Below are 72,089 nucleotides of genomic sequence, written 5' to 3'. Positions count from 1 at the left end.
TAGATTCAGGATACTCAGTCATAAACTTCCTATTGAAACTGGAAGGTGGAAAAATATACCTAGATAAAATCGAAATTGTAAACTTTGTAATTCAGGAGATATTGGGGATGAATTCCACTATATTTTTAATTGTTCGAAATTTAATCATGATAGAGAAAAAAAATTTAAACCATATTATCTAAATAGACCAAACATATTGAAATTTCATGATTTGATGAATACTAGAAACATCAGTATGTTGAATCAATTGTGCAAATTTATCAAACTGATTAATAAACAGCTGGACTCTTAGGGGAAACATTGTTAAATATATTTTTTCATATAATATTGTATACATGCATAATGTGTTTTTTTTATATTACATGTAGCTGGAAATATTTTTCCAGTTGTAGATCATACATTTGTATTAATTCTGACTTTATGTTATATTATAAATGTTTATAATATCTCTGTACCATGGATTTTGGTTTATGAGAATAAAGATATATAGAATAGATAATTAGATGATAATAAGATATTTTTTTCAAAATTAATATAAAAAATAAGTGTAATTTGTATAAATAAACGTATAACTATCCTAAGACCATCATAAGACACCTCTCGCGTTGTCCTAACTTTATGACCAACTTTAAGAGATGTCCTAATTTAGGACCACTTTGTGAAACCCACTTAGGACTAAGATATGTCGTAAGACCATCCTAAGACATGTCTTAGTCCTAAGACAGCTTCGTGAAAATGGGCCCTGATTCACTATTTCATTGAAAAATAATAACAAAAGTAGAAATTTTTATGTATTTACTTCGGGAGGGAGAGTGCTTTTTGGAAAGGTGCGGTCATGCCATTGTATTCATTTTCTTCTTTAAGGTTGTAACTTGAAAAAAAGAGATGAAATGAACCAAATTTTTTAGAAAATAGAGATTCAAGGAATGATTAAATAAAACAGAAAGGAGAATGAATTGTCAAAATATTAAAAATAAAGAAAGAAAATGGTTTTAATCATTCAAATATTTTATCTTTCTAATAGATTTTAAAGAAATTAAGACCCTAGCCTCCTAAGATTGACCTTCTTAATCTTTTATTATCATATTGTTATAAAGTTAACTTAGTTTTTTTGTTGACAAAATATAGATGATTGAATTCTAATTCGGGAAAATCAAATAAAGGTACTTCTACTGGTTTTCAGTTTACTTTTTTTGTGTAAACTACGATAGGAAACAGTTTGTTTACGAAGTCATGTGATCAATGTTTTCATAAGTCATGTGTCGATAATTGTGACTTAATTCGATACAGACTTTATTCAATACTATCTACCCCCACAAAAAATGTAAAAAGGTAAATGTCACATTACAAACAGTTATTGGTGAATCGAATTCAAAACATAAAAGGGGATACTAGCATTTGACATGTTTCATTCCAGACGTTATAAAAGTTTTGTATAGAAGTCAGGGAAAACAAAGCTGAAAAATCAAGGTACAGATCAATCGAATTTAAATATTGTCACATCTGTGTCAATTTTTATAAAATAAAATTTTCTAAACAAATAAGCATAAGAAACAAACGGGGATATAAAAGTAAGTGTAGTAAATAGTAACTGTTAACAACACGAAATATACTGGACACTGGCCGTGAAAGTGGTCAAATTTTGGCGGTAATATTTAAAATGGAATTAACTAGCAGTATCCTAGTATTAGTCTAATAACATACGAACAAATAGTTATGAAAATCTACAAAATGGTTAGATTATCGTTAAATAAATTTCTTACTTTTATTAAGAATCGATTATGCCATTCTTGTAAATTTAAATATAAAAAATGTGAAAAAAGGAGATTTAATATTTTCCTTTTGTATGCTTATAATGTGACTTTATACTTTTAAAAGGCACCAGCGGTCAAATTCATGTTCACTGATTTGACTAAAATTCTTTATATATTTGAGTTGAAGAATACTAAAACGTATATCTAGAATAAAAAAAAATATTTAAATACAAATTTTAAATAATAAAATTTATAAAACTACAAACAGGAATTTGTCATATATAAAGCTTTTATATAAAGAAAAAAAACAGATTTATGGTAGATGTCTACACCACATAACCCGTAAAGCGTAACAACTTATAAACAGTTGAACATTGCATATGCTACGGTGCATTTATTATGACATATGTTAGACTCCATACATGAAATTCGATAGAGTAGTAAATTTGAAGTACTTTTGTTTATCGATTTCATGTCAATTATTTAAAATATTCAAAATTCAAATATTGATTAACGTAAAACTTCATCAAAATTTATAAAGGATGATTAGTTCAGTGCCAGCACAAAAAAAAAGAAGCACAGGTAAAGTGTATATAAATGTATCTTCTTCACAAAATATTCATTCAATTCAATCTGGGGGTGCTGGGCTGCAGCTACATACAAAGATGTGGTATTATTGCCAATGAGACAACTCTCCTCAATAGACCAAAAGACACATAAATTAACAACTATGGGTCACAATACGGCCTTCAACAATGAGCAAAGCTCATACAGCATACATGTAGTCTGCTTCAAAAGGCCCCGAAATGAAAAATGTAAATGAATCCGAACGAGAAAACTAACGGCTTAATTTATGTTAAAAAAAATGGACGAAAAACAAATATGTTACACATCAATAAACGACAACCACTGAACTACATAACCTTTTCATGTACATCGTTTTAAATTTGATCAAATACTTGAGAGGACAGATAAAGCCATCAAAGAAACTAGGCTTGTTTTATACATTCAGTGTCAAGTGATTTAAAATTTCCATAGTTTATAAATACAGTTACAGGGAATCATTTTCCTTGCAAATAACGTTTCGCAATATAAACTATTTAGAATATAATGAAACAGTTATTAATACAATGTAATCCATTTACGTTTTCTAAGATATAAGAAGATGTGGTATGATTGCCAATGAGAAAACTTACCATCCAAATCCATTTTGTAAAAAGGTAAACCAATATAGGTTAAAGTTCAACACGGAGCCTTGACTCACACCAAACAGATAGCTACTAAAGGCTCCCAAAGTGAATAGTGTAAAACAATTTAAAAGGGAAAAGCAACGGTCTAATTTATATTTTAAAAGAAACGAGAAACGAGAAACACTATATATATATGTATAATGAACCGCATCAACAAGCGAGAACCACTCAACAACATGTTCTAAGACTTTTATAGCATATATACATGTCATACTCGATATTTCAGTTATTTGGTATCCGCCTGGATTTGCTATGCTTTAGTTGATAATTTTGCATTGTATTTTTTTAATTTAGTTTATCCAATGCAGTATGATATGGAAAGATAGATGTATTACATTATAGTAACCAGTTGATTCAAAACATCAAAAAGAAACATCAAAGAGAAACCAAGATGTCTAGTAAGTTTGTGTGGTAGTATTTTCGTTTGATTACTTTTTGTTTGTCAGATTTCAAATGTATAGTGTGTATAGCGTTCATCGTTTGATTGCTTTTAGTTAGTTAAACAAATTATACTAGTATATATAAACATAATGAAATATTAAATACACGGATAATGTGTCCATGGTATACACACGATGCCCTGCTTTCATCTAACATTATAAAGTAACAAAATTCAAGATCTGTAAAATTGATGCAATCCAAATTCGTCACAACTGATCTGTATGTTGTTGATATAAGTATTGTGTATAAGTTTCACAACATTTTGTTGAGGCAAAAGTCAGAGAACGTAAACTTATATGGGGACGTACGGACAAACATACAGACGTACAAGGGTAACAAGCGAAATCCCCAAAATATTATACTGTTATCAAAGTACTGTCTACTGGGCTTCTGATACCATCGATGCAATTCATGAACCTACGTGTACCCTATCCCTGTTTCGAATATCGAACAAAAAGCCCAATAAAAGAATTATGACATTAACTGTTGATCCTAAATTGAGAGTATACATATGATTAAACATGAATAAAGGATCCGACCCATAATGCTGACAAATATGTCAATTTCACTGTCCTGTAATTTCAAACACTTCATCTTATTTGTTTTCAATGATACGAAATTGATCTTGATGCTGATTTCCATGGACTGGATTATAAAACTTTCATTCATGGGTTTCTGTTTTTTCCTCAATAATCCCTTATCATTTTCTTTTGCTTAAAACTTAATTCGCACGGGACTGTGTGTTAGTATATCCAACTCAGTTAAACAGGCCATCTCTGTATAGAGACGTTGTACTGCAAATAACCACATTCAGAATGCAAATTGAATACTAGTAAACATTTGTGAAACAATACACATCAAAACTTGCTGCTAAAATAAACTGTTACTAGAAAGCTAAATGCAAACAGAATTTAAAGACATTCATGAGAATTAGCCTACATGATCCTACATGTATACATCATAGTAAAACTGTGCGGTTTTTTATCTTGCCGACACAGATAATTATTAATAGAAGAAAGAATTTCATGATAAAGGTAACAAATCAAATGAAATAACTACTATGTATGATAAGACGACAGTTTAGTACTTTTAACTGTTATCTGTTTTGTTGACACCCTTACGTACCTCGTCTTCGGGTAGCAATACACTTACGATATCTTTTATCAGGTAACCATCCACCTGAGAACTCAGACGAAAAAACTCCATTACTTGGTGTTGACAGTATGGAGAAATCAGACATGAACGGATTAGAACATCAGGAAATTCCTGATTCAAAAAAGAAAAAAGGGATGACAAAAAATAAGTTGTTGGTGGTAGTATGCATTCTCATGTGTGAATTGTGTGAGAGACTTACTTACTACAGCTGTGTTGCTAATCTTGTTTTGTACTGTACATCCAAATTGGAGCTACCCACCACCACGGCTACAACGGTCAGTCTCATTTTTTCAGGTAAGAATGGGCATTACGAAATTTTTAAGATTTATTTTTTCTTTTTCTCAATCGCATTTTGAAGAAAAAAGGAAACATTTTTTTTTTTTTAAATAAAACATAAACAGTAGATAAAACAATTAACTTGCTTAATTTTTATTGATGATTTTGACCTTTATTAGGTTAAAACCGTCTTTTCTTATTATGTCTAGAAGGATGTTACGTGTTATCCTGTCTATCAATAGTTTATTTACATGCATGTAAAAGGTAGCAACAGAAATATGTCTGTCTGAATACAAGTTAGATATGGAAATATTTAAGTGTAAATTGTTTACACTTGATATCGTAGGTTTAAACGTCTTTTGAAAGAATATAAGGAGGAAAATAACATACCTGTGCTGCTTGTTACATTGGTTTTCTTATAGTCTTTATTTTGGTTTTGTTTTGTTTTGTTGATAAAACACAGCAGCTACATACTTTAGTAATATGCATCCCTACATTAATGAATTTATCATATTGTTTCCACGATCATAGATCACTAGTAGTATTTACATATTCTCTAGTTTTGCTTTAAAATTGGCTAGATTGTCAAAGATTCTAGTACGTTTACTGAGATGTCCATTCGAATCACACGTGAATTACCGAAGGTGTAAAAAATGGGAATGAGCAACATGTATCATCAGTCTGACAGTCTCTTTAATCTCAAGTTCCGATGGCTATATTGAAGAATTTCAGAAAAAAATGTAAATGTTGATGGATCGTCACTATATCAAAACTGAATTTTAACGGGATTTTCTTCTTAATTGTCTTTTCTTAATAACTTTTCACAATTACGCGTACTCCTAAAAAAAACTTGTATAAATACACAAAAAAAAAAAAAAAAACAAGAAGGGGAACTTTGAGTTCTCATAGGAAATTCGTTAAATCTGTTGGGTGTTGCCTAATTTAATGTGGGACAATTGTTTTGTCAGTTTCCTAATAGTTACTAATGCATGTTCGACCAATTTTTTTCTGAATTGTCGGTTGAATAATTTTCAAACGGCATTCAAAGTATCGCGGTATATTTATACAATGTTATAAGAAAACAAGTTACAAATTTTTTATACCATTAAACTGCAAAAAAGTAATTCACATATGATTTCCGTGCACATAGCGCGTGTTCTTGAATGCTCATCATGCTATTGACCAAAAGCAGAGAATGCCAAAACTTTTTAACTTTTACATACTACTGGCCGAAAGTGCCTAGACAAATAAACCAAAACCTTCGATGGTCAACTTGGCCCGAAGAAGTAGGTAGTTGCAACCTTGGTATTTGTCATACAATATTGTATGCATTAGTAATTTCAGCCAGTTTTTGAAGAGTAACTAGGGGTATTATGTACAAGAACATTGATATATATTACAGGAACGGTGTTTATAATACCAGTGTTTGGAGGATATATAGCTGACACTATAGCAGGAAAATACAATACTATTCTTGGTGCTGGACTCATTTACTTGTTGGGTAAGCAATGGTCAAACTATATAATGACAGCTTTGTATAATATGAATAACTTCTGTTTTACAATTGAGTGTAGCTGCGTTTCCTAATTTTCAAAGCTAGCAATAAAACAAACCTGGATGGTTTGTGAAAACAATACTTTAGTTTTAGATTTTTCCTTAGCATGATAATCTAGAAAACATTGAAAACATATAAAATCACGAACAATATAACCATGATACTAAAACTTGGCACAGGTACAAATTACAGGATCCATCTACATGAAATTCCAAACAGTATGTCTCTGACACTTCTGACAGCAGGTACTCAGAAACATTATTTATTTGCATCGATCTCCCAAACTATATTACTGTGATACACTTGAAAAAGAGAGACTAATAATGACACAGGGACATTCGAATTCACAAGTTGAAAACACGTTTACAACTCCAGGCCAAAAAGAACGAAAAACGACCAGGAGCTTACAACACACAATAGAAAGACAAAGACTGAGCAACACGAACCCATAATACATGGTTTGATCGCAAGTGCTCCTGAAGGGTAGTAATTGAAAACCGTTGAATAATAAAAAGTATTAAAAGTGACGCTCTTGACTATGTGTACGTACTTAGAAATTTGTAAACATCAAATCACAAGAAGAATAATTGTTATGCTTTTTTTTTATTTTCAGAAAATATGAAAATTGTCAAAACAAAAACAAAATCCTTTCATGTTAAATTCTTACAAAAATTAAACAGAGAATAATCGATTATAATGGCTTTTCTGTTTTACACGTTTTGGAAAGAAATCTGACAAAAAGAAGATATTTTTGCTTCAGGGTTGTTTCTGCTACCAGCTTCGGCAGTGGATTACAGTAAATGGTTTGGACAAGATGATGAGGGGGCTAGTTATGACATGACTGTGGTATGTTGTTAATTTGATACGCTTCCTTAATCCTATCTATGATGAGTTTGTGAACAAAATTTATTAAATCCAATAAGATTTGTTTGCACATGCGTATATTGACTACTGCATTCCGAAATTGACATATTTGACCTAGATACTTGTACGTCACCCGTTCATGTTGGCTGTTAAAACTCCTCCCTCTGAAAAATCACAGTTCCAGACGTTTGACTCTTTACAAACAAACAATGGAGATTCATAGAATAGCCTACACAAACGATCTCTATTTATACACATCGGACATAGAAATTACCTTAATTGTCCTAATCAGAATCGAAAAAAATGATGTAAGCTATACTTTATTATAGTTCTACATTGGTATGCATTATATTCGTGTTATTTTAGCCCTAACTAAAAGACTACAATAAAGTATAGCTTGCATCAATTATTTCTTAAATAATTTTGATTATCATTTTTAGGAAACCAGAAAGAATTTCTTTTTTTCTGGTTTGGTATTTATTGCTCTTGGGACCGGAGGAATAAAAGCAAACGTTGGACCGTTTGGAGCCCAGCAGGTGGACGACATGGGGCCCGAAGCAGTGCAGTCATTTTTTAATTGGTAAATGATGAAACGGTGGTCGAGTATTATTTCTTTGCTTTCCGATTTCGTCTATGTTTGTTTTCCATTATAATTTAGGTACTAGCTTAGCCGTACATTGCTTTTTAACGCTTATTTATTAATTGTGAAAAGTTTATGAATGAGACCTATAGTAGGCCATCGATGTATTATAATGTGTTAGAACAAGCAGAAATAACATATTATTTCTTCAAATCTGAAATCAAATATCTGTATAATTTTCTTATCACCATTTGTTTAACAATTTATTTTCGTATGTACAAATTCTTGACAATTTCAAAATATCAGGAGGGATTAAAGACCATTATAATTGATTCCAAGATACTATTAAATAACTATTAGCATTTACCCTTTAAAAAATAGCATGCCACTTATAAGAATTAGCATGCCGCATTTAAGAATAAGCATGCCACCTTTAAGAACTAGCATGCAACCTTTAAGAATAAGCATGTCATCTTTAAGAATTAGCACGCAACCTTTAAGAATTAGCATGCAACCTTTAAGAATTAGCATGCCACTTATAAGAATTAGCATGCCACTTCTAATAATTAGCATGCCACCTTTAAGAATTAACATGCCACCTTTAAGAATTAGCAAGCAACGGTAAAAAAAATAAACCTTTAAGAAGTAGTATGAAACATAATTCTTCCATAAAGAAAGTTTGTAACAGTATTATAAATATTATGCACGTTTTATGTAGGTTTTACTGGTTTATTAACGCTGGTGCTTTGGTTGCATACTCGGGTGTTGCATATATTCAACAGAACATTAGCTTCGAGATTGGTTTTCTCATCCCATTAGTCAGCATGTTTGTTGCTCTTATATTGTTTGTTGTTGCCAAAGGTCAATATGTTATCACTCAACCAGGCGGTAAGTTTAATTACTGTGTAAAAAACGCAAGAAATCTCTGACCATTAAAACCTTTAAGAATAAGTAACTTAATATGTAAAACATAAGGAAATTATTTGGACATAAAAAAATCAACAGAAATAGAGTCGCAATGATACTTGATTAAAATGTGCAGTTTCGCGTTTTCGACTACTTGATCCAACTTTTCTTCTTTTCTTTTTAAAGTAGGAGAGGAAGAAATAAGATAGCTTGTTAACTGTTACAAATACAACACTATGTGACCTGTATACTTTAAAAGTCATATAGCCAAAGATCTGCTAAATAAACAATTCAATTAGCAATGCAGGCTAACGATAACCTTCAGTTTTAAGATTATTTTTTTTTAATTCGACCACCTTAATGTAGCAACAATACTAATGATATAAAAGAAATAGATGAAAAAATAACAATGCGTAACCCTGTTGCATATGGAAACATAAAATGATTAACACTTTCATACTGAATAGCATGGCTAACATTTACATAATTATGCCTCATCTACCAACACTAACACATATAACAAAAAAATCAAAATTTTGACATTGTCAGGATATAAATTTGGTGTGTGATCATATTTGTGTATTGACAACACATATTTATGGCATAATACTCCTCGGGTAAGTTCGGTGCCACAGGATTTACACATGATAAACACTTGAGAGCATCACAACACAAATAGTTCTCTTACTTATATTTATGCGTTTAACAAACATGAAGTTAACATTGTGAAATTAACATAAAATAAGATTTTGGAACTGAAAATAAATTCAAAATATAATATGAATACGAATTTCCATCAACATTAAGAGGGCCTTTTCAGTTTACCCTTCAGTTTACCCTTCCTTTGCAATATGCATATATAACTAGCAGTGAAGTTTTGAATTCTGTAAAAGTAGTTTCTTAACAGGCAGCATATTACAAGACTCTGTAGGAGTATGTATGGCTACAAAATGTCGAGGATTTGACAAAGCTCGTGGTCCATACAGCAATGATATGGTTGATGGTGTGATTGCAGTGCTGAGAATTCTACCGGTCTTTCTTCTCATTATCATATACTGGGCTATCTACTCTCAGGTAATTCTTGTCTCTGATTTCCGGAGCAATATAGGGTAATTGTTCAATAACTCCAAAACCGGACATAATTTGTAATTTGTATTATGTCCTAGGGTAACTTGACGAAGACAACCATGGCATGATAACTGAAATACATGTATCAGAATTTTAAAACAATAGTTTGTTTGAAAACTCGAATAACGATTTCATTATCTCAATATAGTGAAATAAAGACTATATACTTTAAAAAAAAAAAAGCATACAGTTAATCATACGTTTTTGATTGAGTTAAGTCTGCCAATTGATATTTTATTGTATGTTTTTCTATGTTGTGATGTTATGCTATTGTTTCAGAAAAAGGGAGAAGGTTTGGATCCATTAAAACGTTTAATCCCGCTGCAAATGTTTGCACCTGTCCTAAGTCAGGAATCTAATGTACAGTAGTTGTCGTTTGTTTATGTAATATATACGTGTTTCTCGTTTCTCGTTTTGTTTATATAGATTATACCGTTGGTTTTCCCGTTTGAATGGTTTTACACTAGTAATTTTGGGGCCCTTTATAGCTTGTTGTTCGGTGTGAGCCAAGGCTCCGTGTTGAAGGCCGTACTTTAACCTATAATGGTTTACTTTTTAAATTGTTATTTGGATGGAGAGTTGTCTCATTGGCACTCACACCACATCTTCCTATATCTAGTATACAAATTATAGATTTAAGACTTAATCACTATTAAAGTTTTCGAAATAAAAATAAATAAACTCATCAAAGGTACCAGGATTAAAATATGTATTTTCTTTCAATACAAAGTGCGCTTTAAAAAAGACACATAGACTCTTTTAAGAATTAATACGAACCCGATGTGTAGTTTAATGAAAGGGTATAGCACTTATTCTTTGACATCATTATTTTCAGATGCAATCTTCGTTTTTCCTACAGAGTGAGCGAATGAATATTTATATTGGCGATGCTAAGATGCCTGCAGCTCTTCTTAATATATTCAATACAATTATAATCTTGATTCTCATACCAATAATGGACAGAATAGTGTATCCATTCTTAGCAAAAATAAACAGAAGTCCATCACATCTTCAGAGAATCGGTATGTGTTTATTTTTAATTTGATTTAGAACAAATATATTTTGACCTATAATGTCTGTTTGTTTTTGGTTACACATGGTTGTAAATTAAATGGAATTTTATGCGACTGTCATATAAGTGATAGGTTTAGCTAGCTATAACGCCAGGTTTAATGCACCATTTTCTACTTAATAAAATGCCTGTATCAGAAAGTATGACAGTTGTTGTCCACTCGTTTGATGTGTTTGATCTTTTGATTTTGCTCTTCGGTTAGGGACTTTCAGTTTTGAATTTTACTCGAAGTTCAGTACTTTTGTGATTTTACTTTTGAAATTTTGAATTATAATCAAACATTCACAATATTTGTCAACTGTTTCTATCAAAAACCAAGTGATTTCGTCAGTATGTGTGAAATGATTGCCAAAAAAAAACACATTACACCCTTAATAATTCATAGAGTCGAGTTTGTCAGAGCTTTTGAAAACTTTATCTTTTCGCAGCTTGTGACATCTTTCAATTGTCATCTAAGTTTTCATCTTCGAAAACATAGAATGACACCGGATCGAGAACACATAGTTTCCCAGCTAGAATATCTAAGTATCTAAGACTAAGTTATCTTACATTGACATAGAAATGAACAAACGTAATCATTTGAATTTGGTCTTTTTTTGTAATTGTTTCTAAATGAATATTTCAACTTTAAGAATTTATCTTGTAATACATTGCTATTTTTAATTATTTGTAGGCGTTGGATTTATTCTTGCAACGTTATCAGTAGTTGTGGCTGGTATCTTAGAGATTTATCGTAAAAATAATTTAGCATCTACTGGTGGAGTATCACAAGATCTAGCAGGCGATACTTTCAATGCATCTACTATATCATTCTTCGCTCAAGTTCCAGAATTCGCACTTGTTGGAGCAAGTGAAGTTTTCACTAGCATTTCAGGTTCGTAGATAAAATGAAATACAATATGGAAATCGAAGTTATAAGGTGGTATAACCTTCATTTCCACAATTTTCGACATAATCATCGTCATACTTTATTTCCCTAGACCATTGAAGAAAATGTCGTTTAGAAATTTCATTAATTAAATTTTTAACCCCACTTAAAAAAAAATATATTTCTTGTAGAAATCATTCCTTAACAATTAAATTTCAGGTACGTAAACATAAATTAAAGAACATATAATGATATTTGTTAATGATACAAAGCATCCAAATTAGTTCTATATTTTGTGCACATTTGAAGATGTGGAGCTATTTGAATGATTTTATATTTGTATTTATTGTAATTGCTCAATTAATTATAATACACTTTTTAAATTCCATGTATATACAATAAATGCAGCTTTTGTCTTGTAGGACTGGAATTTGCATATTCCCAGGCTCCAGACTTTATGCAAGGTGTATGTATGGGTTTGTTTCTAATGATGTCAGGTTTGGGAAACTATGTATCAGAAGCAATATTGAAAATTGTCAGAGCGGCAACTGGATCGGAACCGCCAGGTAAAATAGAAACAAAAAAAATAAAAAATCACAAAAACACTGAACTCCAAGGAAAATTCAAAACGGAAAGTCCATAATCATATGCTCCAACACATTAAATGAATGCACAATTGTCATATTCTTTACTTGGTGTTTGATTGAACCTGGTTTGATAGCGCTAAACCTCTCACTTGTATGACATTCGCATCAAATTTCATTATATTTACAACGATGTGTGAACAAGATTGGCAAAATAGGAGCACAACAGTCATCACCGTGTCACAATCTCAATTAGAAGAAAACCAAACAAATAATCCTAGTTAATGAACAGTCAATTTATTTCACTCTATGCAATTCTAATAGTTTTTCTTTCATGGTTAGAATATGAAAACCGTTATCTTTGATATTTAAATGTTTGAATGATATATTGTATTTTGATGTATGCATGTTCTCTGTATATATGTTTTTTGTTTGAGGGCCTCAATGAAAATCAGACTAGTTCTAATTGAGTTGTCCTCTTTAAATTAAAAAACCAATAGAGTTATTTAATAGCATTATGTTAGATGGAGTGGATGGCAACTAGTAGGGAGGAGGAGGTGTTAAACACAAACATCGTGTTGACTGCAGGCTAGTGGAACAGTGATTGGACTTCTAGGACCACCTGGCCACGAAGGCACCTTAAGAAATTTCACATAAAACAACTTTCTAAATTATGCTGGAAACTTGGAAAAAAAATATTCATTGAATCATATTTTTTTGGTGGTTTTTTTCTTTTGGTGTCTCCTAATACTAGTAGCTGTTTTGTACCCTACTTTGTTCAGTTTTTACTGAAACGTACCAGTAAGGTTTGTTTTGTTAAATATGCTATTATCATACCGTAAAAAATCATTTTAAAAGTTATTTGCTTTAAGTAAATGACAAGAATCTATATATTAAATGGAAGTATATCAAAATGATGGTTTGTTTTTTCAGATTCATGGTTTCCAGATGAAATAAACGAGGGTAAAACAGAGTATTTATTCTTTCTTCTTGGAATTTTGATGTTTGTTGATTTCGTTGTTTTTGTGTTTGTCGCAAAATGTTATAAATACAGAAAAACTCAGGCTGAAAATTATGAAACAGCAATAGTACCAGAAAAACAAGGACTATCAGACTATCAGGCACCACCAGGATATGACAATGCTGTATATGCTGATGAAAATTATTCAACAAAGTTTTAACAAAAGAAACTTATTTGTTTACATATGTTTAATATGGTGATACAAACAAAGTGTATGTATTGCTTTTCATAGGGAGAAGTAAAACACGTTACCAAATATATAGTTGTTGAGGTCGACCGAGTGTATTTCGCATTTTAGGATTATAAAATAGCAGAACACAATCGGTCTTGATCTTTATTTTAAAGTACAAATTTATTTAAGAAGTATGTCATTAATTTGTTACGTTTTTCATCTAAACAAAGAACATATTTTCTTAATTATATTATCATGACTATTTTTTACATATACAGAATATTTCATGTTTGATACATTTTCTTTCAACTTTGCTGCAGTAGGGGAGACACATCTAGTTAAGTAACATTTATAAAGGATAGTGTCATGAAATTAATTGTTTTATGGTGTAGCAAGACAACGAGTCCCATGACTCCAAATGTTCTTCTTCTTTTCTTTTGGTACATTGAAAGATCTATATCTTTATATTCTATCTTTAAATAGTTTTATATTGATCACAAATATTCGGGCTTCTGTCTCAATAAAATCGAACCATCTGCCTGGTGGAATACAATGCCTTATACACCATTAATGCTGATGTTAGTGTACAATGGTGAAGGGACTTTGTTTAAGTTTGTTTGGTAAATGTTTACAACTCGTGCATAATTATCAAGAGGAATCAGCACTTTGACTGTTAAAAAGTGTATTTTATCAAAGATTCGCGAAGTCGTCTTTTATTTACACATGGTAATGCAAGGGTAGGAAATATTTAATCCTCCGATGAATGAGGCGTCCTATCGATTTTCAATTTTAGGTCTCATTACGGATTTTATTTTCATCATTTTCAATTGTTTATTTGCATACTTATCCTCCCCATTGTGAGCTATTGGAATATCCTATCTGTAACAGTAGCTCTTGTAACTATCAACTAGTGCATTTGTAAATCTACAAAGCACCAAACAAATGAAGGTACAACACACGATTATTGTCTTCTTTTATTAAGCAATTATGTATAATGATTTTGCGTCTGTACATTTCAAGAGTTTGCCAATTAGCAGTGGCTAGTTCCTTAAAATATATTCGCTTAACGGAAATATATTTCACTTAAGTTATATTAGTTTACCTTATAAAATATTTTGCATGTTCAACCATATTTGCACTTTTATATTCTAGAAAGATTGGTTAAATTTATTTTATATATGTATGAATACATACGCACATATATATTTGTTAATTAACTATATACAATTCTGTACATTCCAATAAAAATTGTTTATATTTATACATACATGTATTTTGGTTAAATAACTGACTATATTAACCAAATTAAGTTACAAACGGGGAGTTGAAGAAAAAACAAATGTGTGAACTAAGATCTTTTTATACTGTATCGAACATTTGATGTGGTCTCTTAATTTAATGTTTCTATAGAATATTTAATTGTAAAATTGAAAATAATGCTAGGCATTTAAAACAGTGTATGTAAAAAATAAAATAAAAAAATACTGAACTCCGAGGAAATCCAAACGTGAAGTCCCTAATCAAACGGCAAAAGCTTAGGATAAACACGTCAAACGGATGGACAACAACAGTCATATTCCTGACTTACCACATGTAACATTTTGACTTGTTCACAGTTTTAGATTGTATTCATCATATTTCTTAGCATGTAAATAAACTCAAAATCTCGACAGTAATTCTGTATATAGAGAAAAATAATCGTGAAAGAAGAAGTAACGAAGGCCAAGTATTGCCCTTGGATCGTGAAAGATCTGGTATAGGATTGTAAAGGAAATCTTATCGAAAAGACACATGCAATAATCTAATTCGATGAAATTTAATTTAGGAAAAATACAACTGTGTATCATGGAAATGGTTCAACTAAATTCATCATAGATACCAGGACTAAATTTTGTATATACGCCAGACGTGCGTTTCGTCTACAAAGAATCATCAGTGACGCTCGAAAAAAAAGTCCAAATAAAGTACGAAATTGAAGAGCATTGAGGACCACAATTCCTAAAAGTTTTGCCAAATTCAGCTACTACCCCAGTCCCACTAGGCCACGATCGCACTACGATCTGTGAAAAAAATGCATATTTTGTGTAGGTCGCAGTAGGGTCGTACCACGGTCGTGATGAGGTCTTCAAGATCGTGAAGAGCGTGGCGAACTTTGAACATGTTCAAACCAATCGTGGTGCAGTCGTGGCGAAATTAGGTCGTGGTAGAAGCGTAGTGGGTGCGCACTAAGATCGTAGTAAGATCGCAAAGGTCGCTGTACAATCGTAGCGAGAGCGTAGCGAAAGCGTGATTCTATTCGGAGAGATTGTGCTACGATCTCACAACGACGTTATCACGACCTTACTACGACCACCATGTTCTTACCGCGACCCAACTACGCTTCCACTACGACTTTACCACGCTGTTCATGACCATAGTACGATTCTAGCACGCCCTTGCCGTCCTCATCACGCTTTTCTCACGACCTTTTTACGTTCACACTACGACCATCATTTTTATTGTCATTTTCACATAAAATATATAAAAAAAACTCCAAAATATATAAAAAAAACTCCCTAGATTTTGTTTGTCTGAATGTATTTATCCATTTGCTCTAACGGCTCAACCATGCTTCTCGTTTTTATATAGATTAGACCGTTGGTTTTCCCGTTTAAATGGTTTAACATTAGTATTTTTTTGGGCCTTTTATAGCGTACTGTTCGGTGTGAGCCAAGGCTCCGTATGGAAGGCCGTACCTTGGTCTATAATGGTTTACTTTTATAGATTTTTACGTTGATGGAGAGTTGTCTCATTGGCAATGATACCACATCTTCCTATATATATTGACACATCTGTGTCATCTCTGCTATCGTGTACTAAAATATCGTCATTTGAGCTTTATGGACCAGCAATAGGTTGTAATTTAGGTTTGATTGGTCGTTCCGACATCTCTTGATGACACAGTATTATACTACTTATGTGTATAGTATCAGTTTAATTGAAGTCTGGAGCTGTCATGTCAGTTAACTGTAAGTAGTCTGTTGTTATTTATGTATTATTGTCGTTTTGTTTATTTTCTTTTGTCACATCTTCTGACACTCTTAAACTGAATTTTAATGTGCGTATTGTTATGCGTTTACTTTTCAACATTGGCTAGATGTGTAGGGGGAGGGTTGAGATCTCACAAACATGTTTAACCCCACTATTTTTGCGCCTGTCCCAGGTCAGGAGCCTCTGGCCTTTGTTAGTCTGTACTATTTTGAATTTTAGTTTCTTGTGTACTATTTGGAGTTTAGTATGGCGTTCATACTTTGCTCCCTCTGCCTCTACATCAACCCATACCACCACGCCCACGTGTTCTAGAAGATTTGGGTGGCATGACTGTATTGTTTCCGAGAAATCTTTGTTTTAATCAGAAATAGAAGAAATGGAACTATATTGATATGAAACACGATATTGACGGTATTGCTGAGAACGTAGTTAGAAAACATGCTATAATCGCAGTAAAATCGTGTTGCAATCGGATAACTTGTTGTATGGTCGTAGTGAGAACGTGAAGAGCGTAGAAAGATCTTTATAAGCGCAGATTTAGCGCGGTGAGAACGTGGTTTAATCGTAGCGGGATCGTTGTAGAAGCGTAATTAGGACGTAGAAGCATCGGGAAAGCATCGAAAATTAACATTTTCATGTCGCTCATATCGCGACCTCACCACGATCTAAATTTATTTTAGATCGCGGTAAGCCTGGTGCGATCGTGGTCTAGTGGGACTGGGGCATTAGGTAATATATGCCTGAGGTAGAAAAGCCTTAGAATTTCAAAAATTCAATATTTTGTTTACAGTTAATTTATAAATAAACCGTTTCAATGATAATTCATGTCAGCACAACAAAAGCTGACTGCTGGGCTAGTGTTACTGTCGGGGAAATAAATATTCACCAGCAGTGGCATCGACCAAGGTAATTTATGCCTCAGGTAGAATAGCCTCAGAATTTTAAAAAATCTATATTTTGTAAACAGTTAATTTATAAATGTAACCATATCAATGATAATTCATATCAGCACAACACGAGCTGACTACTGGACTGGTGATACCCTCGGGGAAATAAATCTCCACCAGCAGTGGCATCGACCCAGTGGTTCTAAATACACTTATCATAAATACCAGGACAAAATTTTGAATATACGCCAGACGTATACAACATTATGATCATTATCCGGGAAAAAAGAATTACTTCATAAGGTACACAGTTTTACCAAATTAGAAAAAGGCATATACTAGTAGCAAATACACATTTCAGATTGAATGCTTCATATTGTTTTAATGCATAAACTACTTTCTCTTAAAAAATCGTTCAATATATCTGTTTGCAATAGTTTTTAAAGTTATTCTGATTTATTTATGGGTATACGATATAGAAGAGAAAAATCACGTACCTCTTTTAATTACTATGAAATTGGTCGTGAAATATCTGTTCGGCTTATTCGATATTGAAAGAAATCCACGAAAACGACCAAATCTTGCATTATATAGTTGATAATCTACTAGTAAATTAAATATCAAAAATGGATGTACATGACTCATTCTACTTCACTATTGTTTTTGATAGAGCTTGATGGTCATTTCATCCGATTCTTTCATAATACCCCACTGACAAGTTTTAATAATATAAGTCCGTCTGTCCGTCCTGCATATAAACTTTATGTCTTTTGAAAAGTTGATACTGTCTCATCTAATTTCCATCTATTTTATGCACAGTCATATCTATGAAACAAAGATCCCCTTAAGTGTCAGCTAAATATGAATATTTGCGTTTTTTCGGATATTAAATCTCGTGCGCATCAGTTTGAAAAATTGTTCGCAGTACTTTGTGTAATTTACTTTTGTCAAATTAGTTTTTTTGCCATCGAAATTTTTCCGAGTTTCTATGTGTTTTTTTTTTCACTTATCGCTTGTCTTGTTCAATTACTTGTTTGGAACCAATACTTTTAATGTCAAAGTTTCTTAAATTACGTTTAGAAGTGAAAACGGGCTGCTTTATGAAATGTAAATGGTAAAATTGCGTTTATTGTTATCCTACAACATGCATTTGAAGATTATTTGAGCCGAAATAAGTAAAATAAATATAGTTATGAAGATGATGGAAACAGACTGATAATGAAGATTGTATATCATCGTTAAAGTTGTTAAATTATTGTTTCAATTCATTAAGCCGATGTCGATTCGCGTCATAACTCACATTCTATCTTAAAATCAAATATCAGCTGCGTCTAGAAAAAAAGGGATGAAAGAGTGATAGTCAAACTCATCAATAGAAAATAAACTGACAACACCATGGCTAAACTAAAAATTAAAGAAACAGACAAGTAAAAGTACAGAAGACAAACAGACAAATAATAGAACAGAAAACTCCTCAGGTTCGTACATGATATAGCCATTTAACAGTTTAGATTTGAGAGCCAGTGGGGAGTTGTATGTAGACGAAACTTGTGTCTGGTTTACATAGTTATCAAAGGTACCAGGCTTATAATATGACAACAGTAAATATTCTAAGTCAGTTATTCTTAATTTTTGTTACAACTCCTGGGTAAATGCCACTGTTTGTGTCACACACTCCTCCTTCCTGATCCCCCATGTATAGACTGCTTATGCATATATTTTAGAATCTACGGTCTTTTATGCTTTTAATTATTATTTGTCTGTTTTTCTTTCTCAGTTTTAGCTATGGCGTTTTCAGTTTATTTTCGATTTATGAGTTTAACTGTCCCTCTGGTATCTTTCGTCCCCCTTGTAAGCTTCGTTTTCGATTTTGATTTGCAACAAACATAATTTTGAGCGTAGTGGGAAAACTTTTATAGACGACACGCGTGTCTGGCATTAACATTTCAAAGCAGGGATTTTTTTTATGAAATAGGGCGCTTACTATGCAAGGAACACATGCAGACTAGCGTTTCCTTTCATCATTTCTATTTGTCATAACCACAGTTCTGCTTCATTTTTCTCTATTGTGACAACCAAATGAGTCTAATGGCATGATTTATAGCAAACCTTTCTTAGTTTGTCCGTTTATAAATCATTAATAAACTAAGGTTTTAACTCTCTACCGTAAAGAAGACTTTAAAAGGATTTTGCTATTTTTTTATGTCCTTTTTGGTCATAAACCTTCTTTTAATATTTCGATTCTTAAACGTCATTGGCTTTAAAACTTTCAGCGTTTTGATGAAGATAAATCATAAAAAGCGCTTCAAACGCATTAAAATTATGAGGTTTTTTTATTTTTTATTACCAATTTTTTTACTTGTTAAGGTGGCACCCAACACTTCCCCTAAAATCAATTTGGCTCGTTTAATTTTTATAAAATTTTTAAAAAGTATTTACTTTGACCCTGTGATAAGAATACATTTTTTTTTTTAAATGAACCAACCATTTTATCAGAAAAATTACACTGGTTATATAGCAGTTTGACAAAAAAGTATTCCGTTAATAACGTCATTTAAACTTTTAGCTGATTTACAGTGTTATCTCCATGTTGTGTTAGGTACCACCTTATATATATAATTAATGCAACATGAAGGGTGCTGCGTATATAGAACAGGAATTGTTTACCCATCCGGAGTTTCCACGTTCAACACCGGTTTTTCAAATGGGTTTTAGTTGCATTGTCTGTGGTTTCTATGTGATGTCTTGTTCTTGTTTAACTTTTCTTTTGTCGTTTTTTTTTTATTTGGCCATGGTAATGTCTATGTGTATTGGACTAATGATTTTCGAATGTACCTTTGGCATCATTCCATGCTACATGAGGAATTAACCGTAGACATATTCTATTGACAAGAACATCAGAACGAATTAAGATGAAAAATAGACAAGAAAATTATAAGCAGTGATAAAAGATAAAGAACAAAAGATTTCAGGTAAAAGGCCTATTTTTTATATCAAAATGTTACATTATTTTCATTTCCAAGTTTTTAATATATCAATCGTCTAAATAAAACATTTGGATGATATGTTTGCTAGGTTTTAAAACCTTGGGTCGTCTGCTTTAATCATTCAGTCGGATCGGTACTCTCATCACGAGAGTGTTCAACGCTTTTGTCCAAGTGAGTACGCGTATCTTTTCGCGACACAAATAAACAGTATAAAATTAACAAACATAATCCCTGCAAATAAAAAGAATAAATATTCTGTCTTTCCGTCGTTGATTTCATCAGAAAACCACACACCTGGAAAAAGACGTTTACTTGTTAAACTATCTTTTATTGTAGATGACTAAACAAACATATACGTTTAAAATTTACAAAATAGAATAACGAAAGACAAAAATAGCTTAAGAATGATCAAGGATTGATCACCAAAGTATGGAGAAAAAACAGCATCACTAAGTTTTCTATCCGAGGTAATCACCAGTCCATTAGTCAGCACTTCTGTGTTGACATGAATTATTATTAATGTAGTTATCATTATGAATAAACTTGCCATTCTTGTGCACAACATTTGTATCCAGGTATTATTTATGAGTTTATTTAGTATGATATGAGTATACATATCATAGTATTTTTGGAAATGAGTAACGCATTGGTTTCCCTGTTGTCATCAGCGAGCAGAAACCAATCAAAGCTATTTTCCAGGTGATTGGTTGGTGCATCTTTCTGTCAACTGTTGTGTTGTTTAACTTTCTTTGACGTATGAAACCATTTGGCTTTTATGGGTCGCAGGGGAAGATTGGTATAAGGAGTCTAACTACTGTATCACTAAACTTGTCAATACTGCGGTTGTGTAGACACACCATGCACGTTGCAGGTGTGCTTGATCGACTTCAATTTAAATTGACTAGAACTGTCATTTTTCCTGACTAAGGTCGATGGTTCCTCCGTGCATGTGGTTTTTAAATTTGATAGATACTTTTTGTATTTTTTGTTAGATATTTGTTTGTTTTGATATTGTGACACAGTGATCTTTTGTATCCATATTTTGACTATTTTACCTGTTGTGTCTGTTTTGTTCGCACATCGTTGTAGATATAATTGAATTTGATACGGCTGTTTAACACGTGAGAGGTTTAGCGCTATAAACCCAGGTTTAAACGACCGTTTTCTACATTTGAAAATGCCTGTACCAAGTCAGGAATATGGCAGTTTAATGTGTTTTATCATTTGAATTTGCCATTTGATAAGAGACTTTCCGTTTGGAATTTTCCTTGGAGTTCAGTATATAAAAAATTTACTTTCCACATAAACTAACTGACAGCCACGAAATAACGAATAGTGCTGAAAGTGGCGTTAAAAAATCTATCAATCAATCGTTTTGCTCTTTGATAACTTTCTTATTTCACTTTTTTGGTTCATTTGTATTATATCTTGAATGCAATGAATTTTTTGTTATTGATCAGCTTAAATTGATGCAACTGTTATAAACGCAAATACATTTGTCAATAAATCAATTAACCTTCAGATCTGTTCTTAGTACTTTGACTTCATGCCATCAGCTGAATTTTATGGTTTACTATAAAATGAGGAATGACATTAAACACGAGGTGAAACGAAATCGAAACTTTGCATCTGTTGAGTTTATTGCGTTTGTTGATTTAGGCCAATTTCTTAATTTGTGCCTTAAAAGTATTATCTTTTAATTTGGTTTTCCTCTTTTGAATAGTTTTGAAAACTCCTAGTTTCAATATGTATTTGATAAAATAAAAATTGTAATTCTGGATTCTCATAGAATAAAACAAAATACATTGAAGTACACATAATTACTTAAATGCTAACCTTTTGTTACTTTTTTCACGATGGAAATAATCATTACAGCAAAATAAGTCCCTAATCCTGCAGTTTCCATATACAAACCCATGCAAAGCCCTTTCATAAGATCGGGCGCTTCCGAATAAGTAAATTCCATACCTGCATTGAATTGAACAAAATGTTTTTCAATCATATTCAAAATCATGTATGCGACGGAAAGCTACAATATTACAAGCCTTAAATTAAGATATTACTACAGGCTCTTACCTATTTATTTGACCAAACGTGTTTTCATACTCAACAATTTTAAATTAAGACAACAGTAGTACCGATGATCAAACTACCATCAATCGAAAAAGATTTAAACAATGGTAGAAAAAAAACAGCATAAAACACTCTACATATTGATGCAATGATCATTATAGAAATTATAATACTACATAACTTATAAAATTGAAAACTGAAATGAGGAATATGTCAAAGAGACAATAACCCGACCAAAGAGCAGACAACAGCCGAAGTCCACCAATGGGTCTTCAATGCAACAAGAACATCAGGCACCCGGAAGTGGTTCTCAGCTGTCTCCTAAATAAAACTATGTACTTGATGAGTGAAAATGGACGTTACACTATACACCAAAACATATAAATGAACTGATATAAAAAAAAAACATACGAAGCTTACAAAGCCCAAAGGCTCCTGACTTTGGACAGGCGCAAATATGCGGCGGGGTTAAACATGTTTTGTGAGAATTCAACCTTTCCCTATACCTTTAGAAAATGTTGAATAAAGAAACATAGCAATTCGCACATTAAAACTCCAAAAAGTACTCTTTTTAATCACGTTGAAAAAGAGGGGCGAAAGATACCAGAGGTACACTCAAACTCATTAATCGAAAATAAACTGACAACGCCAAGGCTAAAAATGAAAAAGACAAACAGACATATAATAGTAAACAGAAACAATATAGGAAACTAACGACTGAGCAACACGAACCTCACCAAAAGCTTGGGTGACCTCAGGTGCTCCGGATGTGTAAGCAGATCCGGTTCAGATATACATATGGAAACACATATATTTCTGAAGTGTACCTCAATCATACAAAGAAAAATTTGGAACAGCAAACAAATGTTGATCGAACAGCACACTGACAGAAAATTGATAGCACAGACTTTTATTAGTATATAGTATTGAAGACTTCATTAAACATTTTTGTTCATCCCTGCCAATGTACAATTTAGCCAAAAAAAATAACCTTGACTTCAAATGTAAAAGGTTCTGAATGAAACAGATGAAGCATGTTTGTGATCATTGAGGAAATTCTTTTTTGTTTATTTCTTTCGTGTTTGCACTTAAAGAATCTGCAAATGAAACTTTAAATTTGATTTAAAGGTGGCTCGTGGGTACAAAAATTTAAGCAAAAAAAATAACCTTTATTTTTTCATTACATTTTTTATTTCTTATACTTTTAGTTTTTTCTTTATGATAGGATACAAAAATCAACCTAAAAAAACATTCGCTTTGGCCCCAGATGACTTTTAAAATGTTTAAATGTAAAAGCTCCAAATTATCTCCCTTTGGTGCAAAAATGCCACTTTTGACATTAAATTTGATATATCTTTTTTCACTCATCGGTAATCTATATTGTTTATTATTGTTTTCAAATAAGCTGTACACAAACTAAATAATTGTAAAATTTAAGCGATTTCTGTAATTAGGTTATTTTTTTATTTCGATATTATAGTTATTTCTTCTATTAGCTCAACAGAAAAAAAGGACATTAACAAAAATGTATGCTTCTTCCAGATGCAGATTGTGAGCTTAAATGAACGGTTACCTCATTTTTTATTTCATTTTTCTTTTAAGTATATGATAAAGTTCATTTATAAAAAAAAATATAGCAAAATCTTATATTAGAAAAAAAAATGATTTATACCCAGGAGCCCCCTTAAACAGGTTATTTATCTTGAAAATCTTCTTAAACTTTTAAGTTAGAAACCGCCAGTTACGGTCCAAGTATAGGAAAATCATAACAGATTTGTGCTGTCATTGTTCTAGGGCAAATATTTATATATAAAATTGAGAATGGAAATAGGGAATGTGTCAAAGAGACTACAACCATAGAAAAAAACAACAGCAGAAGGTCACCATCAGGTCTTCAATGTAGCGAGACATTCCCGCATCCGGAGGCGTTCTACAGCTGGCCCCTAAACAAATATATACTTAAAATTTATATAGTATCGTCGTGTCATATGTTTTCGTATGTCATATGTTTTCGTATCAACCACATTTCGTCGGTTTCGACTGCATACGCGTACATTGTGGCATGTTTTTCTGTTTCTTTATTTAGAACAACAACACCACTACAACTTGATAAATTTAAAACATATTCAACGTCGCTTTTTAAAGACGTTAGAACAAATTAAATAAAACTGACCTATTTAGCCATTTTTATTTAATGTCAAAAATATGCATCACTAAAATAGTTGTGGAAAAAAATTCTGAAGGGTTAAAATGAAGTCCAGATATGTTTTTTGCAAGTCAGACATCGGATCTTCAAGACATATGACTGTCATGTGTTTTTTCGGTCGTTTTAATTACAAACCATCGGGTTGAAATTAGCAGGGTTCTTATATAAATGGTTGTTCAAAATCTAATTATTCAATATTTCACTGACAATTTTTTTTATACATCCTTGATACATGAAGATGAAAACAGTCTTAACTTTTTATATTTAATCCTAAATTTTGAAAACTGCATCTTATTTTAGAAAAAAATAATGTATTTTGTACAAACCAGGAGCTAATCTGAAATTAATTAAAATCTAAAATTTCAGCACACGAAACGCCAACCTTACACTATTTACTAGTAATTTTTAGTACTGAAATGTATTTAATAACTTTTTTTATGATTCAAGCGATCACCAGAACCACGACTTAAGAAAATGTTAATTTCCGGATTTTGTAGTCATTTCCTGTCCGTGTAGTGATCCAATTTTTATTTCATACGAAAACATATGACGCCGTTTTTTTGACATACAAAAATCGCAAAGTAATCGGAAACAGTAAAAAATCGTAGTAAGCACTGACAAAAAAACTAGATACCTAAATTCAATCTACAGGACATGCTTTTTAAATTTGAGTAAACACCAGAATAAAAACTCAACAGTGAAAACCGTAAGCAGTGAAAATTGTTATTAGTACGAAAACACATTACACGATGATATATAAAATTTTAGTTTCTTGTGTATAATTCGGAGTTTAGTATGACGTCCATTATCACTGTACATTATGCATATTTTAGGGGCCAGCTGAGGGACTCCTACGGGTGCGGGAATTATCGCTACATTGAAGACCCATGGGTTGCCTTCGGCTGTTGTTTGCTCTATGGTCGGGTGGTTGTCGCTTTGACATATTCACCATTTCCTTTCTCAATTTTAGTTCAGTTACATACATTATGTCATTCTGCAACTGTTTTTTATAACACACTCATCTCCAACTATCAATTTTTGATGCAGTATTTCTATTGTTAGCTAGTAACAAAACCACTTAAAGCAAATATTTTCTACATTGTGCTCATGCAGCCTAATGCAAAAACCAATCAACCAATCAATCAATGTTTGAAATTGTTCTTAGAATCAGATTATGGTCATAAATATTTTTTTAAGTTTCATCCGTTGTGTTGTACTTAACAATGATCTGTATCGGTTCGCGTTAAATCAAATGTATTACCTGAAACAATTGTGAATACTTCACTAGCACCTATCAATGTAAACTGGGGGACCTGAGCAAATACAGAAACTGACGACGCAGTGTAGGTATGGTTCAAAATTGTTTGGTGAACAGAAAGATCTTCTTTGCGATATTTTTCAAGAATACCTGCTGCTACTATCGATACAACTGCAAATGTCATTCCTAAACCTGAAATTATATAGTTCGTCAACAATAAATGTATGCTCTATGTTTTAAAGGGCTCTACAGGTGTCATATTCCATCATAAGGAACTATTAACCCCATTTACCATAAATTATTAACCTAAATGGTAGAGGGTATTCTTTTTAGTCACGAGGTGATGATTTCCATCTATTCTATGTCACTACTATCTTTCAAATGTTTGTATAGTTCCATGGCGTTGTCAGTTTATTTTAGATTTATGAGTTTGACTGTCCCTTTGGTATCTTTCGTCCCTCTTTTCTTAGTAAACATTGAGACGTTTTTATGGTATTTCAATTATTTACCTTGAAGGTCTTAGTGTTGTAAATATTTTTTTATTCAAGAAACTTAATTCGATGACGACAGAAGTTATTACCCATTCTCTGTAAAAGTGATGGTGGTCGATTTATCCTTTTCAGATGAGGATATATGAAGATTTCCATTAAAGGTATCAATATCAAAATGGCGATGTTGTCAAAACTTCTAAGAGCTGCAACAGGAACTTTTTTCGACAATACACTGATATCCAGTCTTTCACTTTGTAGAAAAAAAGTTGAATCTATCTGTAAACATATTACAGAACATGATTAAAACATTCGATGCCTTTTAGAGCTGACTTTGCGATGTGGGCTTTGTTCATTGTTAAAGACCTATAGTGGTTAATTTCTGTGTCATTGGTCTCGTGTGAAGAGTTGTCACATTGGCAATCATGTTACGTCTTCTTTTTTATAATTTAAGTATATTATGAGAAACATTTTCGTTTTTCTCTAAATATCAAAACGTGGAGGTCTGTCATTGTTGATCTATAGTCAGTAAATAATTATCTTGCTGATAACGAGGAACACAAAAAAGAAAGATAAATGGAAATTATTGATGACAGCTTCGGGGTAGAAATCTTTGAAAAATTAAAATCACAAAAATACTGAACTCTGATGAAAATTCAATCGGAAAGTACTCACATGGCTAAATCAAATGACAAAACAATTCAAACGAATGGACAAGAACTGTCATATTCCTGACTTGGTACAGGCAATTTCAAATGTAGAAAATGGTGGATTGAACTTGGGTGCAATGTTTACCAGACAAAAATCAAGAAGCTGTGTTTAGGAGAGACTGTGTACAAGAAACTGTGTACACGAGATCTGGTTTCAATAGTAATTTTTGTGTTTAATTGCATCCTATACATTGTTTTATAAAAATAAAACAAAAACAGTATTGAACCACGCCAACCCCTAATTCGATAATTTTCAATATCTTGATGCAATTGTTTTTTTAATTCATTGGTTATACACTTCCGGAGAACCTGAGATCACCCTAAGTTTTTGGTGGGTTCATGTTGCTTATTCTTTAGTTTTCTATGTTGGGTCATGTGTACTATTGTTTGTCTATTTGTCTTTTATATTTTTGGCCGTGGCGTTATCAGTTTCTTTTCGATTGATGAGTTTGACTGTCCATCTGATATCTTTCGTCCCTCTTTTTTTTTTTTAAATATTTTCAATCACATTAGAAATATCATTTATCACGACTACTATGTTTGTTTCTGTGTAATCCATTATCAAGATTTTAGGCATCTGTAAACTTATTGGAGTGTAATAGCTCTGACCGACGTAATTTTGTATGAAGCGCAGAAGCATTCAATACCTTTAATTATATTTTATAGAATCATGAAAACACGACCTTTCAAGTTTTTCTTTAAATTATCTGTTAATTTTATTGTGGAAGCTCGTTTCATCATAAATATTACATTTCATTTCGAAATGAAAGTTGATTTCAGAATGACGCGAGATGTCATTATGCAGACATACATTTGTTAGGTTCTTCATTTTTATGTACACTATCTTCCTATTTTCAGTTATTTTAGGTTTGGTATTTATTTTATAAAATCTGGATACATATTATTGATTAAAAACAAAGAAAATCAAAGACAAAGCAACACAAACATCACCACCAAGAAATGCGAATGATCTCAGGTGCTCCGAGAGATTCAGCAAATCCTGCTCCACTAGTGGCATCCGTAATGATGTTTTCGGTAAGAATTAATTCGGTGATGTCTCATTTAAGGAAAGGAGGACAATTATTTTTACGACAGTTTATCATCATATACAGCCCTTGGATGGTGTTAATTTCCCAAAACAACGTGTATGGTGTAATTGCGTATGACATATGGTGCAATGGTAGAAGGTGTATGATGCTATGGTGTATAGTGTAAGGGGAATTGTGTAATGGCGTATGATGTGATTGTGTCAAGTGTATATGAAGTGTGGTGTTATCAAAGTTTAAAACTATGTAAAATATTGATAAGAACTGATATTTAGTCTTGTACATTAATTTACAATATAGTGATTTTAAATGAATAAATAATTTTGTAGTCGCACGCTTTCTTTGAAATTAAATTGCATAATGGGTAATTTTCGATGGTGTAGATATAATTTGAAAGGTGTATGGTGCAAAACTATTACGTGTATGGTGTAATGACACAGGGTGTATGGTGTATTAATGTAATGTTAATTTTTATTTTTATTTTTATTCAATGTTAATTTTCTTAATGGTGAATGATGATAGTGGAAAGTTTACACCACCAAGGACTGTAACAGTGAATCCTCCAAATGTACATATATAAATATTTTATATATATATTTAAGAAGTTAAACTGTAAATTTAATTAAAGTACCTGAGCATATATTCCAAAATATACAACTACGAATCCAAATATTGGTAAGAGTTTACAAAATGTGCGAACACGGTTAACAGAAACGTCACCATTGTGTCTTCCTTGATTTTCATTCGAAACTTGACCAAAGCCTCTACATTTGCTAGCCCAACAAATTCCAAAAATTTCTTTAAGCGGACTTCCTGTTATAAAAAAAGAAACTACAATCAATTGGTTCTTAAAGAGATTTTTTAGTATTATTGAACTTTACCATTTTTAACCTTCGGTTCAGTAGCTTCGTTGGAAGCATCAGGAATATATTAAGGACATCATTATAGAAATCGCAAGTCTTGAAATATCTGCTCAACTCGGATATAACTATTCGAAATTGAAGAGATCCAAAATCGGAATGAAATACCTCACTTTTCAACTAGTATTAATGCCGAAATCTAGTTGAGAACGTTACGGTATTTTCATTTAAAACTTCAAATAATTCAGTTACACGACAAAATCTTTATAGCGAAACGTATAGTAAACGCCAGATTCTTTGTATATTTAAAACCCAGCTTTTAACAACTAGGAAAGAGTAATTAAACGTATGTTTCAGTATGTTATTTGGAACATCATTATTTTAAACTCACATTCGAAACTAGACCAAAATAAAATGTCTGCACATGTTTATTCTGGACATTTTACAAGATCGACTTTCCTAAACACATCAATATAAGAGGTGTTATCATGGTTTGTTTTGAGCATTCAGAGCATTCTGTGACCCATACAAGCGATGTAATTATCCAATTTTTAATGACCTTTCATGTATCTTTTGTAGGTCAACATATCGAACAGAAAAGAGACCAGATTGAGATCGCTTTTCGACCTTGTACAAAGCAGCGTCTATATTTATATCACAATAATTTGTATCCTCCCGATAGTATGTGATTTTCAACTGGACGTTAGGCGCCAATATATGAGTTTAACCATCATCTGTTTTCTTAAAATTGTTATCAAAGTTATAAGGGGATGCTTTAAAAATATGGATATAAGAAAAAAATGCATTTACCTTCTTCTTGAGACGTTGTATATCTATTTTTACCAATTCGAAATATTATCTGTCCCACTATCATTACTACCACTGCTAAAAGGTAACCATAATCAAAATGTCCTACGTTCTGTTGAACATATGCTACTTCTGTATTTGCTATAACTGCACCAAAGTTAATAAACCAATAAAACCTAAATGAAAATGTGTTTTAAGGAATTTCTTGTGATAATTTTAAGCTAAATATTTTAATACTTGGTATTTTTCTTTTAAAAAACTATGTCAGTATTTTTTTATTCAATGCACTTTTAAAAGTTCTAGAAGTGATTGCATTGTAATGAGTTTATCCCGACTCTGTGAGTATTATAACGATTATCATTAATCGCGTTATTGAGTAATTTGCGGAAACTACAAAATCCAAGTGTTTATTCTAAGGAAAGTCTAGAGAATAATACTGATTAATTTGTAGCCGGAATTTCCACACTATTCAATATACTATTAACACTATCTGAATGTTTTCTGCAATAATGTGGTTATCAAACGAAATAAAAGGTAACGTGTCATCGGTGCAAACTTTATGGCCAAGATAATATTTTGTATAACTAAATATCTATAACAACGGAAATTTCATAATTCACAGGGAAATTTGTTACTAATAACCGCTTTCGTACGTATTTTGGTTTCTTTTCAAAACGTAATCACTAAATAAGCTATCTTATGAAATTTCAATATCAATATTAGTACTTACCAGCTAAAAAAAGACTGCACTGCTAGTGTCCCCAAACATTCTACCTGCTGAGCGCCTAATGGCCCGATGTTAGATTTAATACCTCCGGATCCTATCGTTATGAGAACAAGTGAGCTGTAAAAAAACGCTCGCTTGGAATCCTAAAAATCAGTAAAAGAAAACACATTACTTACAATGATGCTGACATGAAACACCATGTATTTATTCTACCCAAAGGCATAGGTAGACTTAATGATTCTTATTGAGAAGGTGATTGCTTTGCAACTTTGTAACTTGATTTGATAGAAATACTGATGAGTGTAGCGTGGTTACTAGTGTAATGGCGAGATATTTATATAATATAACCAAAAACACCTCACATATCGTGAATTTTGAAATGAAATATTCCATGTGAAATATAACTACTATCGTTTTAATATCGTATGGACAATAGCAAGAACACAGTAGAAAATAAAAAAATAAGTTATCTAACATTATTGTAATACAGAAAATTTACCAAATTGAATAAAACATAAAATAATAATTTGAAAAATAGGGTTTCATATTCCTAGCCTGTTGTACAAGTTTGAAAATTGTGTGCATAACTCACAATATGACTGCAATCATTAATAGTATATATTGATGGTAGGAAGTTGCGTTGTTTTACCTTTGACATACTTTAACATATTATGTTAAATAAGAATATAATATAGACTTTCAATATACTTCCAATGATAACGTGAATAAAAATAATCAAGAATATGAAACCAGTAAAAACTTTTCGTCTTTATTTCAGGAAAAAAACAAATATTGAAACAAGATGTAAATAAATATGAAATTGGCATAATTTTGCCTCCTCTTAAAGCCTTTAGTTTTATTTTTTTTGATTATGTGGCTTGTTTCTGCATCCCTTTCGCTCGGCCTTCCGTTATTCCTATCCGCACAAGAGTAAGATAGTTTACAGTGTCGTCGTAACTGGACAAAAACGGGCTTCAAAGCTATTCTAGAGGTGGCGTGAATCAGATGTGGATAATTAAAATTTTCAAAGATCTTTTAGAGTATATACAATCTAACTCTTTTTCATCTTGTAATAGTATTTAAACTTTTGACTTTTTTACACTTTACACAAGTATTTCACATTCCAAACTAAAAGACAAATTAAAAGAGTTGGTATTGTTATGTTTCATTAAAAAGAATGGCCAACGTAGATAATAGTATATTGTCTTGGGGAGGAATAAATCCTACTTTGTAAAGGATCACTCTAATTCAAACAAAAAAAACTCTATCTCTGAAACAGACATTATCAAGATACTTAAATTTTTTATTGACAACATATGTGTTGCGTTCGGAGAACGTGTTTTTCAACAGACTGTCGGCATTCCAATGGGAACCAATTGTGCCCTCTTCTTGCAGATTTGTTTCTTTATTGTTATGAGGCTGACTTCATACAGGAACTTCTTAGGAATAAGAAAAGAAGTAAGCAATATCTTTCAACTCTAATTTCCGCTATAAAGATGACGTTCTTTCACTAAATAATTCAAAATTTGGTGACTATGTTGAACGCATTTATCCCATCGAACTAGAGATAAATGATACAACAGATACAGTTAAGTCGGCCTCATATCTTGACTTACATCTAGAAATTGACAATGAAGACCGATTGAAAAGAAAACTTGTCGACAAAAGAGATGATTTCAGCTTTCCAATTGTGAACTTTCTATTTCTAAGTAGCAACATTCAAGTAGCACCTGCATACGGGGTATATATCTCCCAATTGAAACGATATTCCCGTGCTTGTATTTCCTATCATGATTTTCCTTGATAGTGAGTTGCATGAATGTGACCTACCAAATTATACTATTTATCGGATTTGCTATAACATAAGCACCTGACGAGTGCCACATGTGGAGCAGAATCAGCTTACCTTTCCGGAGCACCTGAGATCACCCCTAGTTTTTGGTGGGGTTCGTGTTGCTTATTCTTTAGTTTTCTGTGTTGTATCATGTATTCTATTGTTTGTCTGTTTGTCTCCTTTAATTTTTAGCTAGACGTTGTCAGTTTATTTTCGATTTATGAGCTTGACGGTCCGTTGCAGGGTTAATCGTTTAAATGATTTCCAAATTACGATTTGGACTATAATTTTTCGATTGATTAAGTAGCACATGGTTTCCGATCGACACATATTCTTGTGTTTAACTCACCTTATAGTGATGTTGATCGCCATACAAAGATTTAAAGTTTATAGATGAGGCAAACAGCAAAATGAGACCTGAAAATACAGAACTTATGTGTTAATATTTTCATTTTTTACCAAAAAAATTTAACTGGTAAATCTCAAAAACGCATAATGAATTTAAATCCTGTTATCTATAATAAGTTTATTTGTATATCTACATTTCAAAATATGTTCTTTTTATTGGCACACATTAAGGAAACTATACTGTATAACACATATTCGTTAGTTGCTGTAGTTCATCATCACAATGTGTTTATTTGTTATTTGTTTTGAAATATTGACAGATCCTTGAAAGACATGAACAACTGTTATACGTACACATGTTCCGATTTTTGAGATTGAAATATCATACAGCCTACAACTACAAGCAAGGTTGATCATAGATACATCAGGTTCTTATAAGACATTTTCAAATAACATTTGAAACCGACGCTCATATCTAGGCCTGAGACTACAGGTAACTTTTTTGGGAAGGGGTCATATCAATGTGTATAGTTTTCACAGACATTTATGTTTAAGACAAATCGTATTTACATTTTAAATGTTGTTCAAACTTTTATTTTCACATTATTTGCTACTTTATTAGTTCTTTATAATAACTGATAATTGATTGATATCAACATTGTTTTCTGTAAAATGAAAGGGGAGGGGGCTTTGTGTATATTAATGTCATGTCGGGAACTATAAAACTTGATAAGCTTTACAAGTTTTGCTCAGTTGTGAAGCCGGTCGTAATTATGATCTGTATAGTGGCTAACAGGTATGTAAATTATTTTTGATTTATAATTACCTCATTGCCAATCTCACCATGTTTTTGTATAAATAAAGCATTTTAAAAAACTAAGGTATCTACAATGGTGTACAGATTTAACATTTTTGATCTTCTCATTAGTAAGAAATGCTTATAATACATTAAACTTGCCTAAAATATAAATAAATCCAGATCCTAGAATTGTTTTATACTTCCCTGTATGGACATCTACATTATATCCTCCAAATGTAGGGACAAGAAATACAGAACCTGAATAACAAACAAAAAGAATTCATATAATTTCTAAGAATGAAAAATACTGGTCAATACATTTCCATAAGCAGTTTTTATTGTTAATTTGTTACTCTTTATTCTATAGAAGAGTCTCTATAGGAAAGCATAAAAACTACAGAATGGAACAAATTGAGTGTTCACATTTCAGTCCAACAATTTCCTGTGGTATCGAGTATAATCAATTTATTCGCCTTACATACGTAAACAGTTATCAAAGGTACCAGGATTATAATTTAATACACCAGACGCGGGTTTCGTCTACATAAGACTCATCAGTTTACGCTCAGATCAAAACAGTAAACCTTCTTTAAAACCCGTCCACATTTTGAGTCTGTTCAAATATATGCTATCTTAACATTATCCTGTTCGCAATAGTTTGTTGAATATCTGTTTTTCATATGTAAATGAGTGCTTTATAAAACCAACTGCAATGGAAGCTGTCTGTCGTTATTAGTTCATTATCAGCACGACAGATGTCACATCTGGAACAGGCACTTCTTACCCTTCCGGAGCACCTGCGATCATCCCTAGTTTTTGTTGGGGTCCGTGTTGTTAATTCTTTAGTTTTCTATGTTGTGTTACGTGTACTTGTGTTGCTTGTTTGTTTTTTTCATTTTCAGCCATGGCGTTGTCAGTTTATTGTCGATTTATGAGTTCGACTGTCCCTCTAGTATCTTTCGTCCCTCTTTTCTACTAAGAATATTTTAATTAAGGTTTAAGAAACTTATTACATATGTGATGATAGCTTAAAAACGCGTTCCGTTTTTACAGTTCATATAAGGATTTCTGTTTGTGCCCAGTCGTGTACAAGTTGACCGAATGAACGCTTACATCACATCAGTAGATTTTCATTCGTGTGCAATTAAAATAGTTAACTTGCATTCCATTTCATATATTATTACATTAGTTTAGCTTTCGTAACGATACTGAAGCAACAGTAGTTATTCAACATTTAGTTCTCATCAATTCATTTAGAATACACAAGTCAGGTGAGAGAAAAAAAATCATGAGGTAATCAAATGAACTCCATAAAACGAGACCGGGTGCGTCTGTTACAGAATGTGCTTTACCCGCCACGCAAATCCAAACTCATTCATGGGCTTTTCTCATTGTTGAAGGCCGTACGGTGCCCTATAATTGTTAATTTCTGTGTTATTTCGGTCTCATGAAGATAATTGTCTTAATCATACCACATTTCATACATGTCAATATCTGTATATAATTATGGGATCTGGATATATAGATCAGACAATTATTCTGGTATCTAAAGATCTAAGACCAGTCTAAATTAGCCCGAGTCTACTGACACCTAGGTGGAAGTCTAATTATATTATTCTGAGACTAGTATTGGAATTTCAACCATTAAGAAATATTTAATTTATTGTACAGCTGGTTGACTATCAGTCCCCGAAGGTTTCACCAGCTCAGTAGTCAGTAACTCGTGTTGTTTTAATATTTTAACATCAAACGTGCAACTCAAAAAGACTACCAGCAGTTTATTAAACACTACATAACTTCATAACGCATCATAATTAACAGATATTCTATCTATTAGTAGCTAGATCTACAAAGGTTAATATTTTTAAAAGAGGAATATTCCTAGATGAATCATACATTAAGACAATATCAATTGCACGGAGTTCCTGTTTTAGTTTGTTTTATTATTTGTGTTAAATTAACACATTAATCTGTGAATTTCATCGATAATAATCATCAGAGGAAATTTCCCGAAGTCTTATATAGCTCATAAACCTAATATGAAATCGTTGTATGTTGTAGTATAGCGAGAGCAAGATAGAGGTTGTTATCTTTCAATGTTGTTTTACTAGTATTAAATTTTACCATTACTGTCGATTCATTTATTTTCGTGGGTACCAAATTCCGTGGATGTATAAAATATCTCGTATTAGTGGATATTTCAATTCGTATGTTTGGCTAATTCTGCATACATTCCGTTAGAAAATATGTATTTTGTTGAACATTTAAACTTGTGGTACTCAACTCACGACATCCACGAAAATTATAATCCAACGAATATTAATGAATCCACAATAGTATTTCATTACTCAAACTTTTATTAATCTATTGAAAAGAATGTGGTATATACAATAGTTCTCTTTTGAAATACAACAGCTGGTAGGACAAGATAAAACCATCAATAACAACACATATTTTTTTCTCTTACACCAGTAATCAACGAGATTTAGATGATACATCATTTTTGTTATGTATAAATTCAAAATTGACTCCGTTTACTTTCAACTAAGAGGATGTAAATGCATATAATTTATACCTTGTCTAAACATTAATCTAACTTTATGCCATGCAGAGGTTTAAAGTAAAAAAAAACATTTAATATTTCAATTTTCATAGATACTAGACTTGGGCTTTCTTTGTTGTTCGTTATAAATGAACCAAATCAGTCAGCCTTCAACACATTATGACGTCACAAATACTAAAAAAATACTACACCTGTAAATATGAGAATGATAACAGCAGCATGCGATGAAGATATGTCCAGACAAAACATTCGATAAAGAATTTCATAACAAGTCTTAGATAAATTTTATTAAAAAAAAATATTTTTCTTTAAATGTAGATGGTAAAATCCATGTTCTAAACACATTGTTTTGTGTACACTGAACCCACACACAAGGTCCACATTGGCTATGGACTGCATGTAGACAAAATTTGATTTTAAACTACATCTAAACATTGAGTGTTATCAATGGGAACGTAATTGTGTTCAGTTAATGTTGGAATTACAATAACACAACACCGATTTTAGGTCAATGAGAACACGGCCTTAGACACACCCACATAGTATTTTATGTTAATTCTTTATCAGTTTTAGACACTAACTGATTATTATCCTTTTTCAATGTATTGTCTGTTTTGTTGTCTTAGGGTAATTTTAAGTTGCATCTGAGAGCACCTTGTATAGCTAGGTGAGAAAAAGTTGAGTCTTTTGAAGAATTTTAATTTGAGTTGCCTTTACCAATAGTAAAGTCAATATTATTTTTATTATTTAATTCAATTTGACACCATAACTTGGCGCTTATATGGTATTCGAATATTATACATCGGTAACTGTCAAATTGGCGGATGCCTGTTATTGTTATTGAACAGAAATATTCATGGGATAAAACATCAAGGTACAAAATATGAAAATACTCACTTTCTATTCTTCCATTAGTAACAATTTTAAACTGATTTTGTGTCGTTTCTTTTGAAAGAGTTAATGTTTGTCCTTTAGCAGTTGCTAGTCTGAATATATTATACTTTAATAATGCTTATATTCATTATCCTATTGATTGCATTATTATATTATATTCTACCATATAGTTTTGTCATATATTTATAAACACTTACGCACATATATTTTATAAATTATTATTTCCCATTGTGTATATTTCAATACGATTGTAAACATTGTATTCTTTTTTTTGTTTCTTTACTTTCCTTTAACTGAATACGTGAATGTATTACATGCTTGTCATATGAAGTTATGAAGAGTTCTGTTTAGATGTGATGAAACACAATTTATCGGTAGATAACGTTTACACCAAAGAGGACACTTAACAAATCACACGGAACAGAGAAAAGGAAAGATACAAAAAGGACATTAAAAATCCAAATAACTCGAAATAAACTGACAACGCAAAAGCACAAAAATATCAAGACATCAACATCCTCACAAATCACAAAATGGGAGTAATCACGACTGAAGCTGAAGCGTAATTAGATCCAGCTACAGATGTGGCACCCATAGTTGTGGTTATGTAAGTACAAACCAGGCGATAAGTTTAATTTTAAAAGAACGAAGGGCAAAAAGATTGAAGTCATATGAAACGAGTGACTGGTGAACAATAATGTTTATCCAATTCTTGAACCAATGCATGTATGTATCATAAATAATCCGTTCAGTAAGTTTGCTTTTTCACTTGATATCCGAAAACTATTAAAAAAAAGTTAAATCTCATAAAAAATAATTTATTTTTACAAATTGAACAATAATCATCATTTAAGTTATGAATGAAAACACTTGCGCGTTATCATTCATATTTTTTTCGTAAGCTTTTGTACCTCTAAAAGAAATATGTCAAAAGTAGAGAAAGAAGATATATAATCATAATTATTTTTATGGAGCAATATCAGACAGTTGACGAGACCTTGTTGGATTCATATATTGAACAGTTGATAAACATTGTGTGGGGTGTTTTTTTCTATTTACCTTCATGCACATGGATATACATATATAATTAAAATAAATTATATCCCACACTACAATATCTTTGGGATACCACTAATGTTTTTCCGTAAGCTTATATACTTCTTCACGAAATATGTCAAAGATAGAGTAATAAAATATATAACTAGTATCCTGCGTATTTGTTTCATTCCCATGGGTCAAAATCAGACAATTGACGAGACCTTGTTGGATTCATATATTGAACAGTTCATATATTTTGTGTGGTTTTTTTTCTATTTACTTTCATGCACATGTATGTTTTGTGTGAAATTGTAAATTGGAGACGGATGACACATGGACACCACAATTTGCACATAGTCAACTGTAATACAAAAACTTTAAACTGAACGACATTTGATAACGATCGTATTTTCAAACATTAATTTCTTCTATTTTCCATCTTCGACTTAATCTTAAACTGATATTAAACATTTTGTTTGTTCAATAACAATATTCCTGACCCCATAAATGTTCAACTCGAAAGACAAAGATTATATTCCATATTAAATGTTTTCTACGGAATCGATTATAGCTAATGAGTTATTTTTAATCTTATAGATTCCAAATGCATATTCCAACACTCAAGTTACTGACATTCAATTTGTAGAGCATTCATTAATTAAATAACACTAACATATCATGTACATGTATATACTTTGTTTTACTGCTTTAATTGTAGTAAGGGTCTTGATATTTAGTTCCCTATTAATCGTCCTGGTCATGACCTGTGTCATGAGCCCTTTCATTGTTTTGTTCTTTTGAGTATTTGTATCTTTTTGCAACAAAAATAAACAGTATGAAATTAACAAAAGTAAGTACTGCAAATAGAAAAAATAAGTTTTCTGCTTTTCCTTTGTTGATATCATCTGGAAGCCACGAATCTGGAATAAATAAATACACAAACCTAGTAGAAATGATTTTTTTGTATCAATTCAACGACGCTTTTGCTTATGTCTAATGGTTAAATGAATAAAAAAACGTTATCAAAAAGCATTGGAAGATGTTATATATTCATCACATTCAATTTTTAATTTTCCGTTGATAAAATTGTTAATCATCAGAAAAATAATGTTCCTACTCTTTCAGGCAAGGTTGACCTTAGATGGTCCCGTGGTGGATATTATTTTTTGAATGTCATTTTTTAATAAGATAGCACCTTGTTTATAAATACATGGCTTTCAGGTTTCTTTTCTTCGCTTATCTGATGAAGATATTTCCATATATGCGCTTCGGACTCACAATGGTAATGTAATAAAATAAAATAAACAAATAGTTGTGTTATAAATGATAAAATAAATGTACGATGAAATTGGTTGCAATTGTATTGTCTGATTTATTGCAGCTGGTCCGAGACCACAATTGTCGTCCATTTTCGTTGTTCACGAATATAGTCCCCAGTATTAACAGTGGGTTACTTGCCATTAATTCTTATACCCCTTCCAAATTTATTTCTCAATGTTTTATTCCTCAAATTGTAAGTAGGGGGATGAAATTACACTGTTGAAAAAATTTGGGTCCAGAATTTTACAGGAAAGTAGTGATTTGGTCCAGATGAAAAAGATTAACAATTGGCACTTCGGAAGCTGTCAAAAGATTTCAAGATACCCTAAACACAAAATTGTCCATATTTTGAGTAAGAGCCGATGAAGTTTTCTATAATTTTGATATAATATGTACCAAAAGTAGTACAACTCACTGTAAAAATTTCATTGAGAGAGCGCAGGTGGGATTTTTTAAATTTTCATTTATGTTCTAAAAGAAATGCACTACGAATTAATTGTGGTCTCAGACCAGCTTTTGATTTTGATTGCTTCTTTCATATTTTCTGACTTAACTTTTTGAGAGAAAAAAATGTACTATGCATATTTTTGTTTTAAGTTTTTATTTTATTTGTCTTCGATGTGTGAAGATTGATTTTACACTTTTATAAAAGACTACTGCAATGTTTTCAGCTATCACACACGACGAAAGTTTTAGTGTCGTTAAATCTTTTTAATCTATTAGTTTCTGTACTGGGGGTGGAAAATAACAAGGCTTTTTTTAGGTTTAAGATAGCTATTATGTTTTGCTTTTTTAAAAGATTTCTGATTTACTTATAAAGTAAAAGAAATGGAAAGTTTGTCAGGTTGAAATTTCCCTTTTAATGCTTGCGAATGAAAAAAAAACTCATTTGTTTATTTAAACTTAAGTTTTTCTTTTATTTTTTACTGTATCTGTAAACTAGTTTCTGAAAGGCATTCGTAAAAATCTGTTTTGGGATTAATACAAATGAATTGCGTTTAAGATCCAAAATTATGTGATATGTATTACACTTACCTGTTCCTCTAAATATTCTGTTCACTATTGCAATAATCATTAATGCAAAAAAAGCGCCTATCCCTATTGTATCTAAATATAAGCCCATGCAAACTCCTTTCATCATGTCTGGTGCCTCTGAATATGTAAATTCCATACCTACAAGAAATTATTAGCATAAGAGTAAGTACTTAAAAAGTGACAGAAAACATTTCTCAATTCCGCATACATAGTTGATCTTTTCTGTCTGCACTATGAAATTAGTTTAGCCTAAATTTTAAATAGGAAAATTATACATGTTATAATGGTCAAGATAGGACATTAAGACAAAACATCGTGTCCTTTTTTTCTCACTATTTTCAAAAGCGATTAGCACGTTGTCTCAGAATCCCCCGCCCAAAATGAAAGCCTAAATTCAGTATTTTTCTTTAAGCCCTAGCTGTGAAGTAGACGTGGGCATTACACATTGTTAAGTTAAGAACAAAACTGGTGATACAGTATCAGCAAATGCATGGCTTTATTTTAAGTTGGCACAGCAAACGCATGCTACCCACTTCGAACACTTTCAAACAAAATTTTGTTAAAGCCGGCATTAATAATATAATATTTAAGTAGACCGGGTACACTGAAAGTTTACAACTCTCGACTAAGCGATCTTAACAATCAGTTTTAGGCCGTTATGTCGTGTTATTTTTCAAACTCAGTAGTTTTTGGATAATAACATATGTAGAACCTCATAACTTACCAACCTCTTCCACTTATACATAGAACTGTGTTGATTTTTGTCACTATATTGGTGAATGAAGAATTATAAAAAGGGATTTTGAAAGATTCCAAAGCAAGTACGCTTTTTATCATGTAAAAGTCGCTTTGTTTACAAATTTGAAGAAATTTTAAAAGGGTATATTTCCTTAATGATGCATGTGACAATTGTTTTTGTCATAACATAATAGTTATGCATCAAATTCTAGTAGAAGTATGAAAAAACTCGCATGACAAGTGGAATATCAAAGACTTTTTAAAAATCCAAAACTATTCTAAAACGGTTTTAATTATAATTTTATTACAAAATAGAAATTCATCAGGTTTATTGTGTACAAACGGAAGCTAAAAATTAGTACAACTTGAAATAGTCAATGGGCGTCATTCAGATTAGTTATTGTCGAAACATGTTCATCAGTAATTATATCTTCAGAAGTAGTATGTACGTCTTATGAAGTGTCGTCTAACTTAATATGTTGTGTCATGTGTACTATTGTTTTCCTGTTTGTCTTTTTCATTTTTAGCCATGGCGTTGTCAGTTTGTTTTAGATTTATGAGTTTGACTGTCCCTTTGGTATCTTTCGTCCCTCTTTTAATTCTGAGAACACTTTTTGTGTTATAGAAAAGTATCAGGTTCTGCAAACCTAAATACGTCAGACATCAACAACGCTGTTAGTTGTTTTGTCAACTGATTCCTATTTCGAGATTTAGTTGGTTTTCAGACTTAATTATGTTTTAATAGAATGATTCTGTCTTAACTCAAAAGTAAAATCACAAAAATTCTGAAATCCAAGGAAAATTCAAAACGGTAAGTCCGTAATCAAATGGCAAAATCAAATAATAAAACATTTCAAACGAATAGACGACAACTGTCATAGTCTTGACTTGGTATATATTAAATATTGTAAATTGAACCTTGCTTTATAGCGCTAAACCTCTCACTTGTATGACAGCCGCATCATATTTCGTTATATTTACAACGATGCTTTTATTTGATTGATCGAAATAGTTTCCGGGAGTGGGACAAATAAACAATTTAGATAGAGGTTTCTAGTTGGGAAATTAAATTCCTTATCTTCAATTTAAAAAAAAATATATATTAGCACTCAAAAACATGTCATAAAAGTCCTATTACCTGATACACTTGTGAATACCTCACTTGTTCCCATCAACATGAACTGTGGTATTTGAGCAACTATAGATACTGACGAAGCATTGTATTTGGTGTCAACTATTTTTTGAATGACCCAATGCTCTTTTTTCCTATATATTTCTAGAACACCTGCTGCAACTACCGACAAAACTGCAAATATCATTCCTAGACCTGAAATGTAGTTCATATAGATAGTTCACTATAGATCCATTTAAAATAGTGCATTCATTTTTATTAAAAAAGTGAAAATAAGAAACCTTCAGCGCGAACAATTAGTTCGTACATTTTATTGAATATACAAAGTATTCATTTTTTTTCAATTTCACTTGCACTTAATATAAAAAACAAAGAAGATGTGGAGTGCTTGCCAATGAGACAACTATCCACAATATACCAAATGACACAGAAATTAACAATTATACAGTTTTGAATAAATTGCTCCTTAATTCTTTTAATTTCAACATATTTACAAACCAGCTAAGGGATATCAACTCTGTAAAGAATTTACATAACGAGTACTCTGGCTTAAATATACCTATATACGAACATAAAAAACACAAAATTATATCAATTTATATATTGTTGGTCGTTGCATGATGAACGTAGAAAAAATTCTCACCATCAATATGTATGACTAGAATTTTCTCATAGTTTTAATATAATAAATAACCAATTTATTACATGTACTGATAATATCATAAATTATTATTTGGTTAGGGCGTTCCTGATGAAAGTAAAGCCAAAAACGCAATTCAAACGCAAATTTTTTTTTAAATTTTGTTTTTCCTTTTTTATAGCACTATCTGATGAACTATTTGTTCCTGAATATAACATCAGCTACGCGGTGTTCTGACATGATTAATAGCAAATAAAGGCAGCAGTAGTATATCGCTGTTCTAAATTCATAAATCCATTGAGAAAAAAAACAAATCTGGGTAACAAACTAAAGCTTAGGGAAACACATCAAATAATAGAGGAGAACAAAGAAACAGCAGATACAATAAATGCAACACTCACAGAAACGAACAATTATATTGCAATGGCCATTTTTTTTACTTGTTCCAAAATCAATCTTAGCACTGAGAAAAGATAATTTTGTATGTTTACATTCTTTTTCTCATTCAACAAACAAGACGTTTCTTTGAAAAATTCAGTATAAAGGAATAAGTTATTACCTATTCTCTGTAGAAATGATGGTGGTCGGTTTATCTTTTCCAGTAGAGGATATATAAATATTTCCATTAAAGGTATCAATATTAAAATGGAAACGTTGTCAAAACTTCCAAGCGCTGCAACAGGAAAATTTTTCGACAATACACTGATATCCAGTCTCTCACTTTGTAGAAAAAAAGTTGAATTTGTCTGTAATAAATAAACTTTTGTTTAAAAACTGTCTAAGATATACTGCGCAAAAATGTGGCTTTTTTTGCGCTTTAAAAAAAATGCAGTAAATATGAAAAAAAATAATGGGGTATGGTACCAATGCGACCAAATGAGTTTAAAGTGGGTAACTTTAGGTCACAATACGGTTTTAACAATGAGTAAAACTCATTAAAGGTTCTAAAAGACAAATTTAATACTATTCAAATAAAAAAGTAAGGCTTTATTTATGTATGAAAGAAATATGATATATGACATGAATGCCCCTTTATTAAATTACAAGCAGAAACATATATTTAGATGATGAAGGTGACAGAAAAAATGTTAAATCGTTTGCCATGATGAATCAAAGAATCATTCTGTATTCGCAAGGGGTTTTTTTTAGCACTTTTCAGAAAGTTTTTTTTATAGTAAATGTTCATATATTAAAACAACACCACAGGCACAAACTTTACAATTAGAGAATATGATTTTGGTTTTAAATTGTTTGAAACCTTCATTTTATCATTCGCCTGATAATGTCTAAACTTTTGAAAATATAATGTGTTGAGACTGTTTATGTTCATTCCGTCTGATTAACACATATTGAGAAATAATTTCAGCTTAATTTCGGACATTTACAAAAATTTCTTTGATAAATAAAAATTTGTGCCAAACAAATTTTTACCGTAAACACCCTCTGGATACGGTTTCTGTGTTCATATGTTTATTGCTCATGAAATAAGGATTTACACAAGAACATTCAAATATTCAAATATACAGGTATACATAATGTTTTTAATTCTTGAGATAAATCGTCATGAAAAATATTTAGTTCAATACGTTTTTAAAAACTTTTTGTCGGAGAACTTACAGACAATAAGGAAACGACCAATTTTAAATTGATTAATAAATTGCCGAAGATATTAAAAATGAGGAACATACCACAAAGTAAGTATACACGAAAATCCATGGCTCTTCACCGAAAACCAAATAACATACACGTTAACAATTGCAGATTCCTGATTTGGTTCAACAATGCGTTAAATTAATACCGCATAGTAGCTACAAAGGGCACGACATGACAAAGGGAAAATAATTCAAATCAAATATTTACACTTTCTTGACTTGAAACAGGCACATACATAATGTGGCAGAATTAAACATGCATGTGGGCGCCAATACATTCCCCTAACTCGGGTCCCTAGTTGTACAGAACAGTATAAGAACAAACCATAAAAAAATAGTTGAAACGGATTTTTTTGAGAAAAAAAATTGGTAAAAACGCTCATGTAGAAATCAAATACTAGTATTATGTTTTCCTTCCTCAATGCTTACACTCATAAACATAAGACCCATTTGGAAATGTCTCACTTGGTACAGTGATCTCCATTTTCTTTTAAATGGGCATTTGTTTTGTTGATTAGTAAAACTAGAACAATTAGATATGAATAAATTCGATTTTGTTTTGAGGGCGAATGAGTTGATTATTTGTCTATCAAAAATCTTCAAATTAATGATAAAGATGTAAAATACCTGTGCATAGGTTCCAAAGTATACGATGACGAGTCCAAACACTGGTAAAATTTTACAAAAAGCCCGAACACGATTCACAGACTCTTTGGTATAAATTCTTCCATGATCCCGTCTCTCAGCTCGATCAAAGCCTTTGCATCCACTTGCCCAACAAATACCAACTATTTCTTTGAAAGGACTTCCTATATGAAAATGAAATAAGAATTATTTTGTTAATGAAGATTCAAGAAATCCTTATTCCACCATTGTTGTTCTTTCTCTAAACACCTATAGCAAAAATTTACGCTGGATAGACTTAGGTAATGAAAAGCACTTCATTTATCCCAATTTTCTGGGTCTTTTTTCTGATGAAATATCATTTTTATGTAATATTCCTTTTTCACACCTATATTCAAATTAGTCCAACTGAAAATGGGCAATAACTTGATTGTTGGAAGGAAAGAACCTCATGACATTTATAAAAAAATAATTTATCTGAAGGTCGCTGGAATTAAAGGAATATTTTGACTTGATATTACAAGGTAATTTGTGCAGTAATCGCGAAAAGCTTATACAGTATACATTATGTATCCTTTCTTTCAACAAATGAGTCGTTCTTCAAGTAGATAAAGACTCAGCCAATTTATGCAAAAAATACTCCTGGTTTTATCATAAGTTAATACATAAATAATAATCAATACAAAAAAAAAAAAAAAAAAAGTTCATATTATTATTTCAAGCTCAGTATATTGATCATGTTCTATCACAACTTTGCCGAAAAAGTGCTTTTAAATCTCATTTCACAGAAAACCAGATAAGAAATTTATGGAAACACCGAAGTTAACTTCACACTTTGATTGTTTCCTTGATATAAACATAAATTTCAAAGTGTGAGAGTAAAATTTAAGTTTTACAATGCATATGCATTAAACATTTGTTTTAAAATAAAATACCTTCTTCCGAAGCCGTTGTGTATCTATTCCTACTCATCCAAAATATTAACTGCCCATTAATCATCACAACCAATGGTATGAGGTAACCGTAATCAAAATGTCTTAAGTTCTGCTGAACATATGCCACTGCTGTATGAGCTATTACTGCGCCAAAGTTAATTGACCAAAAGAACCTAAATCAAGATAAATATGTGATGTTAATGAAGTTTTATTGATAACTTAGAAGCTGAACTTCGTATATGCAAGGCTTTACACGTAACTATGTTAATCTTATGTTTGAATTTTAACTATTTGAATTATAAGTAAGAAAAATCTCAGTGCAATAACATTTTCATAATTCTCCTTAAGTTTTTCTGAACATCATCATAATGAGAACTGAATTCATTGCACAATACAACGTACGAAGGAGAATATGTGTTTATTGTATATCTGATATATTTGTATTGCATGTATATTCAAAAAAAGTAAAATCACAAAAATACTGAACTCCGTGGAAATTAAAATTGAAAAATCCCTAATCACATGTCCAAATCAAATGACAAAACACATCTGTCGTATTCCTGACTTGGTACAGGCATTTTCAAATGTAGAAAATTGTGGATTGAACCTGGTTTTATAGCGCTAAACCTCTAACTTTGTAAGTTTGCATTTATGAAATGTTATTTTCCTTTCGTTAGATATATCAATAATGTTCATATGTTTAACTTGCCAGTTAAAGAATGATTGTACAGCAGGTGTACCTAAACATTCCACTTGTTCAGCGCCTAATGGTCCAATGTTAGATTTTATACCTCCAGATCCTATCGTTATGAAAACAAGTGAGCTGCCAAAGAGCGCTCTTTTTATTATCTGAAAGTAAATAAAACTTTAAAATATATGTGAGGTATCAAGATGATAATATATAAACCTAATAAATCTTAGCGGTAATGAAAATATTGTAAACACTACTGGTTATCTATCCCATTCATAGATAGCAATTCGCGGTGTTTTCCTTTTTCAAATTGGTTTGGCGTTTTAATTAATATGTTTATATTGATTTGTGCATCATTGGTAAATATATATATTAAAAAGCAAGTCTGGCAAACTGAACTATTATCATAGTATCGTTAGTTAGTTTACAAGAATAGCGGCGAAATAAAATTTCTGTGTTGTCAGTTTGTACATGTACACATTGAATTAAGATAAATCTTTGTGCTATTGATGTCTTATGACTGCTGTCTACTAAAATTTCTTCAATGCATTTGTTATTTGTATGGTCACCACAGATTTTGTATTCATAAAAGCTGAACTATATTCTTTATAGATTAAATAGATATGATAATCAATAATGCTTAATAAATTGATTTTACTAAACAATATCGATATTTGCAGCTTTATGTTATTTTGAATCTTTCGCAACATCAATTTTCCCTAAAAGAAACATACATGCTTATTCACATAATTTGTTTTCAAAATGGATTCAATGTTTTGTTTCTTTAACATTTTAATCAACACTGTAAATGCATTTGGTTAACCATCTTACATTCAGTCACTTGTAATTTGGATGTTTTTTTAATTTTCTGTTTACTGGAATGCATTAATTTTATTTCTTTTTCACACTCTTTCTTTTTCGGCTTGAATTTTTGTACATTGTTTACATATGGCTTTTGTTACGAATTTCCCGTCTTTCATATGTCGTTTGTTCTTGACCCCATATTCATGATTCAGAAACTACTTGAGAACAAATCATTTTAGGCATGTGAAACACTCACTTATTTTGAGTAATAAGACAACTATATTAAAATCATGACCTCTTTCTAATGTCTACATGTATGTAACAACGTATTAGATTTTAGCGAGAGAAATTTATGTATTACTGAAAAATTATTACACCAGGGTTTTCGATATCACAAACTGGTCAAATCATTTACTAAATTTTATCACCGGTATAAGGAAATAATTCGTAAATATAACTCAACATGCAGACATCTTATACGTTCAGGTATTTCACATCCAAAATTTTATGGAAATATTCTTTATAAAGCACAAAAATGTCAGTATTCTCCTCAGAAACTAACAAAACCTTTAAATAGACTTATTAAAAGGGGATATAGTTACGATACTGTTGTCAGGTCATTAAAGATTGCATATTTTGGCTTTAACATTGATTCACTGATAGGGTCTTTGCATCGGAACTAAACACATTTATTTCTAAAAAAAAAACAGTTGTTGGCATGACACGGGTTATGTTCTTCTCATATATTTTATGATAGTATGATACTAAACCCCTAATGGGAGGGATTGTACCTGATATTCATATGATGAAGACATAATCTTTCAATCAGTTTAATTGAGGTCTGGAGCTGGCATGTCAGTTAACTGCTAGTAGTCTGTTGTTATTTATGTATTATTGTCATTTTATTTATTTTCTTTTGTTACATCTTTTGACATCGGACTCGGACTTCTCTTGAACTGAATTTTAATGTGCGTATTGTTATTCTTTTACTTTTCTACATTGGCTAGAGGTATAGGGGAGGGTTGAGATCTCATAAACATGTTTAACCCCGCCGCAATTTTGCGCCTGTCCCAAGTCAGGAGCCTCTGGCCTTTGTTAGTCTTGTATGATTTTAAATTTTAGTTTCTTGTGTATAATTCGGAGTTTAGTATGATGTCCATTATCACTGTACTATTATGCATATTTTAGGGGCCAGCTGAAGGACACCTACGGGTGCGGGAATTCTCGCTACATTGAAGACCCATTGGTTGCCTTCGGCTGTTGTTTGCTTTATGGTCGGGTGGTTGTCGCTTTGACATATTCACCATTTCCTTTCTCAATTTTATGTCCATCAAACAAGATGTAAATCATGTCAATTTTTTTCCTGGTTTTTTTTCGTATGAAGTATACAGCTCTAATAAGTTTTTAAAAGCTATGAAAACTCATAAAGTTTGTAACTCACTATAGTTCCATTTATTGCTGCTGAGGCGAACAGCAAGATTAGACCTGTAAATCCAAAAATTCAGTGTTATCATTTCCATCTCTTCCAACACGATTAAAGTGGAAAACAAAAAAAAAAATATTCTATTATTGAACGTTTTTGTTTTCAATTCCGCACACTATAAAGAAAACTTACAATACAGGGTAAAATACGAAAAAGACAAAAAGATAAACTGCAATTCACAAAACACCTAAAGAAAATATATACTGACAACACTTACCAAATCAAAAACCAAGCGCTATAGAGTGTTAGCATATCATGCTTAACATTTGTCATCCATCCTGTTGATCATGGAACATGTTGTGAAATTTCTCATTCGATGATATCACAATTTTAAAAGGAAAAAAGGACAATAGTGTTGTGGGTTCAATTGACCCTCAAACATTAACGTTGTCAGCTTTGACACCGATATTTCACAACTGTCAGTTAGGTCATGAACTTTCAAAGGGACGACTTCAACTTTACAACAGGCCTCCTACGTTGAAAATAGCTTTCAATGGGAAATATATACTCCATATACAGTCGCTGTAGGACAGCCGACATTCCCTTCTTTTGTCGTAAATAATTATTCTTATCCGATGCTTATTTGCAATTTCTAGATGCAAGTCAAGAATCAAGATATAAGGAAAACGTACAATTAACGTTAATCCGTTGGGATAGATCAACAGATATAGCCACCAAATTATTTATAATTTAGAGACAGTGTATCATCCATATAGCGGAACGAGAAGTTAAAAGATGAATGCAAGCTGATTTTTGGTCTACTTTATTTCGAATATGAAGTGTTTCTGAAAATTCACTAAGGATTAACACTCGGAACAATGTCGGACTTTATTTCAGTTTTTACCATTATTTAACAATGTTTGCATTATGATATAAATTTTTCAACAAATTAAACGAATGAGGTGGAATTATTCAAAATCTGTAAATATTAATCTGTAAATCTGCAAACTTTTTTATTTCATTCTCGCAAAATTTTCTGATAAATGTTTTAGATAGAAAATCTTCAAACTTTTGTCTACAAGAGAAGTGCCAGAAATAGAATGCCATTTTTTTAATCGTCCCTCGATCAAAAAGGTGACATTAAGGTTTCATTATCAATATCGATAATCATCATTAAGACTAATGTATGACTCAACACAGGGGAACAAGAACATGCATATGTTGCAGAATTATTTTTATTTTGATATCAGTTTCCCTTTTAAAAGTAAAATATATAAATACCGTAATCCAAGAAAAATTCGAATGGATTTTTTTTCATCAAAACGCAGAATAATTAAAAAATCAAACACATCAAATTTAATCTTATTCAATTGACCCATTAAAGTTGCATTCGAGAGCAGAAAAATCTTCACATGAAAAGCATAAAAAAATAATCAATGTTATTATGAAAACACAAGAACATATAGATAATAAACAAAAATAAATCATAGATTTCTACTGTAGTTACTTGCAAATAGTTTGAACTTGATGATTTAACCAAACATATAAAATATAAAATTCAAAGAAACTGGTATATTTCTGTGATGTTATATAAGTAATTTTTTTTTTTGCACTTTTCATCAATATGACAATTATGTTATATGATAAAGTTTTGAAATAACTTGCCTAAAATATATATGAATCCAGATCCTAGAATTGTTTTGTACTTCCCTGTATAGACATCCGCAATATATCCTCCAAATGCAGGTACAAGAAATACAGTACCTATGTAACATACAAAAAATGTTTAACAAAAAACGAATACTGTATAACAGCATGACAAAATTTAAAAGATGTCTAATCATATCATATTTGAATAAGGCTCTCATATCCCGATGAATAGAAAAAAAAATAATTGACAATCTACATTTTGTATATGAAACATCAATCACGATCACCAACTAAACATCTATACATAGATCTAGCACTGGCTAGTTTTGATTACCAGTTATGTAAAGCTATGTTCACTAATATATTGTATTAAAACATACAAAGTCTAATTATTATAATTGCTATTAATTGAGTTAAATCAACGTAATAATTAGAAGAGTACACGAGGTTCACTTCTGTACAAAACAGCATCTCGAAGTGTGGCAAGGCACGTGTACCTTTTACTTCAGTCTTGAATGTATGAGTAGAAAGAAATTATACAACCAATCTAGTAATTTAAGAAACATAGAAATAGTATCAAATTTTAAGATTGTCATAAATATTTCGATAAGTTATGTCGAATACGAATACGAATATTTTATTCTAATAGACATACATAATTACAGAGAAACTAGTTAACAATTCCTAAACATGCGTGTATTAGTTTTGCTTCGGAAAGACCTTTCGTATCTGATGAAAACGTAGAGACAAATTTAGCGTTAGAAAATACTGTTATTATAACTTCTTTGTTAACATCAACATGCCAACCGTTTACACTGCTTTAATATTTTTTTTAATTTCAACCTTTGTAACTAAGACTTGTTAAAGTAATGTGTGTTTGGAAGATAACAAAATGAAAAAATTAAACACATCATATTTATGCACAATTTCCTATTATATTCTTATGTTTTATTATATCAATCTTTCAGGTTTAACAAAAGTTCTCATGTAGTTTGTATGCCTTTGCTGGGCTGTTTTTTAATGCGATGTCATCATATTTATACAAAAATATTAATAAACAAAGTAAACAAGATAATGTTGATTTCTTCGTTGTGTGTCAGACGTCATTAAATAAATATGTCTTAGAGGATCAGAACCAGTATCATTCATGAAATGTATACAAAGTAAGGAAAGTTTCTTCAATTTTGTACTTGTTTGGCTATATAAATCTTTTGATATGAGCGTCACTGATGAATCTTATGTAGACGAAACGCGCGTCTGGCCATACTAAATTATAATCCTGGTACTTTTGATAAATATTTACACCACTGGGTCAATGCCACTGCTGATGGACGTTTCGTCCCCGAGGGTATTACCATCCAAGTAGTCTACACATCGATGTTAACATGAATATCATTAATGTGGTCATTTTATAAATTTCCTGTTTACAAAACTTTGAATTTTTCGAAAAACTTAGAATTTTCTTATCCCAGACATAGATTACCGAAGCCGAATTTGGCACAATTTTTTGGAATTTTGGATCCTCAATTCTCTTTAACTTTGTATTTGTTTGGCTTTATTAATATTTAGATATGAGCGTCACTGATAAGTCTTATGAAGACGAAACATCCGATTGGCGTACTAAATTATAATTCTGATACCTTTGATAACTATTGAAAGACGAGTCTAAATTTTGTCAACAGGAAATGATAATATGTAATGAGAATTTTTGCTGGCAAAATGCGGTCATGAGTTACCTCCAAATTATTTTCTTGATTTTATTAGATGTTGTATGAGTACCAATGAGACAACTCTCTACCCAAGTTGCAACTTATAAAAAGTAAACCATTAAAGGTCAAAGTACGGCCTTCTGCAAGAGCCTTCGTTTACACCGAACCCATCCTTTCAATATTTCGTTTATCTTACATATTAAAAGAATCACGCTGGTATGACTATTTTTTTGTGTTAATTAATTAGGGCGAAGTCTAAGAACGGAGTTTGTATTTGCAAACACAGCCTGTTTGTTGTGTAAGCTTATCAGATAGTAATTTCAATTTTTGTTTCTCTTAATATTGTTGTTTTATCAAATTTGATAATTGTGAATATTACCCAGAAAAATAAAAATTTATAACTTGGAAGCATTTGATTTCTCAGAATTGTTCTACAGTAACAACATCAGGATTAATTTTTTCAGGAGTTTTTTAGTAATAAATTATACTATTTCGTATAAAAAAAATCTCACTGCCATCATTGTAATAAAAACTATTTAATACATGCGCAAAAAAATACAACAACTTCTAGAAGGAAAAACCAACGACTATAACAAAATCTTTTTTCGTTTTACCGCATTGTCTACGGAAATTTATCAAAATTATAAAATCGTATATACTCTTTGGATACACCAATACTATACTTAAAGAAAACATGTAGCCATCAGTTGATTTCTTCTTTTTGTGTATATATTCAACAAAAAGGTTCGTATTTATTTTAACAAATATGAATGCGTAGTTCTGTCAGTAACTTAATAATATTTTGTTAAGTGAGAGAACGTCCATATAACATGTCTTCCGCAATTTGGGGCGGCGTATGGTGTTTTTATTTCATCGTAAATTATGAGTTGCTTTTAGCCCACGACTTGGTTAAAAATTGACTATGTTTACTGTCAACAAAGAGGGAATAAATTATCTTTTCAACAAGTAAATATCAACCTTTTTTAAGGTTTTATCTCTCGTAAAGAGATTGAAAGTGAACATTTGACCTTTAAAATAAAACCATAGATACTAAACTTTGGGATATCAAAGATAAATATGTACCAATTAAGTCATCATAGATACTGTACCGGCATTGAAATTTTGTATTTGCGCCGACAAGCGTTTCGTCAACAAAAGATTCATTAGTGATGCTCGAATAAAACAAAAGTAAAAAAGGTACGAAGTAAATAAGGTACGAAGATGAAGGGCATTCAACGATAACATAATGAGAGGTAACAAAAACTTAAGAAACTACTACACCTGTAAATATTAGGTTGATTTCAGTAGCTTGTGTAGATGATATGCCCAATTTAGAGGTGCAATATAATATGAGATTAGCCACAACACTGTAATAAGCTAAACGTTCACACATAACAGTCAGTAAAATACAAACTACAGCAATCCTATCTGGACGGTTTCTTTGTGTGTCATTCTGATCAGATCTCTGTAATGATGTACTTTCACGTTGTATATTGTTAGAGTGCAGTAGTGGGTCGGTTTCTTCCATTTCTCTATCTACGAATCCGTTTTTAATTTTTCAATTTCAATTTTAAGATTAAAATTTTAGTCCATTTCGTGTTTAAAAGTTGATTAAACATTCACCATCAAAGTCCATCTATTTTTAAATTGTCGCTTTATCCAGGTATGACTTTCTTCTATTTGCCTTTACTATTTAAATGTCAAAGTGTACACTATGGGTCAATGAGTAATATTACCTGATTTTGAATCAGTAACCTTAAGGATATATTAAGTGTTTTCAAAAATTAAAAAAATGATGAAGTCGATTAAAAACTAAATATAGATGATAGTGTGTCATTGTTTTGCATGCCACCCTGACTCTAATAGGAAACTTATTGATTATTATTATTATTATTGTTATTGATATTAATATTATTATTATTTGTATTTTTATTATTATTATTATTATTATTATTATTATTATTATTATTATTATTATTATTATTATTATTATTATTATTATAATGATGAAACGACTGTCAGATATCTTATCATTAGTGAAACTGCTATTTCATTATTTATTTTGTCATTTTTTTTCAAATGTTTCTCTGAAACCAGTTAACATTAGATCAATTTCATCTTATTATCAAATATATTAATTGATTATCGACAATAGTTTTTCATAACTTAAATATTTGTTTTTTATTCGTTTTAAGCAATAAACGAAGTAAGAACTATATTTGTTTTTCGCGATAGATAATTAATTCTTGTTCCCTGACACTGTTCAGACACATTTTTTTTATTTTCTTTAAGTATTTTGTTTATTTGTTCTTTATAAGGTACATAATTCAATGTTTACAAAATTTTTAAACTCTGTTAAATTGTAGAGCATCGATTTACAAATTTTACGTCGATTTTTTTTATTTTCTGCTAATAATTATGTGTAAAAAAAATATGCTTGATCTAGACCTTGTAAATTCGTAAATTATTGCGATGTTTTTATTATTGCGAAAAATGCGACAGGGTTATTATCGCAATAATTAATAAGACTCGCATTTTGACATTGTATATGAATAAAACAGGATTTTTCTCTATATCGCAAAAATAGAAATGGCATTTGAGTCATAACTGACAAAATCTCAATAATAAATGCACGCAATAATTTCTGAATACTATAGTATTTAGACTGTTAATTTCTTAATTTCGCGAATGGAAGTAATGTATTCCTTTTTAAACCTGTCAATTCAAATTAATAACAATGGAATTTTAGTTCATGATAAACACAGCAATTGAAACTCGTCTGGCACGTTCAGTTATGGTACAAATCTTCATCTTTTTAAAACAACATCTGTAGCAAAAAGTTTTGTCATGAAAATCAACATCTTTGTACAGAAATCTTGCAGGGAAGGATATGTTGGTTATATGTCAATGAAACAGAAACCCAACACGAGAACAGGCAATAATTATTTCAAAATTAAAACAGTCTGTATTCAACTCAATTTATTTGTATTTGGACCCTACAGAAAAGAAAAAAAATGCTTTTAAATACCCTAGTCTTCAGTTTATTTATTAAGATTTATAGTTAATTTACATTTAATTGAGTAAGTTTTATGAGAACAACTAATATATCGTATTTCTTAAATGGTAGTATGCATGTTACGCTTCTAATTCTAATTAGTTTTCCTTTGGACGTATTAGAAGAGGGACGAAAGATACCAGAGGGACATTCAAACTCTTAGATCGAAATAATCTTACAACGCCGTGTCTAAATAAGGAAAAGACAAACAGGTATATTATAGAACACACGTCACAACATGGAAAACTAAAGAATAAGCAACACGAACTCTACCAAAAACTTGGATTGATCTCAGGTGCTTCGGACGGGTAAGAAGATCTTGCTTCATTTCGGGCATGATCTACTGAGGATGCTTCACCGTCATGTTGCTCATGTTATTTGAACACCCGGTAAATAGTCTAATCCCGTCACATTTGTTAAAATAATTTCAGAGAAGATTTTTTATTAATGGCGGACGCCATGTTAATAGATGACATGGCTCCTCGATCCAGGTCATCTAAAAGTGAAATAGTTTGATATCCAGTTGTAACTAAAGCAAAATAATGGAACTCTTAGATTAAGTTTGTATATTTGAATTCTTTAAAACTTTTTTTATGTCCTTTAAAAATAAATTGTAAGTGAGAAAATGTGCGTAATGTATTTTGTAATGTACACTTATCCCATATTTAGACACTAAACCTGTATGTTTACTATTCTTTAAAAACATAGATTTAAGTGGATACTATCTTTTCTGATAAGAAGATCTCACCTGGTAATCAATCTTAATGTTACTTGTATTAAAAACTAATGCAATTTCGTACTATTTCAATCAGCATGTACATATATTTAAGATAAAGGCATTTGCAAAGAGACATTACACGCAGGTGTCAATACACACCCACCAATAAGTTGTCATTAATCTTGATTACTTTAAAAAGAAAAATCAAGCTGTGATTAATATCCGATATAGATAAGCAGATTCAGTAACAATAACATAATGTAAGAAAACATTTGGGTGATCTCAACAAAGGTTGGGCTGCGTGCCCTGGTGAATCCGCCACTGAAATACAGAAAGGGGAAAATTATACAACGTCCAAAGTAACTGGAGCAATCACTTGTAATGTTAACGATATTCAAACCATCTTTATTCAAACAAAAACAAATAATAAGGAAACACTGGAATCTTTAAAAATAAATGAAATTGTGAACATATCAAATAGCTTATAAAAAAACATACAATCTTACATAACTTCTATCAAAGCATAAATAGGTATAGTTCGCTCGATGTTTCACAATATAATATGATTCTGAACTCACAAAAAAAAATCAACTACTTTTTAATCTAAAGACAACCAGTCCAATATAACGTACGAAATAAAACCAAAAAAGCAAAAATAATACGCCAACAAACAACCTCATTACACGTTTGCTTATTAGCAAGCTTAGTAATACATGCATTTTTTCCAAACTTAAGGATGACATGTTCTCGCGATATAACATATATTTGTCTGATTTGTTATATTACCAGCTGTTGTGTCCCATCACCAACTTTTTCGACGTAATCGATCTAGCAACTAAGGACTGCAACAAGGCCATTTCTGCAATTTCTGTTTGTCGCCTTGCATGATTTTTGTATCTTCTCTATCGTTTTAAAAGATGTGAAGATTGTCACCTAAAGATTTTCATATCAAACTAGAATCAGAAACATTTTCAACAAGAACATCCCACATATTTTATTAGGTAAGTTTAATTTACTCTTATTCATATATAATGCTAACTATTAATGCTGGCCAAATATTCAAACCAAGTTTTAAGACTCACAATTTGTATCCGTTATAAGATGTTTCAGTTAGTTTATAAAAACTCCCTGACTGACAGTAAAACTAGACGTTTCCATGCCTATTCCTTATTTCAAAGTTGCAGTGACATATAAATACTGTTGACATTTTGTAGGATGATTGCAGGTTTCTTTCTTAAGGAGATGGAAAAAGAGGGAGGGGAAATACCAGAGGGACAGTCAAACTCATAAATCGAAAATAAACTGGCAACGCCATGGAACCTTTCTACCACAAACATTTATCAAGGAATGAACATTTGCATTTCATTTAAAAGGAAAAAAACATTTACAGCATTGCTATAAATTGTCTAATGAACGTACATTTCAAAGCGGAAGCTGAGTACATTTAACTAAAATGATTAAATTGTATTTATTTATAACATGACTTTGATTATCCAAGTCGGCATGTGATATTGATAAAACCTGTAACCGATTAAATTTGAAAATAAAGTATATCGTTTGCACATATCCATACAAAACATTTGCGATTTTGTACCAATGGCTGGAGAAACGTCCGCTACGGAACCATTGTTGGCCGAACTTAATCGACGAAACAGTATTGAAGATATAAGTGAAACTCTACCTAAAACAACCGGATATGGCACAACTGAAGTTAAACCTCGCTTTACAAGGAAAAGGCTGCTTATAGTTGGAAGTGTTTTGATGACCGAATTATGTGAACGTTTGACATATTATAGTGTGGTGGCAAATTTGATATTATTTTGCACCTCCACTTTAGATATATCGTCAACTGATGCAGCAAGGATCAATTTGGTATTTTCTGGTTAGTTTCCAGATAATGTTAAATAAATATATGAAATCAAAGTACGCGTTACCAAATTTTATACAGAGCAGTTTTGAAGTGAAAATACGATCGTATTTGTTCATTTTTTATATGAACCTTAACGGATCCAGAAGATTCGGTTAAAACTATTTTTCTTTGTATGTTATTATTTCTATTGTAACTAGATGTTGAAGTTTGGTGGCAGAAAATTACTTCTAATTCGTGACTTTGGTAGTTCGTTTTTCGTAAACTTAATTTATTTTACATGCAATTGGTATAGATCCATAGAAATAGTACGTTGTAAAGGAACATGGGAAGAAGAATTGTATCTTGTATATTTTGTACCCAACATTGGACCACTTGAGATAACAATGGTTTAAGTGAGTTATAAATTTATTACAGGTTCGGTGTTTATCATACCAATTTTTGGAGGATATATTGCAGATGCTTTTACAGGAAAGTATAACGCTATATTTGGATCTGGATTGATTTATGTCATTGGTAAGTTTGAATACTTAAACTTTCCACATTATATTGACTTAATTTTTATATCATGTTATATTGGGTGATAACACTCAGTTTGTAATTTCGAACCCCAACCTAGGCAGGTGCACTAGACTTCAACTTTTTCTGAAGAAGGTCTATTGTTCTCTTCGATCACTCCGGCTTCCTTTTCAACATTTAAAAACTCGTCTGAATGAAGACAGAAGTCGGCAGAAATAAATGCAAAGTTAGTTCCGGTTTTCAAAACGTCCCCTTTAAATTATAAAATTGAGAATGGAAATGGGGAATGTATCAAGGAGACAACAAACAGACCATAGAAAAAACAACAGCAGAAGGTCACCAACAGGTCTTCAATGTAACGAGAAATTCCCGCACCCGCAGGCGTTCTTTAGCTGGCCCCTAAACAAATATATACTAGTTCAGTGATAATGAACGCCATACTAATTTCCAAATTGTACACAAGAAACTAAAATTAAAATAATATCAGACTAACAAAGACCAGAGGCTTGGGACAGGCGCAAAAATGCGGCGGGGTTAAACATATTTATAAGATCTCAACCTTCCCCCTATATTTCTAGCCAATGTAGAAAGGAAACGCATAACAATACGTACATTTAAAGTCCGAGTCTGATGTCAGAAGATGTAACCAAAGAAAATAAACAAAATGACAATTATACATAAAAAAACAACAGACTACTAGCAGTTAACTGACATGCCAGCTCCAGACTTCAATTAAACTGATTGAAAGATTATAATTTCATCATATGAATATCAGGCACAATCCTTCCTGTTAGGGTTTAAGTATCATACCATCATAACATATATGAGAAGAACATAACCCGTGTCATGCCAATAACTATTTTTTTAATATATATGTTAAGTTCCGATGCAAAGACCGTATAAGTGAATCAATATTAACCCCAAAATATGCAATCTTTAATCACCTGACAACAGTATCGTAACTATATCCCTTCTTAATAAGGATATTTAAAGGGTTTGTTAGTTTCTGCGATGAATACTGACATTTTGGTGCTTTATAAAGAATATTTCCATAAAAAATGAATGTGAAATACCTAAACGTATAAGAAGTCTGCATGTTGAGCTATATTTACGAATGATGTCCTTATACCGCTGATAAAATTTAGTAAATGTTTTTTCTCTTGTTTGTGCGAAAATCCTGGTATAATAATTTTTCAGTAATACCTAAATTTCTCTCGTTAAAATCTAATAGTGTTACATACACGAGCAAACCGTACAAGTTGAGATATATAAACACCGTAAGACGGTGACAAGGGAACGTCACCATCTAAAAATGGATAATTAATGATAGGAAATGAAAAATCATCTCTTTTATCATAAATTTTAGTATTAAGCTTTCCGTTAGTGATATAGATATCAAGATTGAGGAAAGGGCAGTGGTCATTGTTAGTATTAGCTGTATTTAAAGTAAGTTCAACAGGATATTTATTATACATACTGAAGTCGTCATTATTGAGAGCCAAAATGTCATCCAAATATCTAAAAGTATTATTAAATTTGTTTATCAGATATTGTTTCGATGGGTCTTTGCTGATTTTTATCATAAAGTGTAACTCCTAGCAATACAAAAACAGGTCCGCAATAAGTGGTGCATAGTTGTTCCCCATTGGAATTCCGATAACATGACGATATACGGAATCTCCAAAGCGAACAAAAATGTTATCTAGTAAATATTCAAGGGCATATAAAGTATCAAAGCATGTCCAATTGACATAGTTTTTTTGTTTATTGCTACTAAAAATTACCTTCACAAAGAACTCATCCATGTTTCTATTAGTATTTGTCGATGCCTTTTGTAGGCCTAGTTTTATTGCCAGCCTCGGCGGTTGACTACAGGGCTTGGTTTGGAAATTATAACGACATATCTACTGTAAGTTTACTGATTACACAACAAGGTTCAATCAATTGAAAATGTATAAATAAAATAAGTATCTTATTCAAGAATGCAAAAGAACAATTCATTTGTACTTGAAATACAAAACAAAATACTTGCCGTGGTAATCAAAATAGTTTATGAAAAAGAAGAAAAAAAATTAACAACCGATATCAGGATTTTTTTACGTAAGACTAGCGTTCTCACCAGAAATGCTCCAATTCAAAATTAAAAGGCCAACAATTATTTAACTTTGTATCTAAAAATATGTATATAAGAACATAAACTCATCATAGGTACCAGGATTGGAAATAAATGTTAAACAGGTCAAAATAGGTACGAAGTTGAAGAGCATGTGGACCAAAAGTTCCTAATAGTTTTGCCAAATACAGCTAAGGAAATCTATTCGTGCGGTAGAAAAGCCTTCGTATTTCAAAAATTCTAAATGTTGTTAACAGTAAATTCATAATTATGAAAATATCAAGAAGAGCTTGTGTATGGTTTAATACTAAAATATTAATATTATAGGAAACAAGAAAAGGATTTTTCATATCATCGCTTGTCCTAATTGCTATAGGAACTGGCGGTATAAAGGCGAATGTTGGACCATTTGGTGCTCAACAGGTTGAAAATCTGGGACCACAAGCTGTGCAGTCTTTTTTTAATTGGTAAATAAAAGCGTATAAGAAGTTTTAAAGAAACATATACATGCTTTTCACGAATGTATAAATATATGGAGATATGATATGATGAGACAATTTTTGTATGATAAAACTGATAAATGAAATTGTCTACAGAAATTGTCACGTATGTCATATTCATATTATTACGTCGCAGATCTATGTTGATTTCACAATAAGATCTAGATATGAAATAGCATATCGTGTTATCTGTGATGTCAAGATCATTAGGTTGTATTTAATGATACTTCCTGATGAATTTGCTCGTGCTCTTATATCGGTGAATGTACTTAAACATAGGTTTCATACATCATAGCATATACTTTTCAGAGTATATTGTTTACACAAAACAGAACATATTTGAATCACTTTCGTTTACTGTTTTGTCATACATAAGGTCGTTTGATTTTTCGTGTGAATTCTTTCACATGATGTTAATTCGGGGTTTTTAATTGTAGAGAAAAGAACGATATCAAAGAAACTTAATAACTGTAAAACAAACTTACAGGAAGACAAACAGATAGACTGTACTGTATGAGTTATTTTTGTTCGTTGTGATGATGGCCGTTCGGTGACCTATTGATGTTTCATTACATAAAAGAGGGACGAAGGATAACAAAGGGACAGTCAAACTCATACATCTAAAACAAACTGACAACGCCATGGCTAAAAATGAAAAATACAAACAGAGAAACAATAGTACACAAGACACAACAATGAAAACTAAAGAATAAACAACACGTACCCCACCAAAAACTAGGGGTGATCTCAGGTGCTACGAAAGGGTAAGCAGATCCTGCTCCACATGTGCTCCCGTCGTGTTGCTTGTGTGATTACAAATTCGGTAAATAGTCTAATTCGGTAGGTAACATTCATGAAAGGGAAGGAGATTGTAGTAAGGAACATATTCGATATCATTTGTGAAACGGTTATTCCATAACGGTCACCCAACTCGTGATGGCGTCCGTAAAATTTACGAAGGGACGATTTCAACTTCACCATTTGGAACTCGTTGTTTAATAGCTTCCTTGTGAGCAGCAACCCTCTATCAAGAAAATCATGATAGTAAATGCAAGCACGGGAATATCGTATCAATTGGGAGATATATACCCCGTATGCACGTGCTACTTAGAGATGGAAAGTTTACAATTGGAAAGCTGAAATCATCTCTTATGTCGTAAAGTTTTGTTTTCAACCGACCCTAATTGTCAACTTCTAGATGTAAGTCAAGATATGAAGCCGACTTAACTGTATCTGTAATATCCTTTATCTCTAGTTCGATGGGATAGATGCGTTCCACATAGTCACCAAATGTTGAATTGATTAGTGAAAGATAATGTGTATGTTTTCTCATTTGCAATACTACCACTTCTCCTTACTTTCTATATATTTGTATGCTTTCTCATTTGCAATGCTACCACTTCTCCTTACTTTCTATATATGTGTATGCTTTCTCATTTGCAATACTACCACTTCTCCTTACTTTCTATATATTTGTATGCTTTCTCATTTGCAATACTACCACTTCTTCTTACTTTCTATATATTTGTATGTTTTCTCATTTGCAATACTACCACTTCTCCTTACTTTCTATATATTTGTATGTTTTCTCATTTGCAATACTACCACTTCTTCTTACTTTCTATATATTTGTATGCTTTCTCATTTGCAATACTACCACTTCTTCTTACTTTCTATATATTTGTATGTTTTCTCATTTGCAATACTACCACTTCTTCTTACTTTCTATATATTTGTATGCTTTCTCATTTGCAAAACTACCACTTCTCCTTACTTTCTATATATTTGTATGTTTTCTCATTTGCAATACTACCACTTCTCACTTTTTATATATCTCAATCTATTAAGTTATGTTTCATACAATGAAAATGTAAATGTATACATGTATTAATTTAAAAAGGCGCAAATGAATTTACAATAGCAATTATCTATAATACTAAAATTACGAGGTCCAATTTGTCAGCCGTCATCACGTAAAAACGACGAATCACAGAATTCAACTTTATATATAACTAATATAGTACAAAGGTGTAGATTAAAAATTACACCACTCCAGGCCCTTTTGTTTTCCACGTAATTAATATTGCCAATAATTAAGAAGTTCCGGGTCGAGTCCGCTACCGATACCAATAGTATATTCACCTGTTACCTATTACCTTATCTGTACGTTCCGCATCTGACAGGCGCACCACCAAACATTGTATTCAGGACTAATATGCTATATACACGGGTCATAACCACAGGGTTGACACTACTAAATTGTCAAATTGTTACCTATTGTAGTATTTTAATCAGTAAGACTTTCTAAGATAACAGTACGAATACTAAAAATCTGGACTAAAAATAAGGCGTATAGGTACAGTTTTCAATTTGTTAGCGGGCATGACGTAAAACAGCAAAGCAAAGTTCCAGTTCAACGGGTTCAAACAGAAAGACTTGAAAGCAGAGAAAAACTGTGTATCTTATAATCGACATGACTTTATCAGATGACAATACTAATACTAAAATAAGGCTTGCGCATAGTTGTATACTTTAATTCAGTCACGGACCCGTGATATCACGGGTGTGTTCTAGTATTATTTTAAGATGAAAGCAAAGAAGTCAATTAAAATTATTGAAATAACAGTGACTACGACGAGATAGTTATCAAACGTACAAGGATTATAATTTAATACGCCAATCGTGAGTTTCGTATACATAAGACTCGTCAGTGACGCACAGATCAAAATCTAGATATGAAGTAAATCATACTATATTATCTGTGATATAAAGATATATTTGTTATATGCTATACTTTATTACAGGTTTTATTGGTTTATAAATGTTGGTGCTATAATTGCCTACTCGGGTGTAGCAGCCGTACAACAGGATGTTGGATTCGATGTTGGTTTTCTTATTCCATTAATAAGCATGATAATAGCACTTGTTATTTTCGTGCTGAATAAATCAAAATACAAATCGTCACCTGCAGGAGGTAACAACACTATTTATTTCCAACTACGTACTCAATAATCTGAAATCTGAAAGCAAAATTGATCATATGTTTTTTTTCAATTCTAGCCAGTGACGAAGCAATGACTAGTGAAACATTTAAAAAAGGTTATTAAGTTAAAAAAAGGGAGCAAGCACAGCACATTATTCAAAGACAGGCAGAAAATATACGTTCCTTTACCTGCGGTAGCCCGCTATCAGGTCGACCACGTCCCCTTCTTACCCGCGGTAGCTCGCTACCGAGGCCGTCGACGTACCTTTGCCTGCGGTAGCCCGCTATCAGGTCGACCACGTCCCTTCTTACCCGCGGTAGCTCGCTACCGAGGCCGTCGACGTTCCTTTACCTGCGGTAGCCCGCTATCAGGTCGACCACGTCCCCTTCTTACCCGCGGTAGCTCGCTACCGAGGCCGTCGACGTACCTTTGCCTGCGGTAGCCCGCTATCAGGTCGATCACGTCCCCTTCTTACCCGCGGTAGCTCGCTACCGAGGCCGTCGACGTACCTTTGCCTGCGGTAGCCCGCTATCAGGTCGACCACGTCCCTTCTTACCCGCGGTAGCTCGCTACCGAGGCCGTCGACGTACCTTTACCTGCGGTAGCCCGCTATCAGGTCGACCACGTCCCCTTCTTACCCGCGGTAGCTCGCTACCGAGGCCGTCGACGTACCTTTGCCTGCGGTAGCCCGCTATCAGGTCGACCACGTCCCTTCTTACCCGCGGTAGCTCGCTACCGAGGCCGTCGACGTTCCTTTACCTGCGGTAGCCCGCTATCAGGTCGACCACGTCCCCTTCTTACCCGCGGTAGCTCGCTACCGAGGCCGTCGAACGTACCTTTGCCTGCGGTAGCCCGCTATCAGGTCGACCACGTCCCCTTCTTACCCGCGGTAGCTCGCTACCGAGGCCGTCGACGTACCTTTGCCTGCGGTAGCCCGCTATCAGGTCGACCACGTCCCTTCTTACCCGCGGTAGCTCGCTACCGAGGCCGTCGACGTACCTTTACCTGCGGTAGCCCGCTATCAGGTCGACCACGTCCCTTCTTACCCGCGGTAGCTCGCTACCAAGGCCGTCGACGTACCTTTACCTGCGGTAGCCCGCTATCAGGTCGACCACGTCCCTCCTTATCCGCGGTAGCTCGCTACCGAGGCCGTCGACGTTCCTTTGCCTGCGATAGCTCGCTATCAGGTCGACCACGTCCCTTCTTACCCGCGGTAGCTCGCTACCGAGGCCGTCGACGTTCCTTTGCCTGCGGTAGCCCGCTATCAGGTCGACCACGACCCTTCTTACCCGCGGTAGCTCGCTACCGAGGCCGTCGACGTTCCTTTACCTGCGGTAGCCCGCTATCAGGTCGACCACGTCCCTTCTTACCCGCGGTAGCTCGCTACCGAGGCCGTCGACGTTCCTTTGCCTGCGATAGCCCGCTATCAGGTCGACCACGTCCCTTCTTACCCGCGGTAGCTCGCTACCGAGGCCGTCGACGTTCCTTTGCCTGCGATAGCCCGCTATCAGGTCGACCACGTCCCTCCTTATCCGCGGTAGCTCGCTACCGAGGCCGTCGACGTTCCTTTGCCTGCGATAGCCCGCTATCAGGTCGACCACGTCCCTTCTTACCCGCGGTAGCTTGCTACCGAGGCCATCGACGTTCCTTTGCCTGCGATAGCCCGCTATCAGGTCGACCACGTCCCTTCTTACCCGCGGTAGCTCGCTACCGAGGCAGTCGACGTACCTTTACCTGTGGAAGCCCGCTATCAGGTCGACCACGTCCCTCCTTATCCGCGGTAGCTCGCTACCGAGGCCGTCGACGTTCCTTTACCTGCGATAGCCCGCTATTAGGTCGACCACGTCCCTTCTTACCCGCGGTAGCTCGCTACCGAGGCCATCGACGTTCCTTTGCCTGCGGTAGCCCGCTATCAGGTCGACCACGACCCTTCTTACCCGCGGTAGCTCGCTACCGAGGCCGTCGACGTACCTTTACCTGCGGTCGGAACGTCGTTATAAACATGATAAAGTATAACTCTTTCTAAAATTGAAAAAATGGTTTCATGCTCTATCTTACATCAATCTCTGTTTACTGGTTATAAACATATTTAGGCGAAACTGTACTTTGCACAACTTTTCGGATTTTAAGAGTTTTTTGGGGGAAGGGGTAGGGGGTTACTTTACTCTTCTATTTCATATATGATTTGAATTTTTTTTATCGCCTGTCGTAAGTATAATGTGTACAAAACGTTTGCGCGTCCAGATTACAAATATTGAAGTTTGGTTTCCTTAAAAAACTTTTGTTTAATCCACAGAAACTGTATTCTAGATTTAAATGTTTTAATAAATTTAGAAACACTTATGTGCACCTTTGATGCTGTAAAACACATGTTTTAATCTTATTGTTTGATCTTTTATTATCTATGACCTATTCCTAAGATTTTGATATTCCTTGTCAGGGGAAGGTCATGTCATTAAAAATTTTAAAAGTCAGAACTTGTTTCATTATACTCGTAGAACAGAGAAAAATATCACATAACAAATGCACCGAAACAGAGAAGGTATTTCGCGTGATAAACATTTATTTTGGATGAACGTATTGTATTGATACAGATTTATTCATGAACATCAAACAAATAATGTGTGCATGTTATATATGTGACAATATCAATCAACACAAACAACTCCACTAGAACCAATCTGTCATAAAATTATGAATGCAGTACTTTAGAAATGACATTTAGTTTATATAATTATTTTTCTTTGTTTTGCTTAGGCAGTGTTCTCCAGGACACCATAGGTGTATGTTGGGCTTCTAAATGTAAGGGTTTCAACAACGCCAGAAACGACAATGGTGGCAAATACAGTAATGACATGGTAGATGGCGTTATAGCTGTTCTGCGTATTCTACCCATATTTTTATTTGTCATTATGTACTGGGCAATATATTCACAGGTAGAGCTCTTCTCAGAAATGATTATTGAGTTTCATCGTCAAATTTGAATTTTTAATCTAAAATGTCATTATACTAATTTGTATTATATTTTCACTTAAAAACAGAAAACTAATGTCAAAAGTAATTAAAAAAAAAGTAAAATATATTGAAAAGTATCACGTCTATCCAAGTTTACGATATGGACATAGGGATTGACGAAAGTTTTGCTTCCTGCTGTTGAAATTTATAACGCATATTGAATTTTGTAATGAGCCCATATACATAATTAAGTCATGTTACCGTGACTTCATCAACGTTTTTCCACGGTTTAAAATGGAATTTAGAATTAAATTATAAGAAATGACGGTAATATTTTTTTCTTTCTATTCGAAATAACATAAAAAATGTGGTGCCCACTGTTAAATAACCCGCTACGCGCGTTTTTCAGTGTGCACCAAATTTTTTATGTTATTTCTTCATAGAAAGAAAAAATATTACAGTCATTCCTTAATTGTTATCTGATTTGCTCTTTTAAACATTGAATTATCGAACACATGCGCAATTAGTTTGGTTTTTTTTGTCTTTTTTGTACAAAACTAGTCATCATGTATAATCATCAACCGGCGTTATACCGTTGTTTTTTATTATGAAAAAAAATAATTTAACTTATCAACAGAACTATTGATAACTGTCATACAAGTGGGAGTGTTAGCTAGCTATAAACCAATATTTGATCCACTATTATCTTCGAGAAATGTCTGTACCAAGTGAGGGAAATGACTGTTGTTTATCACTTGTTCTATTGATTGATAACTGTCATACAAGTGGGAGTGTTAGCTAGATATAAACCAATATTTGATCCACTATTATCTTCGAGAAATGTCTGTACCAAGTGAGGGAAATGACTGTTGTTTATCACTTGTTCTATTGATTGATAACTGTCATACAAGTGGGAGTGTTAGCTAGATATAAACCAATATTTGATCCACCATTATCTTCGTGAAATGGCTGTACCAAGTTAGGGAAATGACTGTTGTTTATCACTTGTTCCATAGATTGATAACGTTTGCTTTTGTCAGTTTATACAGACTTCCGTTTGAATGGTTTTACACGTCTAGTAATTTTGGGGCCCTTTATAGCTTGTTGTTCGGTATGTTAAGGCTCCGTGTTGAAGGCCGTATATTGACCTATAATGGTTTACTTTTATAAATTGTTATTTTGATAGAGAGTTGTCTCATTGGCACTCATTTCTGAGTTATGTGCCCTTGAGTATGAAGGTGTGAAAATCTTGGGAGACTTAAAAGAGAGATAAAATATATTTTCCAGTGTATTATGTTGAGATGTTTTCTGATTCTATATCAGAATAGACATTATGTGTGAAGCTGTTATAGTTTATTCGAATTTTTAGTGACCAAATAGTGACTTTTGTAAAGATTTTCGAAAGTGATTGAATCGGAGTTCACAACACACAAAATGGCTGACCAGGTAACGAAAGACAAACAACAACAACAACAATCAAACTTAGATAGTTATTTTAAAAATACACCAAAACATAGTGGTAAAAGGTTACAACCATCCAGTAGTCCCGACAACTTATCTCCATCTATGCAACAAGTTGAAAAGGTAGCAAGAACAGCCAACCTTGATTCATCTCTCAGTGGCTCTATCGTTTCTGAACATGACAGTTCTGAACAGATAATATCATCCATTGAAAATGAAACTGTATTCAAGCTATCTGATGTTGTTTGTGCTACGCTAAAAAATCAAGAGTTTTTGGACTCCATCATTCCTCTCATCACTGAAAAGGTAATTGAAATGGTCAAACCTAAAATTGCACTGATCGTTGACGAATGTATTCAGCCTCATTTACTTACTATCAAACACAATAAAGAAGCACTTATTTTGAAAGATGTTGAACTTAACAATCAAAAAGAGCAAATAAATTATTTAAACCGCAAATTAGACAAGATCGAAGCCAGGGTCGAGGAACAGGAACAGTATTCGCGAAGAACCAGTTTACGATTCCATAATGTTCCTGCACCAACTGACGACAAAGGCGATATTATCAAGCCTATAGACACAGATTCCCTTATCCTTGGTATTTGCTATAAGCAATTGAAATTGAAGTTAGACACGAGAGATATTGGCAGATCCCATCCCATAGGTGAGATTAAAGACGGGAAAATTTCCATCATTGTACGGTTCCTGTCGTATCGTCAAAGGCAGTTGGTTTTCAGCAATAAACGCAAATTGAAAGGAAACACAAACAAAACTTTCATTGCTGAAAACCTTACAAAACACAGATACAATCTTCTGCACAGACTTAACACATTGCGTGAGAAAGGTAAAATCAATTCGTTTTGGACACATGACGGGTCCATATTGATTAAACAATCTGAGAATTCTCGTCCGAAAGTGGTAATTTCTAGGCAGGACATATATAAGCTTGGTGGGGAAGTCCTTGAAGGTGATGACCAGAAAGAGGATTAGACATTCCGTTTACATCATAGTCTTATGTCCGTTGACTTGTATTTGTATAAATAACACAATTCTTAAATTGTTTTATCAATTTAATTGTATACACTAGTCTTGTATAGATAATTATACTCCTTTTTTCTGTATTGCTGTACTGGATATTTCTTTTCTCGCTACACGTGTTAAGCATCACGTGTCTGTGTTTGTTTATTTATATTTCATTTATTTGCAATTTAAAACATGTGACATGAAATTATAACTCAACTCTATTACACTTGAGTGATTTAAAATAACTTAGATACACGTGAACTTGTTACGCTCCTGTAACTTTAATAATGATCGTTCTTCAAACGTTTCTATAGCTTACCCGTATTGATTAAATGAAAAGATAGATTAATCTATTTACCTTATATTTACACTTCACAAAAGAGCTTCCGTTTTTAAAAACTTCACATTTTGTTTTCTGATTTATTTGATTTTTGTTTCCTCCCCCTCAAATGACATCGAAACTAAATTCATCTTAACTAAATTGATCTCTCTGATTTCATTACAACTGCATCGAACATTCCTATGATGTTCCAATTTTGCCTTTTGTACATAAATTTTTGTTTTCCCTTATTTTTTATTTGCCTGAATTTCATGAATGATCATTCGATTTATATGTGTTTATATCTTGCATCATGTTTTACAAAGCAGTCCTATTTTCTAATTGTCATTTACATGTATTCTCTTGTATTTGACAATGGGTAATGACATCGTAGCATATAGAATGACAATAGGACTGTTTTATCACAAGAAAAGTCTGGGTTGTTTGAGAAAAACATTTGTATCTTTCTCAGTGTATGAATTTCTTGCCGTTTTATTTACGAATATTTCAAGACTTAAACTATGTATTTTTAATTTTTACAGATCTTCTGCTAATATGATTTCATTGTACATACTGTTATTATGGTTGTTGCTAATATGTGGTGACATCGAACCGAACCCGGGTCCTGAGCGCACACCAGAAATATCTGAGAAAACATTGTCAATTTTCCATGGTAATATAAGAAGCCTTAGAAATAAACTGAATTATATTGTCGATATTATTGAAGATTACGATGTCGTATTCTTGACAGAAACCCATTTAGACTCAAATATTACAGATTCTGATTTATATATATCCGGTTTTGAAATACCAGTTCGAAAAGATAGAAATTCTCATGGGGGTGGCATTATTATGTATTATAAAAGTTATGTTCGCATAACTCGTCGACATGATTTGGAGAATTGCCAACTTGAGAGTATGTGGTTTGAGTTAAAAACTAAATTGCGATCAATATTGATAAACATCAATTATAGGTCGGAACGGCAATCTTCAGTTTATTTCTGGCAGTATTTTGATCAAATGTTGAAAAATGCCCTTGATGAAAATAATAACATAATTTGCTTAGGTGACCTGAATAAAAACTTTATGTCAGATCTACCGTCAAATATAAGAGATATTTTTTTCATCAGTGGCCTTGTTAACATAATTGACAAAGCTACTCATTTTGACACACGAACTGGTAGCACGTCTTTACTTGATCCTATTTTAGTCACTGATTCGATACCGGTTTTAGATAAAGACACAATACCTTTTGATAGAGGTATTAGTGATCATGATGGAACATACGTCACAATTAATTGTGGTTTTAGTAAAAGACGAACTTATAATAGATCGATATGGGATTATAAAAAAGGTGATTATTACCTTATGAAACAAAAAGTAGTTGAAACAAATTGGGAATATTTGATTTCTGATGCAAGTGATGTTCATGTTGCTGCGACTAATTTCACGAACTCATTTCTTAATATAGCCTCCGAGTGCATACCTACAAGGGAAGTAACTATAAGATGTGACGATAAAGTTTGGTATGATTCGGATTTGCGGCGTGAAACGAGAAAACGCGACAGGCTTCGGAATATTTTTATTCGCTCAAAAAGTACATCCGCAGAAAAGAAATTTAAACAACAAAGAAACAAAGTAAATAATTTGAAAAAGCAAGCACAAAAATATTTTTTTACCAGTATTAATGAAAATTTAGATGAATTAAAAGTTACAAACTGTAAACAATACTGGAAAACGGTTAACATGTTAATTAAAAGTGATACACCGTCTCATGATTTACCACCCATGACGGACCCTGATCACAACTTTAAACTTGCGTATGAGGGAAGCGAAAAGTCCGACATTTTAAATAAATATTTTTGTTCAATTTCTAATTTAGATGGCGCTAGTAAAGATTTGCCGGAATTTGACGACCGATGTCTTGAATTTATTTCACAAATTGTAGTTAGTGAACAAGATGTACTTGATATTCTTTCAACGCTCGATGTTAATAAAGCTGTTGGGCCAGATATCGTTAGCAACAGAATGTTACTTGCCG

General features: G+C 32.3%; 3 protein-coding genes across 3 annotated transcripts in view; 2 read left to right on the top strand and 1 right to left on the bottom strand.

Moving 5' to 3' along the window:
• The first annotated feature begins 1,226 nt into the window (after nt 1-1,226).
• LOC134725302 (solute carrier family 15 member 4-like) lies at nt 1,227-13,848 on the top strand. The gene is made up of 12 exons (XM_063589003.1): nt 1,227-1,332; nt 3,299-3,402; nt 4,613-4,894; nt 6,279-6,377; nt 7,192-7,277; nt 7,736-7,875; nt 8,594-8,763; nt 9,689-9,855; nt 10,745-10,931; nt 11,655-11,855; nt 12,272-12,415; nt 13,367-13,848. Exons 2-12 carry the CDS (start codon nt 3,396-3,398, stop codon nt 13,612-13,614), a joined length of 1,731 nt encoding a protein of 576 aa, XP_063445073.1. The 5' UTR covers nt 1,227-1,332; nt 3,299-3,395; the 3' UTR covers nt 13,615-13,848.
• Nucleotides 13,849-20,550: 6,702 nt separating this feature from the next.
• LOC134726518 (solute carrier family 15 member 4-like) lies at nt 20,551-47,986 on the bottom strand. Its single transcript, XM_063590923.1, has 16 exons — nt 47,972-47,986; nt 46,967-47,106; nt 46,258-46,430; nt 45,326-45,507; nt 43,606-43,792; nt 42,413-42,601; nt 40,537-40,674; nt 33,846-33,944; nt 32,889-32,956; nt 30,709-30,848; nt 29,982-30,154; nt 28,943-29,124; nt 26,648-26,834; nt 26,071-26,259; nt 22,367-22,498; nt 20,551-20,824 (listed from the first exon to the last, which is right to left on the bottom strand). The coding sequence occupies exons 1-16, from the start codon at nt 47,984-47,986 to the stop codon at nt 20,685-20,687; spliced, it is 2,334 nt and encodes a 777-aa protein (XP_063446993.1). The 3' UTR covers nt 20,551-20,684.
• A 9,915-nt stretch (nt 47,987-57,901) lies between these two features.
• Nucleotides 57,902-72,089, top strand: part of LOC134726517 (solute carrier family 15 member 4-like) — a 20,049-nt gene continuing 5,861 nt past the window's right edge. The window contains exons 1-6 of the mRNA XM_063590922.1: nt 57,902-58,189; nt 58,592-58,690; nt 60,532-60,602; nt 61,134-61,273; nt 64,111-64,280; nt 67,048-67,226. Coding sequence (XP_063446992.1) covers nt 57,904-58,189; nt 58,592-58,690; nt 60,532-60,602; nt 61,134-61,273; nt 64,111-64,280; nt 67,048-67,226 — 945 coding nt within the window. The 5' untranslated portion in view covers nt 57,902-57,903. The remainder of the gene's footprint in view (nt 58,190-58,591; nt 58,691-60,531; nt 60,603-61,133; nt 61,274-64,110; nt 64,281-67,047; nt 67,227-72,089) is intronic.

This window comes from Mytilus trossulus, chromosome 7 (assembly GCF_036588685.1).
Source record: "Mytilus trossulus isolate FHL-02 chromosome 7, PNRI_Mtr1.1.1.hap1, whole genome shotgun sequence".
Classification (NCBI taxonomy): Eukaryota; Metazoa; Mollusca; class Bivalvia; order Mytilida; family Mytilidae; genus Mytilus; species Mytilus trossulus.
This window is presented reverse-complemented; position numbering and strand designations above follow the sequence as displayed.

Excerpts from the sequence above, each read along its gene's own strand:
- LOC134726518 (XM_063590923.1), bottom strand. Across the intron at positions 40,675-42,412 it reads GGTATTCACAAGTGTATCAG|GTATGGAATTTACATATTCA; the intron begins GTAATAGGACTT and ends AATTTCTTGTAG. Across the intron at positions 26,835-28,942 it reads ATTTTGGAATATATGCTCAG|ATAGATTCAACTTTTTTTCT; the intron begins GTACTTTAATTA and ends ATATGTTTACAG.
- LOC134725302 (XM_063589003.1), top strand. Across the intron at positions 7,278-7,735 it reads CTAGTTATGACATGACTGTG|GAAACCAGAAAGAATTTCTT; the intron begins GTATGTTGTTAA and ends TATCATTTTTAG. Across the intron at positions 12,416-13,366 it reads AACTGGATCGGAACCGCCAG|ATTCATGGTTTCCAGATGAA; the intron begins GTAAAATAGAAA and ends TTGTTTTTTCAG.